General features: G+C 44.1%; 1 long non-coding RNA gene across 1 annotated transcript; it reads right to left on the bottom strand.

Annotated features, from left to right (window-relative positions):
• Window positions 1-29,518: 29,518 nt before the first annotated feature.
• On the bottom strand, window positions 29,519-57,301 carry LOC142741455 (uncharacterized). Its single transcript, XR_012881147.1, has 3 exons — window positions 57,194-57,301; window positions 48,018-48,090; window positions 29,519-29,614 (listed from the first exon to the last, which is right to left on the bottom strand). It is a non-coding gene; the product is annotated as an uncharacterized LOC142741455 (long non-coding RNA).
• Window positions 57,302-72,089: the final 14,788 nt, after the last annotated feature.

A 72,089-nucleotide genomic window follows, 5' to 3' on the forward strand; every position in this document is an offset into this window, starting at 1 on the left:
TTCTATTTACAGAAGTTCCAGTCTAGTTCACTGATGAAACAACACGTAATTATAAGATAGAGATGGTGGCCGACAGATTGTACGGTTAAACATTAACGTAGATAATTCCTATACAATGGTGTGATAAATGATTGCAGATACGTATGTTGTTTTGCCGGCATTGAAAGTGTTAAGATTGTGAGAAGCTGTGAGTTTGTGACCCCCCTCCCTCCCCTCTAAAGTGTGCTGTGTTTGGGAGGAGGAGGAGGGGGGCTGACTGGGTGCAGTCTGCAGGGCTGATGAGACAAAGGGATCTCAATATGCACTGCTGAGATATATATATATATATATATATATCAGTAATGTCTACAAACCGAAATACATTTCTTCTCTTTTGCGCAAGCGCTGTTGGTTATAAAAGTTACGATATTTATGTGTTATGATGTGATCAGATTTCATGTGTTTTGATGATAATTCAGATGTATTAAACTACAGATACTGTGAGACACGGGGGTTTTGAAAATGTATGTGCCCCCACCGTTATACTGTTTATTGGTTTGCAGTAATTAATGTTATCAGAGATAATATTTTCTGTTTTATTCAATAACTAACTACAATTGATCTATTTTTGATTTCACATAGAAATTATGTCATTGTAAAGATAACATGTTTGTCAGGAAAAAGTCATTTTTGTTTCAGGCTGTTGTACATTACAAGGGGTTAAACTAGTGTTATGTTGAGATGTAGTTTTGAACTCTGCTACATTACTCTCGCAGAGTCCACAAAGGGGGGAAGGGTGAAGGAACTGATCAGGTACAATTTTGGTTTATGTGTAAGAGACCATCCCCCTCCAGCAAAGTTACACAGGAGGCGATGTGACATCACTCACACGAGTTTTTATGGATTTAGATGAGGGAGAAGGCAAAACAAAACTTGTATATTACTGCTATTCTAACTCAAGTACAACCTAAGCATTTGTCAACTGCAAGACATTTGAGATTAACCTGTGCACTCCTTCTCCCTGAGCAGGTCACACTCCATAGCTGTACTACATTGAACGCAGCTACCTTACTGCCTTTGGAGCAAGGGGGAGAAGACGTAGGTAAAGTATGGTCACAATTTTTGCCTGAAACTGATGAACATGATTTTATGGCCCAGGAAACAGTGGGGTTTGCACATGTAAAAGATACCCCACTCCAAAACCCAGACCTAATACTCTTTGTGGATGGTTCAAGGTATTGTGTAGAAGGATCTTTTCTTACAGGATATGCAGTAACCACCGAAGATGTAGTCCTAGAAGCAGCCTCCTTACCAGCGTCCCGCTCAGCACAAGAAGCGGAGCTTAAGGCCCTGGCAGCAGCATGCCAACATGCAGAAGGAAAGACAGCAAATATATACACTGACTCTCGATATGCTTTTGGGATTGCACACGATTATGGCCCCATATGGAGGGCAAGACAATTTTTGACCTCTGCAGGTACACCTGAAAAGAATGCAGACTTTGTAAAATACTTGATGGAGACCCTGATGTTACCCACAGAAGTAGCAGTAGTAAAAATTAAAGCTCACACTAAGGTGAGTTCACCAGAGACAAAAGGGGAAATGCCCCGGCAGACGAAGCGGCAAAGCAAGCAGCACAGAAGCTACCCGTGTTAGCAGCCGTATGTCAGATAAACGATCCAGAGGAAACAAGACCAGCTGTAAGCCCGGAACTACGGCAAAAACTTCAAGGACAAGCAACAGAAGAAGAAAAAGACAAGTGGACGGCCCAAGGAGCAACGCTACGAAAAGATGGCCTCTGGCAGTGCCAGAATAAACTGTGCCTGCCTAAGACAATGTTCCCAATGATGGCCCAAATAACACATGGAGCGACTCACCAATCAAAAACGGCAATGATGGACTTGGTAAACAAGGTGTGGTATGCTCCAGGGTTTAGTGTGATGGCCAGCAGTTTTACACAAGGATGCATGATCTGTGCAACACATAATATTGGAAGAACTGTAAAAGTACCACAGAAGCACACACCCAGACCTATATATCCGTTCCAGAGACTGCAGATAGACTATATTCAATTACCAAAAGTTGGTACCTATGAGTATGTGCTTGTTTGTATTGATCTCTTTTCAGGATGGCCAGAAGCTTTTCCAGTAACCAAAGCTACAGCCGTAGCCACAGCAAAGAAACTGATCAACGAGGTGGTGTGCAGATATGGAGTTCCAGAGATGATGGAGAGCGACAGAGGAACTCATTTTACGGGTGAAATCATGAACTATGTGTTGTCAGCTCTAGGCATAAGTCAAGCCCTACATACACCATACCATCCACAAAGTAGTGGGAAGGTTGAGAGACTAAATGGGACTCTCAAATTGAAAATCCAAAAAGTAATGGTAGAAACCGGGAAACCATGGACCGAGTGTCTACCATTAGCCTTGTTCTCAGTAAGATACACGCCCACAAAAAGAACAGGTCTCAGCCCACATGAGATCTTATTTGGGTCGGCTCCCAGATTAGGATGTTATTTTCCACAGGTGCTCCAAATGCAGTATGGTAGACTAACAGATTATGTATCAACGCTGAACAAACAATTGACCAAGGTGCATGCACAAGTCTTTGCTTCCATTCCAGGTCCTGATTCAGTTGACGTATAAGCTAGAACCAGGAGATTGGGTCGTTGTCAAAAGACACGTGAGGAAAAGTCTAGACCCAAGATTTGATGGTCCTTTTCAAGTCCTACTCGTTACAAACACCTCAGTGAAGCTCGAAGGAAAGGCAAGCTGGATTCACGCCAGTCATTGTAAAAAGGTTCTTCAGCCAGAAGAATGAAGATCTTTGCGGTTGTTGCGGCGGTTGTTGCGTGTGCTCTTATACAAAAAGGCAGAACTGCTACTCCTGTACACGTAATCAGTACAGAATCACTGGAGTGTTATACTACAAATGTGACTACAACCGAAGGGACTTGGAAAAAAGGACCACATGGAGGGACTGTGTACCTTCACATAGACAAAACAGCCAACATTAGCATACAAGAAGAGACGGCTGTTGTTTTGTTGTTATGAACCAGATTTACAGTATCTACAGAAATATACAACCAGTAAAAATAGAAATGAAATGATAAATAAGATTTATGAAAGATGCAACAAGGAGAGGCTCAACTCTACGATTGTAATAAAAGAAACTGATGGGATGATATTATGTATGAATAATAGCCAAATAAGAAATAGAAGATATTTTGTATTCTTGATAACAATTTTAAGAGATAGTTTTAAGCCACATATAACAGTACAAAGTCTGGAAAGAATCGCACACACTTGTAAGAGCGCTGTAACCCAACAGCAGAAAAATAATGTACACTTCAATATTTCCTTCCCTGAATCCCCCAGCTGTCATAGACAAAAAAGAGAATGGCATGACACGCTATTAGGAGGGGTAGGAACGGGATTAGGAGTATTGAATGGGATACAGTTAGAAACAGTTATGAACAAATTAAACTCAGTGGGAGACGACACATCTACTGCATTAAGGATAGGTGCGTCATGGTTACCTACTACCTTTGACTTACAACAGAAAGGGTTAGCTATAGATGAACTGTTCCTAAATGTTTTTAATGAAAGTATGCTAACCGAATATAGAACATTACAGAATGTATCAACTTTTGTAAATTGGACAGTATGTACGCTTAAAACGATGTGGCAACAAGAACAGATGAATAATTTTAAGAATAAATTGTTTAGTAGTCATGTTAGGCAATGGACAGACATTCTGCCCATAGGAGAGAGAAATGATACGTGGTTATTGTTCCAGCCTGAGTATACTGAGTGCCCCTAAATGGTGTGCAGGAAGACTAATAGCATTCAATGTGAAAAATCCTACTCTATTATGCAAATTTATTGTTATGCCAATGGTAATGACTGATCCGGTGACATTATTAGGACAATATTGGATGCCAGAAATAAAAGGAACACACATAGATTCTCAAAATAAGACAAGGAATATAGATTTGTGCCAGTTAACAGAGCAAGGATATGTATGTAATCAACAGTCAGGGATATATGAACCCTGTCTAATGCAGCACCAGGATAATGTATGCGCACTCACTATAATCCCAGAAGCTAACCTACAGGTTTATATTGAAGTAGGTCCACAGCATGTATGTTTAATAACTAACGACAAGCAGACCCTTAGCCAGTTTAATCTCATAGGACCATTTTCAGGATGTCTATACAATGTGACGCATTTGACTTGGGGGAACCAAACTATAGTGTTCCTGCCTACTTTAGAAGAAATAATGTCCACTGTATGGGTACCTGAACCTTTGCCCTATGGAAATTTTAGTTTGCCACTGGAAGAGTTAAAACAAGTGTTACAAAAGTCTAAAGACGTAAAGAAATTGATAGCAGCCCATAATGTGACTCTAAGTAAAGTGAAAGTATTGGCTACAATAGCAGCTAAGGAAGTAATAAATTTATCGTCAGCAATAAAAGATGCCAGTGCCCATCACTGGTATGACATATTTACAGGATTTTCCCCCACTGCCACTAAGATACTGCATGTGTTATTCCAACCCTTGATATGTTTCATAATATTGTTTATATTGCTTACATGTTTCAATTGTTATACATTTTGCAAAATAAGGGAAGCATTCAAACAGAGGCCTATACATTATGATGAAAGAGTGTTGTGAGATTACCCCACCTACATACCTGTGTGAATCAAGTGAAGAAATGGATCGAAGCCTTGCTATCAGGAGATAGAAGTAGCATGGGAATTTAGGTGTTGGTAAAATCACAAAAGGAGGGATTGTTATGGAATAAATATATGTATAATGTATCTGGGGCCCCAAGGAGTGAAATGTTATAGAGGAGAGCATGTGAATGGGTATTTTAGAAAGGGTAAGAGAAGAAATAGTTTGCAGCTGCTCTGCTGTCTCTTTTGAAATTGCGAACAGATGGCAGTCAATCACTTGACCAACCCCCCTAAGCATAAAAGGGAATACCTTGTGTTCCACCAATGGGTTTTATTGAATATACAGATGACTCATATGTTATGGAATGTTTTTGTTCTGACGCTATAAAAGCGACCACTACAGTTAAATAAAGTCAGAAGTATTTTGCCTTGAGAAACGTCTCAGTGTATCTGTTACTTCTCCGAGCAGCTCGCCCCCCCCCCCACCTGATTTGAACCTGCATGGAGATCAAGGCGTAACGTGACCTCAAATTGCGATCACACAGGCTTTACAGCTGATGCTGCTAAATTCTGTTAGAGCTGTTTGATTTGCCTACAGAACAGTCCTGGCAGACCGGTGCCAACCTTATCATACCCGCCTCCCACGAAGAGAACCGACCTTGAGAGGCCTTCCCAGGTAGAACTAACCAGATTAGAGTAAGAAAAAATTGGTTTGAGACACTTGTCAGATAAACATGTGGAATCTGTGTATATTTCTGTGAGGTGGAGATGTTCTAGGCAATCAGCTGAGATCAAGGTACAAATCCTGCTGAAAAAGTATCACCAAGTGCAAATGAAATGTACCCAATAATTACACATCTTCTAGGTGCCCTGTCCATTGTAACAGAGAAGTTTTTTTCCTTATATAAAGGTGTTTGATGTCATTTAAGGGCCTGACATTATTGTATGTACTTAGAACAACGTTTATAATGTATGCGGATGATGTTATCACCAGATTAGTATTTATTTTAACAATTGACAAGAGTTGGGGGTCCCCAGCAAGTGCCAGTAAATATGAACTAAAAGACTTAACACGATGAACTCCATCACTGAGATGCGGCAGGCGCAGCCTGAGCCAGTACGACTCGTTTATCATGAACTGACGGCAGTGTCACAATTCTAAGCAGCCGCCCAGACAAGTAACTTAAGAAGAAGAGGACAGATACGGAGGGTTGGTGGTAGTCACAATACAACTCCACTACTCCGTCTATGTGGGATCTCACCCCAGTCTCACAGCATGAGGTGTTATGTACAGCACGGTGACGTAAACTGAAGGAGACGGTGTCGGACAGATAAGAAGGACCAAACTAAGTCCTGATGATATCAGCAAAGATCAAAGTAAAGACCAAAGACCTGAGTGAATCCGTCAGCAGTATCAAGTGTTTTGATAAGTAAGTGGCTAGGAGGGGGTAATAATAAATCCCCCACTGGACACCAACGTAGTCTGACTCCACAATTGTGTGGGTTACCCTGAGGGTGACAGTCAGTGAAGAGCAGAAGACAGGAGAAGAAGAGAACGATGATGTACAGGACTGGCAATGAACTGATGGGACCCGAAACCTGAGGATGATAGCATGAGATTGGTGATAGCATTATGTTATTAGTTGAGGCCCTATTGTTTATAATGTCTGAGGTTTATAATTATAATGTGTGTAAATATGCCACGGTGCTGCAAATTACAATCTGAGGAGTTTTATGTGAAGGTGTGAGGTGAAGGTCACTGTGCTGCCCATGACCTGTTATATCTGCAGGGGTAAAAGTCCCATTAGGACAGTAAGTGACAGTGCGACAATTATTACCATTAATAAAATGTAGACTGGATTAATTATATATATATATTACAAACAGCAGCGGTTTGTAGATTATACCAAGACAACCATCCTGTATCCAGAGGAGAATAGGGAAAGTTAGGACCACTCCGACACCTTGGAAGTCCAGGTACAAAGGGGGATTACTCATCAGGAGTAGCTCGTCTCAAGCTGGTGAAGAAATCCAAAACCCCTACCCGCCTGGTTCGAGTGGTCAGTGGTAGGTTGATAGGCAAGACTCAGGGATAGAGTAATAATATTTTTAGGGGGGACTGTCAGGGATCATTACCATGTATATTGTTTGCAAAAATATTATCCTCACACATATGTATATACATTTCAGTTCTTTGTGTAATATACTGATATATAATAAGTTCTTTGTTCATGTCGGACAGACCTATGGAAGACACCGCCCCCTGGAATGCAAGAAGAGTGAGTCTCAGAACTTGCAGCTGAGAAGCCGGTGGGGGCTTGGGCACTCCCACATCCCTAGGGAGGAGGCATGTGTCTTTTCCTGTGTTTCTTTTTTCTGAATAAAGTCAGTTCGCTTCCTGCTGGACTGAGGGAAAGATGTCTACCAACATTTGTCTGTGTGGTGTACTTCTTTCCAGGCATGCCTTCAGCTTTCAATTTACAGAGGTGGTTATTCGGTGTGAAATAACAGGGGAAAGGAAGATACCCTGAAATACGGACCTGACAATTGAATCAATGAAAAACGGCTTAAGAAGTGATATGCACTTCTTTTTGCAGAGAGTCTTTTTATGTGTCGTTATTTGAAAATGTGGGGTAAAATAACGCCCCATCGGAAGAGAATGCTGTGTTTCCCATTGAAATCAATGGGCAGATGTTTGTAGGCGTTCTGCTTCCGATTTTTCAGCCGCTTTTCAGGACGTTTACGGCCCGAAAAACGGCTGAAAATAGCCCGTGTGAACATACCCTCACTGTGATGAGAAGACTCCCTTAATGCAGGTAACAATCCCATAACTATTGAGAGTCAGCACTTTGCTTCTGTCACTCTGGAGAAGCTAGACAGAATTTCTGCTGAAACTCGTGGTTGTTTGACTGCAACACTTTTCTGAATTTAACATTAATGACTTCAAATGCCGTACCTATATTTAGACGCTTAGGCCAGTGCTGCTTCTAGAATTTTTGTAGTGCTACTAATTGATTTTAACTCTTGAGTGACAGCTGCAGTCCACAAGATTGCATGCAACTCAATGAATTCATTTGGACTGCAGCTGTAGCTCAACAGTTAAAATCAATCAGTAGCACCACAAAATGTCTAGGTGTAGCCCTGGCCGTAATCTATCCCCATAAGGCCTTATTCACGCGAATGTGTTATATGTCCATGCTACGCTCGTGATTTTCACGCGCGTCGCACGGACCTATGATAGTGAATGGGGCCGTTCAGACTGTCAGTGAATTTCACGCAGCGCACGTGCGCTGCGTGAAACTCACGACATGTCCTATTCTTGCCCGTGTTTCGCGCAGCACGCACCCATTGAAGTCAATGGGTGCGTGCAAAACGCGCACGGCACACGGAAGCACTTCCGGGTACCGCGCGTGATGCGCACTACAGTAGTAAAATAAATGAATGAAAACAGAAAAGCACCTCGTGCTTTTCTGTTTGTAAACATAAAAACAGAGTGTCATCATGATGCCGGCTGCTGAAAATCAGGCGGCCACGCAGCATATGCTAATGCCACACGTCCGTGTGAATAAGGCCCAAGAATAGATTTTAGGGAAATACTCAAACTATTGCATCAATTACTGTATCACTAAATGGATATTTAACCAGTAAACCAGTATACGAGTGGATCTGTACTATACATGTGCTGTATGGAATCAGAAGGCCAATATTATTAAGTCAACATCTGGTAAATGTCAGCAGCTGTTTGGCATTTCCATGTAGGAAACAGCTGAATGCTTAACAAGCATATCATTCCCACAAAGGGCATCATACCTTATCAGCCCTCTCCAAGAAAACTGCCTGCAATTAGTTTTATTGATTGCGGAGGGTGAAGGAGCACATCAATAGAATATCATTTTCTGTATAAGAAGCGAATAAAAAGAGAACTTGTTGTATGAAGCCTACTCCTCGATTCCCATTGGTTCAAAGATGAATCTTCAATGCGAGGAATATTTTCGTTTTGTTTTTAATGTAAGACACTTCTTATTTCTAAACAAGTAAAAAAAAGCACGCTTAAAGGACAACCGAGGCAAAAACTAACATATCATTGGCACTGTGAAAAGTGAAGTTTATTAAAGGAACTAAATCCAGAAATGAATGTAGAGAAGAAAAATACAAATATTTGTCAGTCTCAAAGGATTTCTACAAGCTCCTGAGGCCTGATTTACACGAGCGTGTGCGTTTTGCGCAAAAGGCACTTAACAGCTGCGTGTGTCATCAGTGTATGATGCGCGGCTGCTAGAGTTTCTCGCATCCGCCATCATTATGACACTCCGTTTGGATGTTTGTAAACAGAAAAGCACGTGGTGCTTTTCTGTTTACATTCAGAGTTTGACAGCTGTTGCGCGAATCACGCGGTTCGCACGGAAGTGCTTCTGTGCGGCATGCGTGGTTTTCACGCACCCATTGACTTCAATGGGTGCGTGATGCGCGAACATCGCACAAAGAAAGGACACGCAAAATTCACGCACTGTCTGCCCTGCCCCATAGACTAATACAGGTGCGTGCGACACGCGTGAAAAGCACGCGCGTATATTAGGCTGGGTTCACACGACCTATATTCAGACATAAACGAGGCGTATTATGCCTCGTTTTACGCCTGAAAATAGGGCTACAATACGTCGGCAAACATCTGCCCATTCATTTCAATGGGTTTGCCGACGTACTGTGCAGACGACCTGTAATTTACGCTTCGTCGTTTGACAGCTGTCAAACGACGACGCATAAATTGACTGCCTCGGCAAAGAAGTGCAGGGCACTTCTTTGCAACGTAATTTGAGCCGTTCTTCATTGAACTCAATGAAGAGCAGCTCAAGATTTACGAGCGTCACAGACGCCTCGTATATTACGAGGAGGAGCATTTACGTGTGAAACGAGGCAGCTGTTTTCTCTTGAAAACAGTCTGTCTTTTCACACGTAAATGCCTGTTATCATGTGCACATACCCTTACGCTCGTGTAAATGGTGCCTAAAACAAATGGTCTTGTAAAACACTAGAAGAGAGTAGGGCTTCTTCGCCTCCTAATCTCTATCTTTGGCTTGGGAATGACTGTGAGGGAAGCTATTAATCCTATCCTCAATTAATCAGAGTAGCGGGGAAGTTTCCACTGTATTAAAATATATATTGGTTAAGGGGGTTATATGAAATTAGACCAAAGGGTCTGGTTTTTGTTTTTTTTAAAAGAAGCATCACTCTTGTCCATGGGCTGTGTATGGTATTGCTGCCTAGCTCAATTCAAGTGAAAAAGGCTGAGCTACGATACCAAACACAGCCCTTGGTCCAGAGTAGCGCTGTTTCTAAAAAAAAAAAAGTAGCCCCCTTTTTTCTAAAATCTTAGACAAACCCGTTTAAGTTGGGTTCCCACATTGCATATATATGTTGTGGAATTTCAGTTGCAGAATTTGCACCAAAAATTCGCAACAAACTACAGAACAATGTAAATTTATGGGAATTTAGCACTTAGGTCGAGTTTACGCAACAAAATTATGTGCGGAAATTCCGCAGCATTTACAGTAGCAGCAAAGTGGATAAGATTCAGAAAATCTCATGCCCAGGCCGTGTAAAAAAAAACTGCAGCATAAACATTAATAAATTGACCTGCGGTGCGGAATTTAATTCTGCAGCATGTGAATTTATCTTGCGTTTTTGTTGATTTTCCGTTGCGGGTTTTCCCTATTGAATTCAGTGGGGATGCAAAACCCGTAACAGAAAGCCAAGTGTTGCGACTTGTGCGGCATATTCACAGCGATTATGCCGCAAAAATCGCAACTACGGAGAAATAAAAAAAATTATACTTACCCATAACGCCCTCCTTCTTCCTGCTGTCCGGCCTCCTGGGATGAATTTGCATCCCATGTGACCGCTGCAACCAACCACAGGCTGCAGCGGTGGTCACATAGGATGATACGTCATCCCAGGAGGCCAGCCTGGATGACGTCAGAAGCCGGACTACTGGGATGAAGTTACATCCCATGTGACTGCCGCTGCAGCCAATCACAGGCTGCAGCGGTCACATGGGCTGCAGCTTCATCCAGGGAGGCCGGACCGGACTGCAATGTAGGGACGCGTCGCCATAACAACGGCCTACGTAAGTATGAACGGTTTTTACTGCTGCTTTCCGCAGCGAAAATTCTGTCCGATAAACGCACCACAACGTGGTGCGGTTTTCGGACGGAATGTACTGCGGGTTCCAGGTCGGATACACTGCGTGATTTTTACGCAGCATATCCGTCCCATGGGAACCCGGCCTTACAGTGTAAAAATTCTGCAACAGATTCTGGACATGCTAAGGATTTTCAAATCCTATTTAAATTTCACCTCATATTTTATTCAATGCAATGCTGTATTGATGCAGATTTCGAGGCTGGCTTAATGATGTGTGAATGAGGCCATAATGCACCTCTACCATATCATACAAATGGACTTTAAATATGTTCATACAGGGTAAAACCAATGGACACTTATTACACTCTCTATGCCCTTAACTGCAGTTGCTTAGGCAGTGTAAGAGAGTCCATGTCTCCCTGATGATATTAACACAGAAAGCTTGGAAACAAACATTTCCCTCATACGCAGCACCTACTTTACTATTTCACTAAGTGCAACTGGTGGTAGTAATGTGCAGCTCCCCCAAACTTGGGTTCTGGAGGCTTTATAGCATCCCATACTGATGTAACCCGTTATAGACCGCTTAGAGATGTCCATAAGCGTTAGTTCACATGCTGGGTAAATACTGCGGATTTTCAGCAACGAAATTCATTGAGGATAATCCGCAGCATAATACAGTAGCAGCAAAGTGGATGAGATAGAACAAATCTCATGCACGCGCTGCGTAAAAGATGAGCGGAAAAAAACGCTCAGAAATTGACGTGGTGCAGAATTTTATTCCGCAGCATGTCAATTGTATTTGTGTAAACGCTGCTTATTTGTTGCAGGTTTTCCCCATTGAATTCAATGGGGAGGTAAAACCTGTAACAAATAGCAGTTGCACTTTTTGCGTCAGAATCGCAAAAGCGTAATGGAATTGCTGCATATTTTCCGTCCGGAATTGCGTACAAAAATTATGCAGCGGAATACAGTAGCAGCAGAGTGGGTGAGATCTCATCCACACGCTGCGTAAAATTTCCGAGCAGAAATTGACCGGCGGTGCGTATTTTTCGGACCGCAGCATGTAAATTCCTGAGGGGCAAAGTGGACTGAATTGCTGCGTTTTTCAGTGGAGATGTCAGCATCTCCCAGCATTGAGAATAAGGGTATGTTCACACGCTTAACAAAAAAGTCTGAAAATACGGAGCTGTTTTCAAGGGAAAACAGCTCCTGATTTTCAGACGTTTTTTGAGCAACTCGCGTTTTTCGCAGCGTTATTTACGGCTGTTTTTGGAGCTGTTTTCAATAGAGTCTATGAAAAACGTCCCAAGAAGTGTCCTGCACTTCTTTTGATGAGCCGTCGTTTTACACGCCGTCTTTTGACAACGACGCGTAAAATAAAGGCTTGTGGGAACAGAACATCGTAAAACCCATTGAAAGCAATGGGCAGATGTTTGTAGGCGTATTTCGAGGCGTAATTCGAGGTGTAAAATGCCAGAATTTCGTCTGAAAACAGTGCGTGTGCACATACCCTTACGCAGCAAAATACACACCATTTTCTGCAGTAAAAATGCAGGAAATGGTGCGGTTTTTCAGCAGTGGAATCTCTGCTAGTTTCTGCGGAATTGCAGCAGAAATTTTCTGCAGCAATTCTGTTACATGTGGACAAGCCCTTACCCAGAAATCTGTGTTTCTTCCTCCAGGCCGGCCTTTTGGGGTGACGTTCATCCCATGTGACTGCTGCAGCCAATCACAGGCTGTAGCGGCGGTCACATGTGATAAAACGTCACTCCAGGAGGTCGGCCAGATAGCAGGCTGGCTAAATGCTGCAGTTTTCCATAGCGGACGTTCCGGGCGAAAAACTGCACCACAGTTTGGTGCAGTTTTTCGCCCAGGAATTTCCTGCGGGGCAGGGGGTGGAAACGCTGCGTGCTACTACGCAGCGTATCCGTCCCGTGCGAATTCAGCCTAAGTGCATCTCATGACCAATACACTTAAAGCAAAACCATGTGCACTTGCTGAAAGAAACTTTTTGGAAAATTTGCCTTGAATCTCTAAAATACAGTGCTAAATTGCTAAAGAACCTGGATGATTGCAGGTTTACTAACTACATGTGTACTTTACCATTATTTGCCGAAATAATGCAGACAATTCACACTACAAATTACACATAAAAAGAAAGGGTAATTTGCAACTTTATTTTTAAGTTTTCAGAAAGTATAACGTATACATGCTGTTAACCATTATGTTAAGCATTAAAGATGCATTATGTTACCTTTCAAGTGTTTCTGAAATTGTACACATTAAAGTAATTGTTACAGCTAATGGTTTGCATAAAATCTGTTCTAAAAATCACTGAACAAGTTGTTTTATAGCTTTGCATATTGTTATACTGTTTTGTATGCTATTGGTATAAGTTTATACCTCTAAAGATTATTTTGCTTGAATTTCATTCTGTCAGGGACTGATAAAGAGAATTAAGAGAATAATATGCACCTCGCCTGTGAACATACATATTGTAATGTTTTTCCTATACGTCTTAATTACAAACAAGACGAACTACAATTACGCATTTATAAATGGTATGATGTGGTCCATGGTTTACTCAGCGTCTTACGGATGAGGGATCTTATTTCAAAAAGTTGTTTTGATGATTTTCCACTTTTGATTTAGTCATGTCAGAAGACTGTGGTGCGACCGACACCAATGTCCTGATAAAAGGTGCCCAGCATTAAGTAAATGGCAGAAACCTTGTGCATTTTGAAAGATCTCCATAATTAAGAAAAGCCACTGACCTCAATGGTGCTGTGCCCTTGGGGAGTAAGGAAGTAATGGGGCAGATTTGCTAAAACTGGCAATTCTTACGCCAGTCTCAGCTATCTGCTCCACTGGAGTAAGATGCGATTGATTTAATAAAAGGTGCACACCTCTTAATATATTTGTCGCATCTTCCTGCTGGCCGTGACTACGGCCATGCACCATAATTGTGGTGCAACAACTGCGGCTGTGCGAAATCCAATCCTGCGGCTCATGTAAGGTCCTGACACCGAGCAGTGGACTTGTATTCGATGCAGCACTCAACGTCATCAGTGCTGTGTCGCACACAAGGTCCTGATGCTGCCCGGTATCAGTAAATTGTATGATCCGCATCATGCTGAGTGTATTCGGAAAACAGAAGAGGAGCGGTGAGATAAGCATAATTTTTTTTAAATTTATATATTTATTTAATTGTTCGAAGGGAGTAATAGGGGTTGGGGGAGTAATCCGTTAGGGGGGCAGGGTAAGGGGCCTTGCTATGCCTCACAGAGTAAAATCCAGGCCAACTTGGAACTGGTGTAGATTTACACTATAATTTACGCCAGTGTCCTGGTGTAAATTATAATAAATTTGGCGGCCTGCTGTGGCCTTGTTCTCTTTTGGGAAGCCACGCCCCCATTCTACATCAGTGGCGAAGACAGAGTAAAAAGGCCAAAAATCTTTTGCATTTTTTGGGACTTCGAAGGTTAATTAATTCCCTCCAGTATCTGTATTATATGGGGTTATCGAGGTTAAACAACCGTATATATGGCAAACATGTACAGTTCCCATTTGTCAGTTAGCAGGGGCTTCTGAAAACAGTCATGTAGAATTCTGGCAGGGGCTTTTCATTCCTCGGTCCATATTTTGGAAGGTGTTTTAGATAAGGGTGGGGCCTAGCTAAAGGACAGGGCATATATATTTTTTTAATGCCAATTCCAGTCGGAGCAGCAGGAGGAAGTTTCCACTACCCAGTCAGAGACAAAGTATCTTATAGCGACCATCTAGTTGGAAGAGTAAGGGTATGTGCACACGACCAATTTTCAGGCGTAATGGAGGCATATTAGGCCTCGAATTACGCCTGAAAAGGGGGGGCTCTTCTAATTTTAATACATGCCTGGATACTGGGTACACTGATAGTCTACTTATGAGGCTGCAACTATAATTAGCAGTCTCTGTGCTTGGATTGGACGCCTTAGCCAATAGGTGTCATATACACGTGCACTGTGCAACAATTACCTACTTTCCCTGGCCCTTTCTAGGCATTGATCATTTTAATCCTATATGTTTGGTTTGTCTGTTCGCTAAATATAGCATAATAAAGATTTAGAATTTTAGTGGTAGCTGGGAAACTGGGCTATCTTGCCTGTTGGCATCAGTTCGTTAGTTTATGCCTGAAAAGACGGCTCCAATACGTCGGCAAACATCTGCCCATTGCTTGCAATGGGTCTTACGATGTTCTGTGCAGACGAGCTGTCATTTTACACATCGCTGTCAAAATACGGCGCGTAAAATGACGGCTCGTCAAAAGACGTGCATGACACTTCCTGGGACGTTTTTGGAGCCGTTTTCTCATAAACTCCAATGAAAACAGCTCCAAAAACGGCCGTAAAAAATGCTGCGAAAACGCAGCGAAATACGCGAGTTGCTCAAAAAACAGCTCTGTATTTTGAGACGTTTTTGACTCTGCGTGTGAGCATACCCTTACTTATAGAAAAATGTCAATGCTAAGTAGCTATATACAGTCCCAACATTTTATTTCTGTAAACAAAAAAGTCATTACCACAAAAAGTGGTTGTCATGGCGACATATGTCTCCATAACTTCAAACTACCATTTTTCCCATTGGACATAGAGGTAAGCGGTGGTCTGAAACAATGTTTTTAGATGTTATCACAGTCTCCTCTATATTGTGGGCAGGCAGAAGCTGGTGATGTCAATCCCTAGCGTCTGCCCTCCCACTCCATACTGCAGCGCCAGGATTGTAATAATAGACTTCTATTATATTTTGCATGTAGAACTATGTTTCCCAAACAAATTACTCCTTGTGTAAGCTCAGGAGGGCTTAAGCAGGACATAGACATTTAGTAAGTGTTGGTGAATCCTCAAATGGTTTGATAAGGCAGAGTTTACACCCTAAGTGACTGTTGGCTTCCGCTTGTCCTACAGTGCTGCTATGGTTCATAGAGAGGCTCTCACTACCACAACCTGCTCCACCTTAGCGTAACTTGCGGGGCTGCATCAGTGACTTAGTTTGAATGTGCCCTGCATCACCATGGGTGTTTGTGACTGCTATGCCACTACCTTCCACGGAATAACTCAACCACCCAAGCAACACTCAGAGCAACAAGAGAGTTACAGAGTACAGTCCAAGACTACTAGGTGATCTATACAGTCTAACAAAAGTCTTTATTAGAAAGGGGCATCGTCTCTTTAAGGGTCACTTAAAGAGGCTCTGTTACCACATTATAAATGCCTACATAATCTGATAGGCGATGTAATGTAGATAACAACAGTGGTTTTTATTTTTAAAAACGATAATTTTTGAGCAAATTATGAGCAATTTTAGATTTATGCTAATTCGTTGCTTGATAGACATTTGGGCATTTTTTTTACCTTTTTATCAAGTGGGCGTTGTAAAGAGAAGTGTATGACGCTGACCAATCAGCGTCTAACACTTCTCTCCATTCATGTCCATTTGTACTCAGCACAGCTTGATCTCACCAGATCACACTGTGTTGTCAGATACACCCACATTAACTTTACTGAAGTGTCTTGTGAGTGAATAGACATCACCTCCAGCCAGGACGCAATGTCTATTCACACTCCCGACACTTCGGTAAATTTGTGTGGGACTTAATCACAGCACAGCGTAATCTTGCGAGATCACGCTGTGCTGAGTACAAATGGACATGATTGGTCATCATCATACACTTCTCTTTACAACGCCCATTTGGTAAAAAGGTAAAAAATGCCCAGTTGTCTATTAAGAAACTAATTAGCATAAATCTAAAATTGCTCAAAAATGATTGTTTTTCAAAATAGAAACCACCGTTTTTATCTACATTACAGCGCCGATCAGATTATATAGGAGATAGGGCACTTATTATCTGGTGACTTTAACTTTACTTGCGGTGATGATACATCAGAAATAGTAACATTAGTAACAATACAATAACTTGTTACAGAGTAACTGTCGCTTCATTAAACTTTTAACATTTCAGAAGTTTTGATCGGTGTGGGTCCGGGTGCCGAGACCCCACTGATCGCTAGAATAAATGGGCAGAAGCGCTTACCCGAGCACTTTGACTCTTCGGCTGTGATCTGCAATTCTATCCTAGTATGGCTGCAGACGGGGTCACATAGAAAGCCTACAAGCGTGTTTTCAGCCAAAATGATTCCCCCAATACTCAGAGCAAAAATGATTCTAAAATCATACTTAACCCCTTAACGACCAGGCCATTTTGCGCGTTAATGACCAAGGATTATTTTTTGTTTTTTCACGGTCGCATTCCAAGAGTCGTAACTTTTTTTTTATTCCGTCGACATAGCCGTATAAGGGCTTGTTTTTTTCGGGACGAGTTGTATTTTGTAATTGCACCATTTTTGGATGCATATAATATATCGATTAACTTTTATTAACTTTATTTTACGAGAGAATTGAAAATAAGCAGCTATTCCAGCATTGATTTTCACGTTATAAATTTACGCCGTTTACTATGCAGCGTAAATAACATGTTAACTTTATTCTATGGGTCGGCACGATTACGGGGATACCAAATATGTAAAGGTTTTATATGTTTTCCTACGTTTGCACAATAAAAAGCCTTTTAGAAAAAAATTACTTGTTTTTGCATCTCCGCATTCCAAAAGCCGTAATTTTTTTATTTTTTCCCGTCAAAGTAGCCGTATGTGGGCTTGATTTTTGCGGGCCAATGTGTAGTTTTCATTAGTATTATTTTGGGGTACATAGGACTCATAAATTAACTTTTATTTAATTTTTTATGGGGGGAATGGGAGAAAATAGAGAATTTTGTTGTTGTTTTTTTGCGTTTTTTTGGACGCCGTTCATCCGACGGTTTAATTAATGTGTTCATTTTATTGGTCAAGTCGTTACGATCGCGGGGATACCATATATGTGTATGTGTTATTTGTTTTGGCACTTTTACTAAATAAAACCACTTTTTGGCAAAAAAAAAGTAGTTTTATTTTATTTTGACTGTAAATTTTTTTTAAATTTTTTCACAAACTTTATTTAACTGCTTTACATTTTTTTTTTTGTCCCACCAGGGGACTTCACTATGCGATCTACTGATCGCATATATAATGCTTTGGTATACTTAGTATTCCAAAGCATTATTGCCTGTCAGTGTAAAATTGACAGGCAATCTGTTAGGTCATGCTTCCGGCATGGCCTAACAGGCATTTGCTAAAGACAAACCTGGGGGTCTTTGTTAGGCCCCCGGCTGCCATGGAAACCCGACGGCGGTCCGCAATTTCTTTGCGGGGCGCCGATGGGGTGACAGAGGGAGCTCCCCCCTCTGTCAAACACATTAGATGCCGCTGTCGCTATTGACGGCAGCATTTAATGGGTTAAACTGACGGAATCGGAGCGCGCTTTGATTCTGGCAGTTGCAGCAGGAGCCAGGCTGTATATAACAGCCGTGCTCCTGCCGTTGATCGCGTGGGTACACTGGCAGTACCCGCGCGATCACAGGACGGATATATCCGTCCTCCTGCGCGAACTAGCAGCAGCAGAGGACGGATATATCCATCCTTCAGCGTTAACAGGTTAAGGCCAGGTTCCCACGGGTCGATACACTGCGTAAAAACTGTGCAGCGTATCCAACCTGGAACCTGCAGCACCTTCCGTCCATTTCAGATGGAATATGCGCTGCAGATAGCAGCACTTGGAAAAAAACAACCTGTCGATACTTACCCCCTTCCTCTTCCCTGCGTGTCGTCCGGCCACCTGCAATGACGTTGCAGGCCATGTGACGCTGCAGCCTGTGATTAGCCGCAGCGGTCACATGGGATGAAACATCATCCCAGGAGGCTGAAATGCAGGAAGAAGGAGAACATTCTGGGTAAGTTTTTTGTTTTTTTCCAGAGTTGCGATTTTTGCAGCGTAATCCTAAAAAGTCGCAACATTTGGCTTTCTGTTGCGGGTCTTGCATCCCCATTGAATTCAATGGGGAAAACACGCAATAGAAAATCAACAAAAACGCAGCATAAATTGACATGCTGCGGATTTAATTCCACACTGTAGGTCAATTTATTAAAGTTTTTGCTGCATTTTTTTCCCGCAGCGTGGGCATGAGCTCTTCTATATCTCATCCACTTTGCTGCTACTGTAAATGCTGCAGAATTTCCGCACACAATTCCGTTACTGAAATGCTGCAGCATTTACACTAAGGGTATATTCACACGGCTGAAAATATAAACGCCCCGAAAAACGCCTGAAAATATGGGGGCTGAACGCCTCCAAACATCTACCTATTGATTTAAATGGGAAAAACAGCGTTTCGTTCCCACGGGGCGTTTTTTACGCGGCCGTTTTTAAAAACTGTGCGTAAAAAAACGCTCCGTAAAAGTAAAGTGCATGTCACTTCTTAAGCCGTTTTTGGAGCCGTTCTTCATTGGGTCAATAGAAAAAGAGCTCCAAAAACGGACGTAAAAAACGCATCAAAAACTGCTTGATGCTTAAAAACAGCTGAAAATCAGAGGCTTGAAAACATCTCCGTATTTTACAGCCGTTTTTCGTTTTTGTTAACCGTGTGAACATAGCCTAAGTGGAAACCCGGCCTTATACTTGTTCTAAAATATACTTCTATGAAATGAAATACATCCAATAGCGGAACAATAATAGGGCAGAATATCGTAATATGCCTGTATAGAGGAGGTTGTCCAGGATGTTTTAAAAAAAAAAAAAGAGTCTATTCTTTTTCCAGAAACAGCGCCATTCATGGACTCTGAGCTGCAATATCAAGCATGGTCCATGAACAACAGTGGTGCTGTTTCTGAAAAGTAAGAATATCCCTTTTTCTAATTCTGGATAACCTCTTTTAACAGATCAGCCTTTTTTTATAGCTACAAATACCGGATACCTCTTTATAATACGTATGCTGTATCTTGTGTTTTTTTGAGACATTGCACAACCTTAAGTGGCTTATGTTTGCTGCAGTGTTTCACACATTTGCTATATAGGAATTAATTTAGCTGCCTATTTGCCATTTTCTTTTGCTAACAATCACGCCGTCCCTGTCTTCATCACTGCGCTTATCTTTCTCCAACATACACGGCTATCAGCGGCGGCATTCCTATCGGACTTGTCTGCTTTTGAACAATGTATACACATCCGCTCTGCCTTGTCTTTCCCCTCAAATTCTTGGCCACACAGACATTTCTTTTCCCATCTCTCCAATATTGACATTTCTGTTGCATATCTTCCCTTGGCAATCTCCGTTCCTCTTCACAAAAAATATTTTCACCTCAACTAGAACATCTGCAAGCTTTATTCGGTGAACCAAAGTATTATTAAACAGCCTGGTTATCAGCACCAGCACTGTGCATCTGTGAGGAATCGGTATGATAAGGGGCTGTCAACATTGCTAGTTTATCATTGTATCCCATAGCAATTAGTTCAGAAAAGCTACAATTACGCTGTAATATTTTGTACAATGCCTTAACTGGAATAATTGCATAGGGACAACTGTTGCAAAAGTGAATAATCCTCTGGATTCCTTTCTTCCCTTGTAGTTGCTGTAATGTCATTTATTTTTTTAAGTTTATATTCAATTTGAAACTACATTCTTTATTAAGTATTAGGCCGGGTTCCCACGTAGCGTAAATGTTGCGGAATTTCCACAACGGAATTCTATGCGGAAATTTACAGTAGCAGCAAAGTGGATGAAATGTAGAAAATCTCATGCCCACGCTGTGGAAAAAAACCTGCAGCGTAAACGTAAATAAATTTACCTGCGGTGCAGAATTTAATTCAACAGCATGTGAATATATGCTGCGTTTTTGTTGATTTTCCGTTGCAGGTTTTGCAAAACCCACAACGGAAAGCCAAGTGTTGCAACTTTTGCAGTGTATTCTCAGCGATGATGCCGCAAAAATCGCAACTACGGGAAAAAAAATCCTACTTACCTAGAACTGCCTCTTTCTTCCTGCAGTCTGGCCTCCAGGTGTAACGTCTATGGCTGCGGCCCGTCGTTCTGACTTACCCCTCGACGGCCGCGGCCATGGACATGTGAGTTCACCTGTGAGGCACCGGCACTCACTTCCTGGTATTGAGACTGTCTCCCGTAGGGCGCCTGCGCCCGCACGGTCTTAAAGGGACATTGCGCATAATTGCAGGAAATCTACAATTAAGTCCAGAATGCTACTAGACAATAAAAAGGGCTCTGCCCTCTTGTTTTTTGCCTGAGCGTGGTTTGTTACCCAAAGTTTGTCTTGCAAATGGTCTCTTAGTGTCTTTCAGTTCCCAAGTGTTCCCTGTTCTTGTATTCTGTATCCTGTATCTCATGCTATCCTGGTCAAGTGCCGTGCTGAGCTGTTGTGTTGTGCTGTATTCCACGCCTGTTCTGCTACTCCCTGCCTGACATCTACCTGCTGCCTGGTCCCAGCCGAGCCTGCCTTGCTACTGTCTGAGTTGCCACAGGTACCCTTTCTGGACTATAGACTCTGTACTATACCTGTTTGGCCAGCTGCCATCCAGCTACGTGGTACGGCCCAGTGGGTCCATACCCCACATCGTGACAGTACGCTCAGGACCTGGACCCCGCTGGTCAATTTAAGGGCATGTCACCCTTCCAAACCATGCAGGCGGACCTGCAGCATCTCCGAGCAAGACAGGATCAACTTCTTGTGGCAGTGGACTCCATGGCACAGCAGCTAAGGGCGCTAGCTGCTTCCCTTCCTGCTCCTATGCAAGCTCCTTCGATCGACCCCCACTGCTACACCTCCTGGCAGTTCCGGTTCGGATCCTTGGTTCTCGCAGCCATTAACTTCTAGGTTCCATGGAGACGCAAGTACGTGCAGAGGGTTTCTGAACCAATGCTATATCCAATTTACCCTGCACGCCCGAGCATTTCCGTCGGACGGAGCCAGGATCGCCTTCATTGTGTATCTACTTGCCGGCATGGCCCTGGTATGGGCAAAGCCTATCTGGGAGCATCAGGGACCCGAGACCCAAGACTTCCAGGGGTTCGTGAGGTTATTCTGGACTGTTTTTGAAGAGCCAGGACGAGTCTCTTCGGCAGCCACTGCTATCTTTAACCTTTGCCAGGAGGACACCTCCGTGGGCGAATACACCATCCAGTTCCGGACCCTGGCAGGAGAACTGTCCTGGAACAATGACGCCTTGGTAGAATCCTTCTAGCATGGTCTATTGCCCAAGATCAAGGACGAACATGCTGCTCGAGATCTACCACCTGCCTTGGATGACCTGATTCTGCTTGCTACTCGGGTGGACATAAGGCTCAGGGAGAGATCTCATGAGGTTCGACAGGAGAGACGGCTTCCTAGACTGGCGCCCAACTTCCAGCAACCCCTCTTGCCAACTTCTACTGCTTTGCCCGAGGTTCCGATGCAGGTGGATTGGCTAAAATTGTCCGTTCAAGAGAAACAGCGCAGGCGCACCTCTGGACTCTGTGTATATTGCGGCCTCGCTGGCCATGTCGTGCATCTGTGTCCACAAAAGCCCCAAAAAAACAATGCCTAGGTTTGGTTGGAGAGACAACCCTGGGCGCTACTGCATTTAATCGAGAACTCTCCTCCAAACTGTTCATTCCTGTGACCATCATTGCTGGCGAGAAGCCCCATCCGGTCTCTGCCTACCTGGACTCTGGCTCTGCAGCCAATTTCATCTTCCAAGACCTTGTGGATCTTCTTCAGTTGCCCACTGTCCTGCTGGAAAGGCCGTTGATTGTTGCCTCGGTAGATGGACTGCCATTGCCTGACCCAGTTTTGTCTGTGACCAAGCCATTGAGAATTCAAGTGGAAGCTCTTCACTCTGAGCTCATCTCCCTGTTTGTCCTGCCCAAGGCCGTCAACCCTGTGCTGCTGGGTTTGCCTAGGCTCTGTCTACATGCCCCAGTCCTGGATTGGAACTCTGGAGAGGTTCTCCAGTGGGGTCCCAAGTGTCTCGACCGCTATCTGGATCATATCCATCCACCGCAGTCTCCTCCGCATCAGTCATTGGCAGGGTTTCCTTCTTGTTACTTTATGTTCTCTGATGTCTTTAATAAGAAGGAAGCAGAGACCTTGCCGCCACATCGAGCATATGATTGTCCGATCAACTTGGTTCCTGATTCGTCCCCTCCTTGTGGTAGAGTGTACCCTCTCTCTTTGCCTGAGACCCAATCTATGTCTGCCAACATTAAGGAGAATCTGGAGAGGGGCTTCATTCGTAAATCCTCATCCCCGGCCGTAGCTGGGTTCTTCTTTGTCAAGAAGAAAGATGGATCCCTCCGACCCTGCATTGACTACCGAGGCCTCAACCAGATCACGGTGAAGAACAGGTACCCATTGCCTTTGATTTCAGAACTGTTTGATCGCATACGGGGGGCAATTTTTTTTTCTAAACTTGACCTGCGTGGGGCCTACAATCTGATCCGGATTCGTCAAGGTGACGAGTGGAAGACTGCATTTAATACACGTGATGGGCACTATGAATGCCTAGTTATGCCCTTCGGCCTGTGTAACGCCCCCGCGGTGTTTCAAGAATTTGTCAATGACATTTTTCATGACCTCCTCTATGTCTGTGTTGTGGTGTATCTCGATGACATTTAGATTTTTTCCCCAGATCCAGTAACTCATCAGAGTCATGTCCGCCAGGTGTTGCTTTGTTTAAGGGAGAATCATCTTTATGCCAAGCTGGAGAAGTGCGTGTTTGAAAAAAAGTCTCTTCCCTTCCTGGGCTATATCATCTCCGATCAGGGTCTCAAGATGGACCCTGAGAAGGTAAAAGCTGTCCTAGAATGGCTACGCCCCCAAGGCTTAAGGGCCATATAACGCTTCCTGGGATTTGCCAACTTCTACTGGCTGTTCATTCCTAATTTCTCGTTTTGACAGCTCCCATCTCTACCCTCAGTAAAAACGGTATGAATGCCAAGGTGTGGACTCCGGAGGCAGAAGCCGCATTTGAATCCTTAAAAAAAGCCTTCATGTCAGCCTCTATTCTTCACCCCCCTGATGTATCCCTACAGTTTTCATTAGAGGTGGACGCTTCCTCTGTTGGTGCTGGTGCACTGTTCCAGAAAGGTTCGAAAGGCAAGACTGTGATATGTGGCTACTATTCTAAGCTGTTTTCTTCCGCAGAGTGCAACTACTCGGTTGGGGATCGGGAGTTACTGGCCATCAATCTGGCTCTGCAGGAGTGGAGACACCTACTGGAAGGCGCAGCCCATCCTATCCTGGTCTTCACGGATCAGAAGAACCTGGCCTATCTACAGACGGCTCAACGGTTGAATCCTCGTCAAGCCAGGTGGTCGTTGTTCTTTGCTCAGTTCCGGTTCGAACTCCACTACCGACCTGCCGACAAGAATGTGAGGGCCGATGCCTTGTCTAGGTCATTTGAAACAGAGGACACTGTGGAGTCCCCACAGAATATTATTGATTCTTCCTGCATCTTCTCTGTGAAGCCTCTGCAAGTTAGAGACATTCCTCCGGGAAGGACTTTTGTACGTCTGGCAGACAGAGGAAAAATCCTTCGCTGGGTTCACAGTTCCAAGCTGGCAAGTCACGCGGGTACTCGTAAGACCCAATATCTAATAGCCCGTCAGTTCTGGTAGCCCACGCTTCCCAAAGACGTCATGGACTTTGTCTCCTCATGTACGGTATGCGCAGCAAATAAAGTTGCCCACTCCAGACCAGCTGGTCTGCTCCAACCACTGCCTGTGCCCATCGGTGTAAAGTTGGAATTCTCTTCAGCCTACTATCCCCAATCCAATGGGCAAGTCGAGAGGGTTAACCAGATTATGGAGAACTATCTGCGTCACTTTGTTTCCAGATGGCATGATGACTGGGCGCAGCTGCTCCCTTGGGCAGAGTTCTCCTATAATAACCACACTAGTGAGTCCACCACCTCCAGTCCGTTCTTCATCGTCTACAGCCAACACCCTTGTACACCTCTTCCTGTCTCTACTATGTCCCAGGTGCCTACAGCTGACTCTACCTTCAGGGACTTTCTGCAAATATGGCAACAGACCCGATCTTCTATTCTGCTGGCAGTGGACCGCATGAAAAGAAAGGCAGATACTAGAAGACGGGATCCTCCTCAGTTTCTTCCAGGTACGAAGGTCTGGTTGTCTTCAAAGAATATCCAGCTGAGGGTGCCGTCCTGCAAATTTGCTCCCAGGTTTCTCTGACCCTTTGAGATCCTGCTACAGATTAACCGGGTGTCTTACAAGCTGCGGCTGCCTCCTACCCTCAAGATCCCTTACTACTTCCATGTCTCCTTGCTGAAGCCCATCATCCTGAACCGCTACTCCGGGACTTCTAGTTCCGCAGTGGCTCCTGGTGGCTCGTCAGGGATTTTCGAAGAAAGGGAGATTCTGGCCACCAAGAAGGTGGGAGGGAAGACATTTATTTGGTGTATTGGAGGGGATTCGGTCCAGAAGAGAGGTCTTGGGAGCCGGAGGAGAACATCGATGCCCCTGTCCTCGTGAGGAAGTTTCTCTCCCGCTGTGGTCCCAAAAAGAGGGGGCGTAAGAGGGGGGATATCGTAACGTCTATGGCCGTGACCCGTTGTTCTGACTTACCCCTCGACGGCCGCGGCAATGGATATATGAGTTCCATGCAGCGTCGTCCCTCTGTGAGGCGCCGGCACTCAGTTCCTGGTATCGAGACGGAGGGCCCGCGCATGCACAGTTTTAAAGGGCCAGTGCGCACATAATTGCCGGAAGTCTGCAATCAAGCCGAGAATGCTCAAGCCAGTGGCCACATCTGACACCGGCATCTGAGGGGTTAAATGCTTGTGATCAGAAATTTTTCTGATCGCAAGCATTGCTGCTGGGTCCCTTCTGTGTAACACAACATAGACCCGGCGGCTATGGCGCCCGCTCTGCTTCTGAGCAAGCGCCATCTTTAAATACCCTCTCCCGAAGTAAATCTACAGATTAGCGACATGAAAGGGTTAACAACCTGCAACACACAGTAATTGCGGGGCTAGTATTTATGTCAGGCATCTATGCCTCTGAACCTTGGAACTAAAGCACACTGTCATGCGATAATATGTGAAGGAAATTTTAGAATATTTAACTATTGTGATTTATCTGAATCTTCTGTAACTGACTGAATATTTTTAACTGAATCTTTCTTTGAGTTTTGTCTGTACTGAACCATGACATTGCCATTTGTGCTGATACAATAAAAGGTTGTGTGCAGAGTAGTGCTTTTTAATCTGTTTTATAAGTGGTATAATTAAATGATCTGTAAAATGTTAAAGTTTCCTCTTGTATATATAGTATCTGTATAACATTTATCATTGTAGTTTTATTAGTTTATAAATGGCTCTTGTTTAAATGTACAGGTTCTTTAATCTATCTTAAATGGACACTAACTTTTCAAACAACTTCTGCTAATCTAATAGTATACCTGATATAGATCAATTTTGTATTTTAATTATGGTTAAAATGTAGTTGTTTTATCCATTCAAATTCTGTGTAAAAATACTGTCACTAGGTGTCTCCCTTCCTGTAATCTGATATCCACCTCCTGTTGTCAACAAAGTCCACCCCTGGTTACAGAGCAAAATTGATAAGCTGTAAAAGGTGGGGGTGTCATTTTATTGCCTGCCTATACAAGTCTATGGAAAGGGGAGAGGTTAGAAGGGGGAGGGAGCAGAGAGGGGGTCAGCAACAGACACGCCGTATATAAGTCTATGAGGAGGGGAGATGTGAGCAGGGGGAGGAAGCTGGAGCATAGTAAGAAAGACACAGACTGCTGGTAAGATTTCTATTTCACCCCAGTGCTGGATTCTCAGATACAGTGGTCTGTACTGCTGTGTTATCTCCTCTATGCTGCTGAAGGTTCTATATATGTGATAGATAGAGATAGGAGAGGTGGATTCTCCTCTACTATGTGTGCAGTGTATAGAAGATATGATATCAGTTAGGCTCCACCCAATAGCTCAGAGACAACTAAATATTAGAGCTAGGGCATGCAGAAGGGAAAACTGCTAAATAATGCCACATACAAGTCATATAATGGCCAGAATTGTGTTAATCCTCATGTACACACATGGCAGCTTATTCTGAAAAGTCACCTGAAAAGTAAGGTACGCCTTAAGCCTTAAAGGAGTTGTCCAGATACAGTGCCACACTTGTCTATGGGCTGTGGCTGGTAAAGCAGCTCATTCCCCTTCAGACAAATAATCCGGGATAAACCCTGTAAAAAGAATGCATTTAACTCCCTCCTTACGGCTTATTGCATGTATACATCTACATAGATGGCTCATTTTTCCATGCAGTTTAATACTTACATTGGTGGTCTGCACTTAGCATTTTAAAGAGGTTGTCCACTTTGGACAATATTTTTTGTTAGAAGATCCCCTAATGATAATCTAATCACAGAGCATCTCTCTGCTGGAACCTCAAGCAATCAGCTGTAATTTCTGGTAGTACCCAGAAGCAAGTGTCCAATTCTTTTGCAGCGCCACTACAGGGGAAATTAAGTATTAAATGGTTCCTACTAAAATTAATAAACCTTCCATGTAATACACAAAACTGTTGGGCCCTCCAGAGCGAGAGCTGGTCTTTGCAGCGGCTCCCCAACTGGCTAATAGATGTGTTTCCCAAATGCTGGACCACCCTCTGTTTACTTAGAAAAGTGCGCTGCGATTACCCTGATCTGACAGTTGTTGATTTTATTGTGACAGGCAACTGAAATTAAACACCAGAATATAACCATTAATTGAGCAGACCAAGAAATATTCAACTTAAAGGGTACCAGTTGTTTCATTTATCTTTCCAGTATAAGCTACCATGTGTGTGTACATGAGGAATACCACTATTTCTGGCCATTATATGACTTCGATTTTGAAATTTTTAGCAGTTTTATCCTTTGCATGCCTTCCCTTACCTGTAGACCGCAGACCTCCTCTCTGCGGCCGACATCTCCTTCCCAGAGACATCAGTGCATCCGGTTGCTATGTCTTGCAATGGCCGCGAGGGGGTGCGCGCTGATTTCTGGTCTTCAAGGGCCAGCACGCGCATATGTCATTTATGAATTAATTATTTCCCAGACCACCCCGGACTATAAAAAGGGCCCTGCCCTTCCACTCCTTGCCTGAGCGTTGTTGTAGTTTCCCCAAGTCTGTATTGCAAATGTTCCCTCAGTGTTTTCCTGCTCCCAGTGTTCCCTTGTCCTGCCTCCTGTATCCCGTGCTGTGCCTTGTTCCCGAGCCTGTATAGTACCTGACCGGTGCCTTGCTCCACCTGCTGGAATATTCCACACCTGCTATTGACTGTCATGCAGGATATCATTCGCCATGTCTGGGGCAACCCACCACCTCCAGCCTCATCTGTGCCAGAGCCCTTGGCGCCATGTGGACTATGCCAGGTACCCTTGTGCTACACTCCTACTATAGACTTTGTGCATAGACTGTGTGTGCTACGGCGGAGCAGCCTGGTGGGTCCACATACCCCTAGATCGTGACAATCTGTAGTTTGCATTTCTCTCTGAGCTGGGGGTGGAGAGTGGCAGCCATACGCTATATGAAGTAAGAAGAGGAGAATCTGCTCCATAACCTTCTCTCTCACTCAGAAACAGCCCCAGGATCCTGCAGAACATATTGACCTGTACTGATGTGAATAAAGTGCTTTGGTTGTGATAGCATAACGATAGGCACAGGAAATTTCTCTTATCTCCTGCACTTCCTACTCACTCTCCCCCTCCCCTCTACATAGACTTCCATAAAAATGTGTAATCTGATACATGTGAGCTGCAGTCTGACTCTGAGATGGATAGAGCTGAATTTTCAAAATAAAAGTAAGTTTAAGGCTGTGTTCACATCAGTGTAACTTTCCATTAATGGGTTTCTTTGGAGGTTTCCGTCGGGGGAACCACTCAACGGAAAGGCAAACTGAAACCTTAGCTTCCGTTTGCATCACCATTGATCTCAATGGTGACAGAAGCTTTGCTAATGGTTTCCGTTTGTCACCGTTGTGACAGGGTTCCGCTGTTTTGACGGAATCAACAGTACAGTTGAATGTGTCATCCCAAATGGTAAAATTTTGTTCTGATCATAAAGGCTTAAAACATTCTGATCGTGAAGTGGTTAATTTTAAATGTTTCCTTTTTTTTTAATTCTAAACAAAAAGTTCTTGTATTGTATGTGGCAGCATGAAAATAAATCTGTTTGAATAAGCTGATGCACAGCATAATTTGTTCTCTAGACTCAGGCCAACGGCATACGTGGCAGATTTTGTTGTAAAATGTGCTTGCTACAGAAACAACCCCTTTCAGATGAATGGAACTCATTTTCAGTCACATAAATTTCTGCAACAAAATCTGCAGCGTGTGCTGGGGGTCTAAGTCACACTTTTATCTTGTAGGACAGGATCTCTGCAGCATGTATTGATGGGGACCTTACTATTGTCATAGTCTGCTATGGTCATGGCCACATTATAAATGTATTATCATTGCATAATAATGGCATCATGTTGTTTTCTTTCTGCGAAAGAGGAAACCAAGCAGCCATTTTGTTAATTATGAAATTAGAATTAATGGGAAGTTGTCACATGGTACACGCCGTCCGGTCTGTAGTCAGCATATTATACAGAAGGAGGAGCGGTGCAGATTGATATGTAACTTTGTGGGAAAAGATTCAAGGTAACTTGTAGTTTATTTATATCAATCCCTGCTCTTTCTGGGCATATGAGTCCAGTGGGCGGTCCTACTCAGTGATTGACAGTTATTTCTATATGCACACCTGTATAGGGTAGGCGGTCCTTCATCAGGCTATGATCTCATTCATCCATTCTGGAACAGAGGAGGCTTTTGTATCTTTCCATTGTCTGTCAGTGCTTTGTGGAACAATCAATAATGAATTTAGTATGGTGTGTGACTCATCTCGATTAAGTAGCAAAATTTCCGGGGTGAGCACTATATCTGTAGCAAGAAATTTTCATATAATAAAGTAGTACAGATGTAGCCGTCTTTACCTTGACTTTTAACACATTAAATAAACAGTGGCTAGATCCCTTATCTTGACTTTTTCAGTGACTTTTCAATGGCTTTTGTTGTGTGATATCACGCTGCAGCAAGCTATCAGAATAAAGTTAAAAATGGCTACATCCCTATCTTACTGACGTGTAACCCATATATGTAATACATTGCCAATCTCATTTGAACATCACAAACACATAAGGGATTGTTTGTGATATATTTTTGTGTAAGAGTGTTTTGTACCATTTCAAAGTTAAAAGGGGTTGTCCAATGTCAGCAAAGAATTGTTATTCTTTGTATTATGAAAAGTTCTAAAATGTTTCAATATACGTTCTAAATCAGATCCTCGTGGTTTTCAATATCTCTGCTTGCTGTCATTCAACAGAAACCTTGACTGTTTACATCAGATCCAAATCTGTCCACGGTCATGTGATGATTACACAGGTGCTGGACTGATTACAGTTACAGCATCTTTATAAGACAAAACGTAGAAAAATAGAGACCTCCAGCTCACCTTGTATAACAGATTTGTATCATCTGGCACGGATCCTCGTGTCGGCACACGACTGGTAGACAATGGTAGGAACAGAAGGATTTGGATCCAGCGTAGATTTGTGAAGCCATGACTAAGGACGCGTGTAGCGTTTGAAACGCGTAGGCTCTACCTACTATAAGATATCTTTTCCTTACACTACCAGGACTGCACATTCTTCAACTTTCATCCTGGTGATTTTCTCTTTTTTAATAGAAAAATTTTTTTCTTCATTAAACTTGGAACATTGTTCCATTTTACTTCACAAATCTACGCTGGATCCAAATCCTTCTGTTCCTACCATCATCTTTATAAGAGTTATGTCTTGTAACGCGCTGAGCACCTGTGTGTCTATCACATGACCATGGACAGATTTTTATCCCCTGGGAATAAACAATGAAGACTCCTATTGAATGACTTCAAGCAGAGATCTTGAAAACAACTAAGAATTGAACAGAAAGTATTACTGTATAATGACACTATTTGTATGTACAATGTATGTTGTCAATATTTGTTTATACAGTATAGGAAGGAATTATTTATGTGTACAGTATATGGTGGCATTATTTCCATGTAGAGTATATGGAGGTATTATTTCTGTATAAAGAATATGGTGGTGTTGAGGGGTGAATAGTGAATAAGTTTGTCTATCTGTGTGTGTCTCTCTGCTTTCCTTCACCTGCTGGCCAGAAAACATTTATCTCTGTCCACTATTATCTCTACAGACAAACTGATTTAGCATTGTCCACTAACACACAGCATTACCTGCATGTGACTAAACCTGAATGAAGGGTGTTCTGGGTTTATATAGAATGCAATAGATTAATACCAGACGAGGCCCCATGCACACGACCGTGCCCGTAATCACAGTCCGTGATTACGGGTACGGACGGCCACGGACAGTTGTCCGCATTTGTGGGCCGTGCTCCCATTATAAGCCGTAATTACGGATTAATTCTACGGTCCAGTGCATGGGGCCTGAGGCAGAGCTGCAGCCAAACAAAGTACAGTATATCTATCTTCCTTTTGTATGATTTGGATATGTGTATAGCGATTGTAAGCTCCTTTTCATTCTAAAAGGAGACAGGCAGAATGGAATATGTATATATGGTTTATGCATTATATGTATGTTTTGAAATTTAAACCCAAATGTGAGTTCCTTTAACCCTGGATACGTCATGGAAAGTCAGTGCTTCCCGCAAATTGCCGTATCCATAAGACAAATAGATGACACGGGCTCAGAAGCTGAGTCTGTGCCATCATCCCCGGGTTTCAGCTCTATGTTACAGCTGACTCCCTGCTGTAATGGCAGGGAATTAAGTTAGCTCCGATACCCACCATTAACCTCTTAAATGCAGCGGTCAAAAGGTGTTTGCAGCTAATCGCCACCCCAGCGACAAAATCGCCGGGGTGCCTATGGCTGGAATGGCAACCGAAGGCCTAAAACTGGCCTCCCGGTCTGCCTAGTACGGAAGCCTCCTAGGCCCCGCCCAGAGGCAGTGCCTAAAAGGCCTTCAGTACCAAAGGCAAGATGGCGCGGGCGATCAGCCATCTTTATCTTGACTGATAATTTGCTGCAGCGTGATATCACAGAACAAAAGCCATTCAAAAAGTCAAGATGAAGGATCTTGCCACTGTGTATTTAGTGAGTTAAAAGTAAAGATAAAGACGCTAGGCTGAAACAATGATAATTGTATGACGCTGATAGGTCACTGATTGGTCAGCGTCATACACTTCTCTTCACAACGCCCAGTTGGTAAAAAGTAAAAACACGCCCGGTTGTCTATTAAGAAACTAATTAGCATAAATCTAAAATTGTTTATAACTTGGTCAAAAATGATCGTTTTTCAAAACAAAAACCACTGCTCTTATCTACATTACAGCGCCAATCAGATTATGTAGGAGATAGGGCACTTATAATCTGGTGACAGAGCCTCTTTAAGGGCACCTAGAGGTGGGTAGGGCAAGTTCAGTTCAGAGTGCATGAGCTGAGGATTGGGGGTGTTGTGTGACACTAAGGCAGCTGCAATTTAACCCGTTAGTGACCGCCCCATAGTGATTTTACGGCGGCTACTAACAGGCTTTATTCTGATGCAGTATAAATAAACAGATCAGGGAGCCGTTATATCTCCCTGCTCTCAGCTAATAGAGGTAGCTGAGGGCTGGGAGCATCCCTGCTCGAACGGGCGAGATCGATATCAGTATCAATCTCCCTTGTTTAACCCTACAGCTGCGGCGCTCAATAGCGAGTGGTTTTGGAGAAAGGGATGGAGGGAGCTCCCTCCCTCACCCCACCAGCACCCTGTGTGTTATTGCAGGGTGTTGGTTTCTTCTATGGCAGCTGGGGGGGCCTAACAAAGGCCCCCAGTTCTGCCTCAGTTAGTGTCTGCTAGGCCAGGCAGTAATACACTGCAATACAGAAGTATTGCAGTGTATTATAATAGCGATCGGAGAATCGCATATTGAAGTCCCCTAGTGGGACTGGTAAAAAAAGTAAAACAAAAAAGTTTAAAAAAGTTAATAAATAAAAATAAAATAATAAACAATGTCAAATTTACAGTTTTCTGTGAATCCTGCCTTAAAAACTGTGATAAAAAGTGATAAAAAAAGATGCATGTACTACAAAATGGTACTAATAAATACTACAAGTCATCCCACAAAAAAAAAAAAGCCCTTATACAGCTGCATCGGCAGAAAAAAAAAGAAGTTAGTTCTCTTCAAATATGGAGACACAAAAACAAATCATTTATTTAAATAAAAAAAAAGAGTTTTTACGGTGTCAAAGTAGTAAAACATATAAAATCTATATAAATTTTGTACTGTTACAATAGTAACAACCCGCTAAATAAAGTTATTGTGTTATTTATACCACATGGTAAATGGCGTAAATTTATGACGCAAAACAGTGTGGCGAAATTGCTGGGTTTTTTCTATTACACTCCAAAAAAGATTATAAAATGTAATCAATAAATTATATGTACCCCAAAATGGTGCTATTAAAAAACACAACTTGTCCCGAAAAAAAACCTTATACAGTCCTTATACAGCTATGCAGAAGCAAAAATAAAAAAGTTATAGCTCTTGGAATGTGACGATGGAAAAACGTAAAAAATAGCTTGGTCAATTAAGGTTAAAGCAGGCTGGTCACTAAAGTAACTCTTTAGTGACAAAGCCTGTTTTAAACCTTAATCACCAAGCTATTTTTTACGTTTTTCCATCGTCGCATTCAAAGAGCTAAAACTTTTTTATAATTTCCCTGCTTGTTGTTGTTTTACTTTTGTTTTGTATATGCTGCAAAAAAATATATACGAGCATTGTTTGCGAAATCCTGAGTGAGAACTATTTATGACAGAAAGAATATCCACATCTCAATAGGTGGCATTACTTACAGTATGTGTACAGTATTTAGGGGCATTATCTGTGTGTGCAGTATATAGGACACCATTATTTATGTGTACAATATATATGATGGCATTATTCCTCTATATAGTGCCATTATTCAAGTGTAAAGTATGTATGGCAGCATTATTTATGTATATAGTAGAGTTATTCATGTGTACAGTGTATATAGTGGCATTATTTCTGTGTACCGTACATAATGGTGTTATTCATGTGTAGAGTATATATGGCATCATTATTCATGTGTACAGTATATGATGTCATTGTCAGTGCACGTAGTATATATTGAATTATTCATGCTTACAATATATAGGGACATTCATGTGTAATGTTTATATGATGACAATATTCATGTGTATAGAATATATGATGCCATTATTCACGTGTAGACTACATATGTCTGAATTTTTAGAGTGACATTATAAAGATGATGAATTTGGGAAGTAAGGATCACAAAAATATTAATTTCATACATCTAATAATTGAATTAATATTCTATATATTCTTATGGCTTAAATTAATTTCATAAATAAATTAGGGACACATGTTATACAGTATTTTCTGATGGTGTATGATGTTATTTTATTTATTGCAGACTTATTTCTGTAAAATATTATTTATTGCTAGAAATTTAGCTATGATTGGGGAGTACATTTCCAGGTATCGAGTCAAACCAGGAGTGCACGAGGTACCAAACGCAGAGCAGGAGAGTAGTCAGTAAGCCAGGGTCAGTATGGAGCAGGATCAAATAGTTAGAAGCTGTAGCTGGGCCAGAAAACCACACGAGAAGAATCACAAGCAAAGGAGGAACAGGAAAGGCAGGTATAAATAGACAGAGGGCGGGAGCTAGCTCCGTCTGGCCAGGCTGCGATAGGCTCTCCCACTCCTAAGCCTGCCATCCTGAGTTGTGGAAGATGGAGTCAGTCTCAGAGACATAGACTCAGGTGCAGACTGATTACCTATGGGCGTATACACAGAAGTTGTGCCTGGCAGATCCTTTACAGTACCCCCCCCTTTTATGAGGGGCCACCGGACCCTTTCTAAGTGGACCTGGTTTATTGGGGAAACAAAGGTGGAACTTCCTGACCAATACCCCAGCGTGAACATCCCGGGCGGGTACCCAAGTCCTCTCCTCAGGCCCGTATCCTCTCCAATGTACCAGGTACTGGAGGTAGCCTTTGACCATCTTGCTGTCCACAATCTTGGCCACCTCGAATTCCACCCCCTCAGGGGTGAGAACAGGAACAGGAGGTTTCCTCGAGGGAGCCAAGGACGGGGAGCAGAGTTTAAGGAGGGAGGCATGAAACACGTCGTGTATTCGAAAAGATGGGGGCAACTCCAGTCGGAAGGAGACAGGATTGAGGACTTCAATGACCTTATACGGCCCAATAAACCGGGGAGCAAACTTCTTGGACGGAACCTTAAGGCGCAAGTTCCTAGACGATAACCACACCAGATCCCCGACCATAAACAAGGGGTTAGCAGAACGTCTTCTATCAGAGTTTTTTGTACGCTCTGGGACGCCTCTAGGTTCTTCTGAACCTGGGCCCAGACTGTGCACAGTTCCCGATGAACGACCTCTACCTCTACCTCGGGATTGTTGGAACTACCAGGAGAAACGGAGGAGAACCGTGGATTAAACCCAAAATTACAGAAAAAGGGGGAGACCCCTGACGAGTTACTGACCTGGTTATTAAGGGAAAATTCGGCGATGGGAATGAATGAGACCCAATCATATTGACAGTCAGAGATAAAACACCTTAAATCTTGTTCTAGAGATTCATTAGTCCTCTCAGTTTGGCCATTAGTTTCAGGATGGAAGGCAGAAGAGAAGGACAGATCAATCTCCAACTTTTTACAGAAGGCTCTCCAAAACAATGAAACAAATTGTACCCCTCTGTCTGAAACAATATTGACAGGGACCCCATGGAGACGCAGGATGTGTTTGACAAACAAGGTAGCTAACGTCTTAGCATTGGGTAGTTTCTTGAGGGGCACAAAGTGGCACATCTTACTGAAGCGGTCTACTACAACCCACACCATCGACTTGCCTTGAGATGGAGGCAAATCGGTGATAAAATCCATGGAGATATGGGTCCAAGGTCTCTGGGGAATGGGCAAAGAACGTAGTAAGCCCGCTGGTCGGGACCTGGGAGTCTTGGACCTAGCACAAACCTCACAAGCGGCGACGTAGGCCTTAACGTCTTTAGGCAACCCAGGCCACCAATAGTTTCTGGCAATGAGGTGTTTGGTACCGAGGACGCCTGGATGACCAGATAGTGCGGAGTCATGATTTTCCCTAAGTACCCTTAGCCGGAATTGCAGGGGAACAAACAGCTTGTCCTCAGGAAGGTTCCCGGGAGCTGAACCTTGATCAGCCGCAATTTCAGAGACTAAATCAGAATCAATAGAAGAAATGATTATACCAGGAGGCAAAATACAAGCAGGATCCTCCTCCGAAGGAGGGCTGGCCATGAAGCTACGCGACAGTGCATCGGCCTTAATATTTTTAGACCCAGCCCTATAGGTAACCAAAAAGTTGAATCTTGTAAAAAATAGCACCCATCGAGCTTGTCTCGAGTTTAGCCTCCGGGCAGAATCTAGGAAAACCAGATTCTTGTGGTCGTAAGGACCGTTACCTGGTGTCTAGCCCCCTCCAGGAAGTGGCGCCACTCTTCAAATGCCCATTTAATGGCTAAGAGTTCGCGGTTGCCAATATTATAGTTACTCTCAGTGGGCGAAAACTTCCTGGAGAAGTAGGCACAGGGACGGAGATGGGTGAGGGACCTGGTACCCTGGGACAAGACAGCCCCCACTCCCACCTCGGATGTGTCAACTTCCACGATAAATGGCTCCATTTGGTTGGGCTGAACCAGCACCGGGGCCGAGATAAAGCACTTCTTAAGGACCTCAAATGCCTGGACAGCCTCAGGAGGCCAGTGGAAGAGATCAGCACCTTTGCGAGTGAGGTCCGTAAGAGTTTTAGCGATGACCGAGAAGTTAGCAATAAATCTCCTGTAATAATTAGCGAACCCCAAGAAACACTGTAACGCCTTCAGGGAGGCAGGTTGGACCCATTCCGCCACAGCCTGGACCTTGGCGGGGTCCATGCGGAATTCATGAGGAGTGAGGATTTGACCCAAAAATGGTATCTCCTGTACCCCAAACACACATTTTTCGGTTTTCGCAAACAGTTTGTTTTCCCGAAGGACCTGGAGCACCTTCCGGACATGCTCAATGTGGGAGGACCAGTCCTTGGAAAACCCCAGTATGTCATCAAGGTACAATACAAGAAATACCCCCAGGTAATCTCTTAAAATCTCATTTATGAAATTCTGGAAGACCGCAGGAGCATTACACAACCCAAAGGGCATGACGAGGTTTTCGAAATGACCTTCGGGCGTGTTAAACGCAGTCTTCCACTTATCCCCCTCTTTGATGCGGATAAGGTAATACGCCCCCCGTAGATCAAACTTAGAGAACCATTGGGCCCCCTGAACATGATTAAAGAGATCAGGAATCAAAGGAAGGGGATACTGGTTCCTTACAGTGACCTTATTCAAGTTACGGTAGTCAATGCATGGCCTAAGACCACAATCCTTCTTCCCTACGAAGAAGAAGCCAGCACCTACTGGAGAAGTAGAGGGACGAATGTAACCCTTGGCCAGGTATTCCTGGATATACTCTCTCATGGCTTCACGTTCGGGACAAGAAAGATTAAATATCCTACCCTTAGGGAGCTTAGCTCCTGGTACCAATTCGATAGCGCAATCGTATTCTCTATGAGGAGGTAACACTTCGGAGGCCTCCTTAGAGAAAACATCAGCAAAGTCCTGAACAAACTCAGGTAGCGTGTTCACCTCCTCAGGGGGAGAAATAGAATTAACAGAAAAACACGACGTCAAGCATTCATTACCCCATTTGGTAAGCTCCCCAGTATTCCAGTCAAACGTGGGATTATGCAACTGCAACCAGGGAAGGCCTAAAACCAAATCGGACGATAATCCCTGCATCAACAGTACAGAGCACTGCTCCAAATGCATGGAGCCAACAAGGAGTTCAAAAACAGGGGTATGCTGTGTAAAATAACCATTAGCAAGAGGAGTGGAGTCGATACCCACTACCGGGACAGGTTTAGGCAAAGCAATCAAAGGCATAGCTAGAGACATAGCAAATTCCACAGACATGATATTAGCAGAAGACCCTGAATCCACGAAGGCACTGCCGGTAGCAGACCTACCACCAAAAGAGACCTGAAAGGGAAGCAAGATTTTATTACGTTTCATATTTACGGGAAATACCTGTGCGCCCAAGTGACCTCCCCGATGATCACTTAGGCGCGGAAGTTTTCCGGCTGCTTATTCTTACGCCTAGGACAAGTGTTCACTTGATTCTTGTCATCCCCACAATAGAAGCAGAGACCATTCTTCCTGCGGAACTCTCTACGTTGTCGGGGGGACACAGAGGCCCCCAGTTGCATAGGTACCTCCGAGTCTTCCGTGGAAGAGCGAAGCAACGGGACCTCGGGAGGCATCATGGGGGAGTCAGAGGGGAAAACACAAAAACTTTCAAGCTGTCGTTCGCAGAGACGTCGGTCAAGTCGTACCGCTAAAGCCATAACCTGGTCTAGGGAGTCAGAAGAGGGATAGCTAACTAGCAGGTCTTTCAGGGCGTTCGACAGACCCAACCTAAACTGGCACCTTAAGGCAGGGTCATTCCACCGAGAAGCTACGCACCACTTCCTAAAGTCAGAACAATACTCCTCAACAGGTCTCTTACCCTGATGTAAGGTCACCAGCTGACTCTCGGCAAAGGCAGTCCTGTCAGTCTCGTCATAAATGAGTCTGAGAGCAGAAAAGAAACGATCAACGGAGGAAAGTTCAGGGGCGTCAGGAGCCAAGGAGAAGGCCCACTCTTGGGGCCCTTCCTGGAGCCAGGACATAATTATACCCACCCGCAGGCTCTCAGAACCTGAGGAGTGAGGCTTTAAGCGAAATTAGAGCCTACAACTCTCCCGAAAGGAGAGAAAAGTCCTCCTGTCCCCAGAGAACCGATCAGGCAACTTGAGGTGGGGTTCAAGAGGTGAGGTGAGGGGCACTACCATGGTAGCGTCAGGCTGGTTGACCTTCTGAGCCAGGGCCTGGACCTGTAGGGAGAGACCCTGCATTTGCTGGGCCAGGGTCTCAAGGGGGTCCATAGTAGTGTCAGGGACCAGGGTAGACTAGGTATATGGGCTTGTGATTATGTAATGATGGGGGTAGGGAAACGGACAAGTGAGCCCTAATCTACCCGCCACTCTGTCCCTGCCTACTTGCAACGACCCGCCCTAGGCGACGGGGTACAACTGGGCGGCGGTCCCTACGCTCAGTAAGTGCACGAGACAAACAGACAAGGGTACACAAGCTAAGGGAAATGGGGCAGTTGCCCACGGCAACACCGTGAGCAACAAGAGTGGTGAACGAGCCGAGTCAAACCAGGAGTGCACGAGGTACCAAACGCAGAGCAGGAGAGTAGTCAGTAAGCCAGGTTCAGTATGGAGCAGGATCAAATAGTTAGAAGCTGTAGCTGGGCCAGGTAACCACACGAGAAGAATCACAAGCAAAGGAGGAACAGGAAAGGCAGGTATAAATAGACAGAGGGCGGGAGCTAGCTCTGTCTGGCCAGGCTGCGATAGGCTCTCCCACTCCTAAGCCTGCCATCCTGAGTGGTGGAAGATGGAGTCAATCTCAGAGACATAGACTCAGGTGCAGACTGATTACCTATGGGCGTATACACAGAAGTTGTGCCTGGCAGATCCTTTACAGCCCTCGTATTTTCTTGGTTTACGGGGAAATCGCTAGTAGCTCTATAAACCCCGGCAGTTAAACACTGTTTATTTAAAGTTTAGCTTCCTAAATACCTAACAGCTAAACTGGTAGTAAATGGAGTCATAAGACTGTGACAGAGCCTGTTTATTAACAATATTGGCAGTTTTGTTACCAGTTGGCCATAGACTATGGTTGGCTCACAATTGAAAACCACATCATGCAAGAAAGCCCACTCATTCAGCTTGCTGACTGGCCTGGGTTTGGGCAGGTGTCTCTGCTCTCTTGAGAGCCACCTGTCTGATCTGTTGTTGAGAAAGCCCGAGTTTGCTGAGAAGTTTCAGCAGCTCGAGCAGCAGTATGATGCATTTGATCAGCTTGCAGTTGGGCAAGAGGAGTCTCTGCAGCTAGTAATGCAGCTTTCCTCCTGCCCATCAGTTGCAGTTGGCCAATCTGATTGGTTGCTATGGGAACCGCATCCCCTGTACCTACCCATCTAGGATTATCTTGTAAAGTGCACTACCTGCTACTGCCAGATTAAAAACAACTTTACTATAAAAGAGAATTGCTGTATTCGCTTTTATAGTATTGGATCGTAATCATGTGATAATGGCTGATAACAGAGAACAACAGCAAGGTCAGGACCTTTACGAAAACCTTATATAGAGATAATAAAACATGTTCCGGCATGAGAGTTGTGGCTGGTGTTCACATTCAACCCATCATATGCTCTAATTTAGAAGTTTTGTGGAATTTACTAATTTATAAAATATATTTTAGAGTATTGTGCCCGCTGTCGCAGGGAAGATTCCTTGCTCATGCCGGCGTGATGACGTACTCCATCACGCCCGGCAGATGCCCATGCATTCGGTCGGAGTGGCCATCGCGGGAACGGGGCAAGGCATATACCTTTCTTCATTCCAGCTCAGCTTGATTCACAGCACGGCGAGATTCCACCCGCAGGTCTTTCACCGGAGCGATGGAAGACTGAACAGCCATCACCCCCAGCCGCTGCAGATTCGGATAAATGTCCTGACACGCGTGGGGGCGATGTCTATTTAGTCTTCCGTCGCTCCTGAGAAGGACCTGCGGTAGGAAGTGATGTCACAGCGTGATCTCGCGAGATCACGCTGTGCTGTGAATCAAGCTGGGCTGGAATAAAACATATGTCATTGAAAGCAGGTGGGCCAGTGTTTTTAATAATGCCAGGGCTGATTTTATGTCCCAGTCCAGCACTGGTCAGGTTTATGTGGGTTCGACTACCGAGAGTCCTACTGATTCCGAGAACAGGGGTGCCATTTCTTTGCTTTCAGTGAAGAAGTGGCTACGCATGTGAAGTCACTATATTTTATTGTCCATGGATGATACAAAAACCGATGCATGAACACCACCGTTCTTGGGATTGCTGGGATTTCCAATGGTTTGGCTCCCACTGATTTGATTTTTATGACATTTGCATCAGATATGCAAGAATAGTCAAACTTTGAGAAAAAAAAAACCTTTAAAGATTAAAGTGATAAAAGCAAATATTACTATATTATGTATACTGTACAGTATATACTATGCACACTCATGCTATTATGTCTAAAGTTATTCAATGTATTTTACAGTAGCAAGGATCTTTCCTGATATAGTAGGTATGGAAGGGTTAATGCAGTCCTTACACATCCTCTCTACCATGATGCCTTTTCAAATATAAAGATTTCATTTTCTGGAGAATGGAAAAAAGATGGCTAGAGATTTCATGCAAACAGTTTTTGGCATTTACAAATCCTTGGTAAAAAGGTCATCGTTGTCTCTGAATCTTTTTATTAAAACAGAAAAATGACTCTTAAAATGTCAGGCTTTTTTTGCTCAGATATTTTAAACAAGCAATAGGTATGAGAAAGCATTGAAAACTCTCTGGGGGTTTTGCTTAAGACAGTTCTTTGACACCTGCCTCAAGAAGTATACTCAAGTACTGTAGATGCAAGTTTTAGCTCATGTTTAATTCAATTAAATCTAACTGCGTATATACACAATGAGAAATTTGAACACACAGTGGCGGATCATCATTAGGGCGGTTCGAACCGCACATGACCCTTCATGCCTGCTGGCGTCGCTAGCACCGGAGGCGGCCCCGGTGTTAGCGGCAACCACATTCACTGGTATCTGATTCCTCAGGACTCAGATACAAATGAATATTATAGGCTGCAGGCCACGTTAAGCCTGCAGCCTATAAGGCGCTAGAAAGACTCCCTGCGCATGCCGGCACGATGACGTACTCGATCACGCCGGTCTGCGTAGGCGTCCCGCCTGGCGGATGCACATGCGTCCGTTCGGTGTGGCCATCGCGGGAATGAGGCAAGGTAAGTACAATATTTTTTTTTAAGGGGGGCAGCTCTGTATGGCCCTATATACCAAGGGGGGAGTGCTGTGTGCAGTATATACAAGGGGGGAGCGCTGTGTAGCACTATATACAAGGGGGAGGGTAGTGCTGTGTAGCCCTATATACAAGCGGGGGGAGCGCTGTATACACTATATACAAGGGTGAGAGCGCTGTGTGTACTATATACAAGGTGGGGAGCTCTTTGTGCACTATATACAAGGGGAGGAGAGCTGTGTGGCCCTATATACAAGCGTAGGAAGCACTGTGTGCACTATATACAAGGGGGGGGGGAAGCACTGTGTGGTATTTTATACAAGGGGGGAGGGGAGCACTGTATGAGACTATATACAAGGGGGAGTGCTGTGTGCACAATTTACAAGGGGTGAGAGATGTGTGGCCCTGTATAAAAGGGGCAGTGCTGTGTGGTCGTATATACCAGGGTGGAGCGCTGTGTGGCCCTATATACAAAGGGGGAGGGCTGTGTAGCACTATATACATGGGGGGGCTTGTGTGGCGCTATCCACAGGCGTATGTGTGTGGGGCTCTCTACAGGGGGGCTTTGTGGTGCTATTTACAAGAGGGGAGGGCTGTGTGGCGCTATCTGTAGGGGGCTGTGTGTAGCTCTCTGTACGGGGCGATGTTTGTGGTGCTAGCTATAGTGGAGATGTGTGATATCTACAGGGGGCTGTGTGTGATGCTCTCTACAGGGGACTCTATGGTGCTATCTATAGGGAGCTGTGTAATATCTACAGGGGGCTGTCTGTGGCACTATGTACAGGGGGGGCACTGTGTATGTGGTGCATTACTTTACAGTATTTGACACAATTATATCCAGAGGTACAGTTTATGGTATTCTTATTTTCAGGGGCACAGTGTTTGAAGCTATTTTATTCAGAGGCGCAGTGTTTGGTGCTATTATAATTAGAGGTGCAGTGTATGGTGCTATTATATTTAGGGGCACAGTGTTTAGCACCATGATAATTTAATTTTCGTTTACAGGTGTGGAAATTTTGGAAAAGTGAGGAGCCAAAGACATCTGAGTGACAAATTCCGCAGAAATGGGTCATGGCCGGGAGAAGTCGTCATGAACTCTGGACCGGATGGAGAAGAAAAGCGGGAAAGAAACGACTAGAATCTGAGACGTCGTCACCTGTGAGTCACTAGATTTATAGAGAATCTGTCACCTCTCCTGACATGTTTATTATAGGAAATCCTTGTATTCACAAAAAGTCTTTGTTCAGTCCAGGACTGATAGACAATTCCCCTTGTCAGGAGTATGTGTCCCTGCACAGTGTAAAACTGTCAGCGATGGTTGGAGACTGTCAGTATGTAGGGACACATCCCTGTGACAAGAGGAATCGTGACACCCATTTGTTAATGCTTGCACAAAAAGGTAGTGTTAGCAATAGTTATGGCGCGGCAGGACGGAGGTGCAGAGGGGGGACCCAAGTTTGGGTAACAGCCCAGGGCCTATGGTCTACTTAATCCGCCACTTTGAACACACTTGGCTCCTGATCTAAGCCAATGGTATAGAAATAAGGATCAATACTGTGGCCAATCGCTATACATAGGGACACTGCCACACTGATAAGTCTTGTCACACCATAAGACCCAGTGGAGGACACTCATGTGGAGCTGAGAGTGCATATGCTGGCCCTATATAAGTAAAAGTGTCACTTTCGGTGCGCGGACCCACTGGGCCGTACTGCCTTGACGGTATAGCAGCTGGTCAACAGGATACAAAGTCAAAGTCTATAGTCTGGATAGGTGTACCTGTGGTAACTTCAGACAGTAGCGAAGAGAGGCTCAGATGGGACCTTGGTAGCAAGCAGACACCAGGCGTGGTGTAACCAGGAAGGCGTAGTACACAGCACAACACGACTCCAACTCTAAACAGCACTTGGACCAGGATAGCACGGGATATAGGATGCAGGTATCTGGAACGGGAACATTGGGAACTGGAAAACACTTAAGGGACCATTTGCAGAGACGAACATAGGTAAATGACAACAACGCTCAGGCAATGCAGGAAGGGGCAGGGCCCTTCTTATAGTTCATGGTGCTCATGGGCTAATTTGGTTATCTAATTCAGGTGCGCGCGCACCCTGCGGGACACAGCAGAGTGAAGCGGAAGTGAGCGCTGGCTTCTCCTAAGGAGATGCAGGCCAACGCTCACTGATCCATGTCTGCGGCCGTCAGGAGGTGAGTAATCCTGATGGCCCACGGACATGAGTGTTACAGTATCCCCCCTCTTACACCACCTCCCCTTGGGACAAGAGTGAGAGAAAAACTTCTTCAGGAGGGTAGGGGTATTGAGGACCTCTCTTCAGGACCAAACCCCCTCCAATCCACCAAATAAAAAGTTCTTCCTCCTACTCTCTTGGTGTCCAGGATCTCCTTAACCTCGAATATATCTGATGAACCGCTGGGAGCAACTGCAGGACTAGGAATCTTGGTGTAGCGGTTCAGGACCACAGGCTTCAGGAGGGAGACATGGAAGGAGTTGGGAATCTTGAGGGTAGGAGGCAGACCAAGCTTGTAAGAGACAGAGTTAATCTGTTGCAAGATCTCGAAGGGTCCGAGGAACCTGGGAGAAAACTTGTATGATGGCACCCTCAGCCGAATATTTCTGGAGGACAGCCAGACCTTAGTACCTGCAAGAACCTGTGGGGGGGGGGGGGTTCTCTTCTCCTCGTGTCTGCCTTATGTTTCATGCGGTAAACCGCCAGCAGAATGGAGGATCGGGTCTGCTGCCAAATCTGCAGAAAGTACCTAAAAGCTGAGTCAGCTGTGGGCACTTCGGACATAACAGACACCGGGAGAGGAATTCGTGGGTGTTGGCAGTAGACAATGAAGAACGGTGTAGTTCTTGTGAACTCGCTTGTATGGTTATTGTACGAGAACTCGGCCCAAGGAAGAAGCTGGACCCAGTTATCATGCTGCCTGGAGATGAAGTGTCGTAGGTAGTTCTCCATGATCTGATTGATCCTCTCAACTTGACCATTGGACTGGGGATGGTAGGCTGAGAAAAAGTCCAACTTTACATTGAGGAGTTTACAGAGGGCTCTCCAGATTCTTGAGGTGAACTGAATCCCCCGATCAGACACGATATGCCGAGGTAAGCCGTGCAGGCCGAAGATGTGTTGGATTAAGAGGCTGGCCAGTCAAGAAGCAGAAGTTAGACTGGTCAGCGGAACGAAGTGAGCCATCTTCGAAAATCGGTCCACCACCACCCAGACCGTACTGCATCCTGCAGAGGGAGGCAGGTCTGTAAAAAAGTCCATTGCTATATGCTGCCAGGGAGTATCGGGCACAGGCAGCGGCTATAGCAGCCCAGCAGGTTTGGAGTGAGCAACCTTGTTAGCTGCGCTCACCGAGCCGGAGGAAACCAAGTCCATGATGTCTTTGGGCAGCGTGGGCCACCAGAAATGACGGCCAATCAGGTCTCGAGTGTTACGGGTACCCGCATGATCTGCCAGTCTGCAGCTGTGTCCCCAGCGGAGGATTCTCCCTCTGTCTGCCAGGCGCACAAAAGTCCTCCCCGGAGGGATGTCTCTAACTTGCAGAGGGTTGACAGAGACAATGCAATAATATTTTGTGGAGACTCCATGGTGTTCTCTGTCTCTAACGACCTGGATAAGGCATCGGCCCTCACATTCCTGTTGGCTGGACGGTAGTTTAGCTCAAATTGGAACTGGGCAAAGAACAGCGACCACCTGGCCTGGCGAGGGTTCAGCTGTTGGGCCGTCTGGAGGTAGATGTGATTCTTGTGGTCAGTGAATATAAGGATAGGATGAACTGCGCCCTCTAGTAGATGTCTCCACTCCTCCAGGGCCAATTTGATGGCCAGTAACTCCCGATCCCCAATCGAGCAGTTGTGTTCTGCGGAAGAGAAGAGTTTAGAGTAATAGCCACATACCACTGCCTTCCCCTTGGAACCTCTCTGGAACAGGAGTGCATCGGCACCAACAGAGGAGGCGTCCACCTCCAACTAAAACTGTCGAGATACATCAGAGATAAGTGCAGGAGAAAAGGTGGATCTTTTCAGGGGCGCTGCTGTGTGGTGGAAATGATAGGAATGGAATCCGGAGGTATTGGTAATAGGTTCAATTTATTGTTAGTGGCTACGCGTTTCAACGATGAACAATCGTCTTCCTCAGGCCATGTACATATCACAATGGACACATCTTATATAGCATGTAGGTTCAAATTGACATAAGTGAAAAAACCGCCAAATCTGCAGGGGTCAAGGTGCGATCGTGACGTCACTCCCGGCTTTTTCCACTGTTCCCATCGCAGGGCTATAAATGCGTAATATGTTTTAACAAACAAGCCATTCTTCAGGAATCGGCTCATTAACCAGTAACCTTACTCACTTTATAGACTTACACCTTCAACCATTCGTGCTTACGCTACCATCCTATCTCAAAGACTCTACCCAATTAATCAGAGATCTATTCAATCTCAAAATTGACGCAACTACACCCAACATACATTTTTTAACAGCTGATGTAACAGCTTTGTATAGTAACATCCCACATAATAAAGGCATGCAGGCAACCAAATCATTTCTATCATCTAACCTATCAATCCCCGATAACCAAGTTTCTTTTCTAACCAATTGCATTGATTTTATTCTTCATCATAATACATTCACTTTTAATAACAGTTTTTATAATCAAACCAGAGGCTGTGCGATGGGTACCAGATTCGCACCAGCCTACGCAAATCTGTACATGGGGGCTTTCGAAGATGAATACATTTTTGGGGAACATTCATTTAAAAATAATATTCTTTTATATAGGCGTTACATCGACGACCTGTTCTTCGTGTGGACAGGATCAGAAAACGAAGCTTCTAGTTTTATAAAACTTTTAAACACTAACAGTTATGATATTTCTTTCACGCACACCTTTTCTGAAATCTCAATCGATTACCTGGACCTAAACATCAGCTATGACACCATGACCGAACATTTCGTCACAAAAACTCACTTTAAATCCGTCGATGTGAATAGCTATATCGACTTCAAAAGTGCTCACTATCGCCCTTGGTTAACAAATGTACCCTTCGGTCAATTCAGAAGAGTACGTAAAAATTGCAGTACCAACGTAAATTTTAAATCAGAGTGCAACATTTTAGAGAGAAGATTTAGAGAAAAGAACTTCCCTCTAAAACTGATCAAAGATGCAAGACTAAAAGCCTCACTATTATCTCAGGACTCCTGCCTAATCCCTGTACAGAGAAAACCAGAACCAAATAAATATAACACTAATTTCATTACAACTTTTAATCAAGGGAACAAGACAGTTAGGTCAATCTTGCACAAATATTGGCACATCATAAAAAGTGACCCTTACCTCAAAGATGAGATACCCGCTCATCCAAGCATCACTTTCCGACGATCGCTAACTCTGAAAAATATTCTGGCCCCCAGCAGAATCCGTAAACCCAAAACAATATCAGCCACGTTTCTATCCAGACCCAATGGCTCTTACAAATGTGGCCACCCACGATGCCTATGCTGCAATAGTATCAACAACAAAAAATACTCATACACATCGACAGTTACAAAAGAGTCTTTTCCTATCAAGTCATCCCTAAGTTGCAGTAGTTCATATGTAATTTATTTATTGGAATGTACATGCCAACTCCAATATGTAGGGAGAACGACACAATGTCTTAGATCCAGAATAAACAAACACAGATTCAATGTGAACACAGGTTTTTTGAAACATAGTGTGTCTCGCCATTTCACCCACATACATAAATGCCAATTTAACCAAATTACAGTTACACCCATTGAAGTGATACATCATGACGTTCCCAACAGATTTAATAAACTCAAACAGAGAGAAAACTATTGGATTTTTAAATTACAGACTTTACACCCAAGGGGTTTGAATGACATCTCCGAATCATCATTGGATTAACCTACACCACAAATTCTAAAATAATATTAGAGGCTAAATAATCTCCAAATTATTACACATCAATAAACATTTGCAATCTGACTGTCAAATTTATTCACTCATTGTGCGTTCTCTTTCTGCTACGCAACCCTCGTATCTACATATTTCACTTATACTTTCTTTTTAAAATAGTTACGTTTTCATATATTATCATTTTAATTATAATGGACTTTTTTATCAACTTACCTGCGGTATGTTCTGCCTGTCCTGTCCCTGTTTTTCTTCGGATCCTCCGGTCCTGTTGTTCCGCACTATTGACCTAGTAATATAATTGCAGTTTTAACCATTACTTTTAATGTACTCTATTGCAAAAAATAAGATCTGCAAAAAATAAGATCTTCTTATTGAATTACATCTCAGAGTTTAAAATACATTGCTTATTCCTATTGAAATCGGGACTGAACAACTTTGGGAATCATGCTAAATTCTTCCTCTATTGTTTTATCTGTGCAGTCACAAAATAATATTTATGCCGGAGACTGTATCTATGTGTATTCTCCCATTCAATAACACATGTTTTTAAGTAGTTTTTAATTAATTTTTTCAATATCTTACCCACAGCAAGCACAGATCTTTTCATTCGCTCTGTCGCTCCGATCTCCGCTTGGTTGTCCTGGTAACGAGGCCGCGTCCCGGCTTCGTTCATTTTAACCCAGCAACATTCTTCATTCTTTCATTTCACTTTATTTTTCATTTTTACTTTTCATTTTTTAATGGTATCTCTGTTTACAAATAAATATTTGGCTTGTTTGTTAAAACATATTACGCATTTATAGCCCTGCGATGGGAACAGTGGAAAAAGCCGGGAGTGACGTCACGATCGCACCTTGACCCCTGCAGATTTGGCGGTTTTTTCATTTATGTCAATTTGAACCTACATGCTATATAAGATGTGTCCATTGTGATATGTACATGGCCTGAGGAAGACGATTGTTCATCGTTGAAACGCGTAGCCACTAACAATAAATTGAACCTATTACCAATACCTCCGGACTCCATTCCTATCATTTCCACCACACAGCAGCGCCCCTGAAAATATCCACCTTTTCTCCTGCACTTATCTCTACCTAAGCGGTCCCATCTGGTTACCGACTCTGATCTGGCAGCAGCACTGTGGTTATTACATGCCTTAAAACTTCCTTATCCAGGTGAGCACATTTCTTGCTACTTTGTCTCACCCGTACCTACTGATCTGCACAAGGTGGCGCCGTTTTTTTCTTTTTTTCTCTTATTATTTTATTCGAGATACATCAGAATGATTGAGGATAGAGGCTGACGTGAAGGGACTCTTCTGGCTATTAAATGTGTATTCCGCTTCTGGAGTCCACACCTTGGCGTTCATGCCTTTTTTGGTGAGGGTAGAGATTGGAGATGTCAGTGAGAAGTTTGGGATGTACTGCCTGTAGAAATTGGCGAATCCCAGGAAATGCTGCATGGACCTTAAGCTTTGAGGACGTGGCCATTCCAGGACGGCCTTTACTTTCTCACTATCCATCTTGAGGCCTTGATCTGAGATGGTGTAGCCCAGGAAGGGTAGAGCATCTCTCTCAAACATGCACTTCTCCAGCTTGACGTACAGGCGATTCTCCCTTAATTGCAGCAAAACTTGGCGGACATGTCTCTGATGAGTCACTGGAACTGGGAAAAAGAATCAGAATGTCATCGAGATAGACCACAACACAAACATAGAGGAGATCTCGGAAAATGTAATTGATGAACTCTTGGAAGACCGCGGGAGCGTTTCACAGACCGAAGGGCATTACCAGGTATTCGTAGTGCCCATCTCGAGTGTTAAATGCCGTCTTCCATTCATCACCCCGGCGAATACGGATTAGGTTGTAAGCCCCCCGCAGGTCTAGCTTAGAAAAAATTTTTGCTCCTCGTATGCCATCAAACAGTTCTGAAATCAATGGCAACCGATATCTATTTTTTACCATGATCTGGTTGAGACCCCGGTAGTCGATTCAGGGTCGAAGAGATCCGTCCCTCTTTTTGACAAAGAAGAACCCAGCCCCAGCCGGGGAGGATGACTTCCATATGAAACCCCTCTCTCTGGGCTCTGGGGCTTTTGGTGGCACAGATGCACAAGATCGCCTCCGAGGCCGCAATACAGACAGGGTCCCGAAGTGCGTTGTCTCTCCTGGATAGACAGCTTGAGATGATCCATCCTCAAAGACTCCTTTGGAGGAACAGCTGATGAGGACAGCAGGGGTTGCTGCAAAGTAGGAGCTGGGCTAAGGAGTCCTCCCTCCCGACGGGCCTCTTGGAACCGTTCTCAGATCCTTATGTCAAGGTGGCCAGAAGGATGAGGTCATCCAGGGTAGATGGCAGATCTTGGGTGGCAAGCTCGTCCTTAATCTCAGGGGACAGTGCCTGCCAGAATGTAGCCACCAAGGCCTCATTGTTCCACAACAACTCTCCCGCCAGGGTGCGGAAGTGGATGGCGTACTCGCCCACGGAAGTGTATCGCTAGTGAAGGTTCAGCAAGGAGGCAGCTCTAGACGTGACTCATCCAGGCTCCTCAAACACTGTGCGAAATGTCCGTAGGAACCCCTGGAAGTCACGGGTCTTTGGTCCTTGTTTCTCCCATATAGGGATCACCCATGCTAGGGCACTGCCAGTGAGGAGATAGACGCTGAAAGCGAACTTTGCGCCATCAGTGGAAAATGCTCTTGCATACTGACTGAAGTGGATCCGGCACTGGTTCAAAAATCCCCTGCAGGTCCTAACATCTCCATCATAGCGATGAGGTAGCGGCAGAGAAAATCGGGGATCAGCACTGCCAGGAGGTGTAGTGGGAGGGTCTGTACTGCCAGGAGGTGTAGTAGGAGGAACGACAGCTTGCACATCCAGCCGACGTGCAATAATGTTCAACGCCTGGAAGAGTTGGTCCTCTCAAGACCGGAGGTCTAGCATATCCGCCCGCATCACTTGTGACGTCGTCATGGTCTCGGATTGACCATGGCCTGAGCATACTGTCACGTTGGGTGCGTGGACCCACTGGGCCGTACTGTCTTGACGGTATAGCAGCTGGCCAACAGGATACAAAGTCAAAGTCTATAGTTTGGATAGGTGTACCTGTGGTAACTTCAGACAGTAGTGAAGAGAGGTTCAGATGGGACCTTGGTAGCAAGAAGACACAGCAGGCAGACACCAGGCGTGGTGTAGTAATAGAAATTCCTCTTGAGGACTTTTATTGCTTCCAATTTTGCCATGATGTACACCACCAGATTAATTGAACAAATAGAGAAGGAAGGGCATTGTCACATTTGTCTGCTGTCTGTGACACACCTACATTAATGTGTGCAGTTGGCTGCTTTGTGACACCTGGTGGGATATACCCATCCTTCTAGGTGTTATTAAAGCGGTCATAACCAGACTAATCCACAGGTATCAATTGGCATATAATTTAGTGGCGTGCCTTGGGCATATAGATATTACCGCATAGTTTGCCCTATTGTGCACTCCACTTTTGCTAATCGACACTTAATGTATTATTTTCCCTTCATTCCAATCCACTAGCCTATCACATATAGGTTGTATGGGTTTTTTCAATCTATGGGGTGCACTTGAATGAGGGACCGCTCACCCCATCCCTGTTAGGCATAATATACCTCTCTAAGCCGGTCATTTTAATATTTAATTTCTATTAATCAATCCAAGACATCAGTTGATCTCTATGCTTCTTGCCCTTCTTCTCCCCACTCATTCCCCTTCCTTCTCTATTTGACCAGGCGTGGTGTAACAAGAAAGACGTAGTACAAAGCACAACACGACTCCAACTCTAAACCGCACTTGGACCAGGATAGCACGGGATATAGGATGATGGTAGCAGGAACGGGAACACTGGGAACTGGAAAACACTTAAGGGACCATTTGCAGAGACGAACATAGGTAAACGAAAACAGCGATCAGGCAATGCAGGAAGGGGCAGGGCCCTTCTTATAGTCCAGGGTGTTCATGGGCTAATTTGGTTATCTAATTCAGTTGCGCGCTGGCCGTTTAAGACCGGGCACGAGCGTGCGCGCGCACCCTACGAGACACAGCAGAGTGAAGCGGAAGTGAGCGCTGGCGTCTCCTGAGGAGGAGATGCGGACCAGCGCTCACTGATCCATGGCTGCGGCCATCAGGAGGTGAGTAATCCTGACAGCCCGCGGCCATGGGTGTTACAAAAAGTTATTATTTTTATCAGACAGATTTACTTGTCTGGACACAGGCATGGTGATATCGCTTCTTCCAAATCTAAGGCCAAGCAAAGAAGTATTTAAAGCATTCTCAGCACTTGGCAAGTGAAAAGTTATATGAATTACTGACATAATTGCTTCTAAGGCCAGATTCACAAGAGTTTTCACGAATCCCAATAGACTAACGCCTCGGGCCATTTTTGACGGCATCCGAGTGACACCCGATAGTCTTCAAGAACCCATTCACTTTAGCGGGTGAATCGGGTCGGTGAAAAATGGTTTGAGTCTCAGATACGAGGAAAGATAGAACATGTCCTATCTTTCCTCGGATCACTGACGGGACTCGAACGGCACACACGGTCCTGTGCATCAGGAGTTAAAGAGGCTCTGTCACCAGATTCTCAAACCCCTATCTCCTATTGCATGTGATCGGCGCTGCAATGTAGATAACAGTAACGGTTTTTTGTTTTTTTTAAACTTTCATTTTTGGCCACGTTATGAGCTATTTTATATATATGCAAATGAGCTTTGAAATGGACAACAGGGCGTTTTTTTTTCATTATGTACAACTGGGCGTGTATTGTGTTTTTAACTGGGCGTGTTTATGTGTATGACGCTGACCAATCAGTGACCAGTATGTGTCATACACTCCTCAACATCTGCACGCTCCTCTCCTGAAATATTCTGTGCTGCTGTGAACTCTGCTCTTACCATTACGTAGCTCTCAGTCTGTTACCTCTCCTCCACTCCTGTCCTCAATAACACCTTCACATGATTGGCAAGTCACCACCCCGCACAAGATCCTACTGCACGGCTGACAGCCGTCAGCTGTTTAGCTAACAGCACAGTTGTGTTGGAAGCGCGCCCTGCTGTGTCTCACTTAGCATCTGGGTGTGTTCCCCTCATCTAGCTGCTACGTTCTATCCTGACCGCCGGTGAATTCTCCGTGCGGTCTTCGCAGTGCTGCTACCCCGTTTACCTACGGGAGCAGAACGCGGCTCCTGAAATACTCTGTGCTGCCTTAAAATCTGTGGACAGGTCAGGATCCTGTTTTTTTTAAATGCTGCTGGGGAACCAGCTCGATCCACTATATAAGGCTGCACCTCCATCCTCTTCTGCCCCAGTCACTTATTCCCAAGCACTGTAAACTTTCAGATTGGTTGCGCTGTGAATATTCGGAGAACGTGATTGGTTTATGTGCAGGGTAATGAACATACAGACAAGCAGTAGAAGACTGACTAAGGGCTGAGCATTCCGTTGAATTCAGTCTTCTACTGCTTGTCTGTATGTTCATTACCCTGCACATAAACCAATCACGTTCTCCGAATATTCACAGCGCAACCAATCTGAAAGTTTACAGTGCTTGGGAATAAGTGACTGGGGCAGAAGAGGATGGAGGCACAGCCTTATATAGTGGATCGAGCGGGTTCCCCAGCAGCATTTTAAAAAAACAGGATCCTGACTTGTCCACAGAGTTTAAGGCAGCACAGAGTATTTCAGGAGCCGCGTTCTGCTCCCGTAGGTAAACGGGGTAGCAGCACTGCGAAGACCGCACGGAGAATTCCCCGGCGGTCAGGATAGAACGTAGCAGCTAGATGAGGGGAACACACCCAGCTGCTAAGTGAGACACAGCAGGACGCGCTTCCAACACAACCGTGCTGTTAGCTATACAGCTGACGGCTGTCAGCCGTGCAGTAGGATCTTGTACGGGGTGGTGACTTGCCAATCATGTGAAGGTGTTATTGAGGACAGGAGTGGAGGAGAGGTAACAGACTGAGAGCTACGTAATGGTAAGAGCAGAGTTCACAGCAGCACAGAATATTTCAGGAGAGGAGCGTGCAGATGTTGAGGAGTGTATGACGCATACTGGTCACTGATTAGTCAGCGTCATACACATAAACACGCCCAGTTAAAAACACAATACACGCCCAGTTGGACATAACGAAAAAAAATGCCCAGTTGTCCATTTCAAAGCTCATTTGCATATATATAAAATAGCTCATAACTTGGCCAAAAATGAACGTTTAAAAAAAAAAACAAAACACGTTACTGTTATCTACATTGCAGCGCCGATCACATGCAATAGGAGATAGGGGTTTGAGAATCTGGTGACAGAGCCTCTTTAACTCTATGGAGGGATCTGTGAAAACGGAACAAAATAGGACATGTTCTATTTTTCAGCAAGCCCTTCACACAGTCCATTGAAACAACGGGCGTGTGAACGGCCCCATTGAAATACATGCGTCTGTGTGACAGCCGTTGTTTTAACGATCGTCACACGGGTGTATTCTACATTCGTCTGAATTCGACCTAAGTCCATTATAAAAAATAGAAAATAAATATAGCAAGAAATAGAGCACAGGAGTCAGCCTCATTTCTCCACTGATATTAGATGACAATATTTGATAACTCTAGGCATTGAATTTGACCATTGGATTCACGGAAATAAATCACTCATTGTTACTGATATCAGAGAAATATATAGTCTGACAATCCATGTAGACATGTGTCCCCACAAGTAGTGAATGATAAATGCCATCAATTTGAAGTTTACCTCCAGTTATTACCTCCAGTTATATATCATATAGACATGCTCTTTTTGCATATAAAAATCTTTTTTCCCTTTTATAAATCCAGTACAAAATTTGACACGTGATATTTCCAGCAGTGGCTTAGATTGCCTGTATTCAAATAAAGTCTGCTGCTGGGTATATAATCCGGTGTTACTGAGTACCACGCATGCTTGAGAAATGTCGCTTACAGCGTGAATTATGCCTGTTCCCCTCCAGCAACATCTCTCCATGTGAATATGGACTTTTTTTTAAAAAAAATTTAATTTTAAGCTACTGCTTGGACTATCACATTTATGGTGAATATTATATCTCTGTACTGTCAAATTTTGAACTGGATTTATAAAAAGGATTAAAAAGTTTTTTACATGCAAAAAGATCGTTCTTTGAAAACATACCTGTTTTTTGTACTAGTGTTTGCTACGATCTCAGAGAGACATGTCATGAGTTTTCTTTGGTAGGGTTCTGGGTTTTGACACCATTCTAGAACAAAGTCGTTAGAGTGCAGAGAAGCTTCATCGCCCATTGGCTTTTTTGCCTTTACTTGGAAGGGCTGAGGATGGCCCATGGCCCAATAGATTATTGGTTGTCTTTTCTTTGACTCTCCTTATTAACCTCTTAAGATTGTGGCCTAGTTTTGTCCTTGAGGATGTAGCAGGTTTTTTTTTGTTATTGTTTTTTTTATCACCACATTCCAAAGTCCATAATGTTCTTAATTTTCCATTGACAGCCATATAAAGGCTTGTTTTTTTGCTGGATGAGTTGTATATTTTAGTTGCACCATTTTAGGGTACATATAATGTATGTATAGAATAACTTTCATTGTCTTTTGAAAATAGTTTTTACCGTATGGTATAAATGACATGTTAACTTTATTCTATGTGTTGTTACAATTACATCGATACCAAATTTATAAAAAAAATTCACAGTAAAATCTTTTAACCCTTTTACGACCCAGCCATTTTTCATTTTTACGGTTTCGTTTTTCACTGCCCGCCTTCCAAGAGCCATAAAAAAATGTTTTATTTGTCAATAGAGTGGTAGGAGGGCTTATTTTTTTGTGGGAGGAGCTGTAGTTTATATTGACACCATTTAAAGTACCATATAATGTACCTGGAAATGGAAAAAAATATTTGTGGGGTGAAACTGGAAAAAAAAATAATTCCTCCATGGTTTTTTGGGTTTTGTTTTTACGGCTTTTACCGTGCGGCAAAAAACGACAACTTATCTTTATTCTACATCTCAATATGATTATGGTGATACCAAATTTATATAAGTTTTTTTATTTTTTACTACTTTTACAAAGAAAAAACTTTTTTTTATTTTTTTTGTAAATTGTTCTGTTTCACCATATTCTGAGAGCCATATTTTCTTTTATTTTTCTGTCAATTAAGCGGTGTGGGGGATTATTTTTTGCGGGACGGGCTGTAGTTTTTATTGGTACCATTTTTTGGTATATACGATTCTTGATCACTTTTTATTTGAAATATTTTTTAGCGCTAAGGTGTTCAAAAAACATAGATTCGGGTGTTGTCATTTTTTTTTACGCTGTTCACTGTGCAAGTTAAATAATGGTATATTGTAATAGTTCAGACTTTTACAGACGCGGCGATATGAATTTTGTTTTTTCATTTATTTTTTACATTGTGCTTGGGGAAAATGTTTTTTTTTTTGAACTTTTAATATTTTTGTATTTTTTTTACACTTCTGAAAAATGTATTTTACTTTTTTTTCCCACATTTTATTAGTCCCCCTAGGGGACTTGAACCAGCGATTGTTAGATACTAATGCATTGCAGTATATTGTAATTTTCACAGGCCTTTGCTAAACCGGAGGCATGGCTTAGCAGAGGCAGACAGAAGGCAGACCTGAGGGCCTTTATTAGGACCCCAGGCTGCCATGACAACCATCTGCGCCCCCGATCGCGCTTTATTGGCCGTTGGGCAGTCGGAGGGGGCCGCTCCTCCTTCTAAATGTTTAAATGCCGCGGTCGCTATTGACCGCGACATTTAACTAGTTAAACGGCCAGGAACAGCGTGATTGCTGTTCCCGGCCGTTAGATCAGTGTGTCAGATGTAGTACACAGCTGACAGCTGCGGTGTATGGAGCGGGCTCAGCACGTGTTCCTGAGCCCTTGGTATCCCTGCGCCGCACATTTACAGTGCTGTGTGAGAAGTACATGCCACCGGCGCCATAAATTTGAAGCTGGAAAAAACATTAAGAACTTTCTTTAAATAGAGTGCTCTTCTGAACTATAATGGATGCTTTAGCAGCTCAGTAAGGCCTAATTCACATTACCGTGTTCGGTCCGTGATATACGGTCCGCATGTTGGCCGCATTTCCCGGACTGAACACAGTGCAGGGAGCCGGGTTCCTAGCTTCATAGTTATCTATGATGCTAGGTGTCCCTGCCTCCCCGTGGAACTACTGTCCTATGCTGAAAACATGATTACAGTATGGGACAGTTTTTCCGCAGTGAGGCAGTGACTCCTGGCATCGTACATAACTATGATGCTAGTGGCGTTCCTCTCTGCAGTGTGTTCGGTCCGGGAAATACTGCCGACCGTATATCATAGACCGAACATGTGTAGAGGTTAAGGAATTTTACCATAGTCCCCTTAACAGTCTCGCCGTGGTTGCAGGGACGGTTGAGCGGATTTCAGATCCGGACGGCTTCTTGTGGAAAGCCGTGACAGAGGAGAGGAGACCGGCTCCACATTATCACGGCTCCTCTTGTGTGACGCCAATAGGGGAAGTGAGGGGGCTGGGACATTCCCAGCGTTTGAGTGCAGCGTCAGTGGGTTTAGAGCAGTGAGTGTATTGACTCAGACAGAATACGATCCCTTCACTGTGTCTAGACTTAGTGAGGGAAGCAGGCACCGGATCGGGTGTATTCAACCCTATCACAGCGGCCGCACCAGCAAGTTGTGGCTGGAACATTAGGGGAGGCTCACTCCAGTGGAGCATGGCCTCGCTGTTTTGGCGGAATGCAGAAGACTTGAGGGTACGGACTGGAAGTAGTCCGGTCCTCTATTAGAATTGGTCAGGAGAGAAGTGGGGGAGGAGTTAATGGAAAATGGGAGGAGCTAAGGGAAATGTGAGGAAAGAGCGAGAAGTGTGAGGGAGTTCAGTTGAGAAAGAGGGAGGATGTTTTAGATGTGTGCAGAGAAGTAACTGAAGTAAGGACAGATTGAGGAATACTGGAACTTAATAAGAAAGTGAGTTCGTGAAATTTGGTGTAAGTAAACACCAATATTGTTGTTACATTTACTGAATAGTATCTCTTTCAAGCAGTGGCGGACACAGACTGCAAAAGGCCCCTGTGCAGATAATGTGCCAGGGCCCCCCCCCCCCCCACCCCGCAAACTTCTCATGGCCGACGGTCCGCTTTCAGCTGCATCGCTGGGTCTCCTAAGTGACCCAACAATGCAGCACTAGCAGCCGGGGCGTCACTAAGGCTGGGTTCACACACACACTATTTACGGACGTAATTTGGGCGTTTTAGCATTGAATTACATCCGAAAATGCGGCTCAAAAGCGTCGGAAAACATCTGCCCATTCATTTGAATGGGTCTTACGATGTTCTGTGCCGATGGTCATTTTTTTTTACGCGCCGCTGTCGAAAGGCGGCGCGTAAAAAACTGCCTGTCACTTCTTCAGATGTAAATGGAGCCGTTTTCCATGGACTCCATGGAAAACCAGCTTCAATTACTTCCGTAGTGGACGCAGCAAAAGACGCCTGCACATGCCATTACGGCTGAAATTACGGTGCTGTTTTCTCCTGAAAACAGCACAGTAATTTCAGCCGTAACAGACGCTGCCGTGTGAACATACCCTCAGGGCTTAAAATGTCCGGGAAATAGCCCCAATACATATGTGTCCGCCCCAAAAAAAAGTGTGTGTATAGGAGACAGCATAGCATATCTATAGCACTACGACCCTATAAACTATGGATAGGATTAGATACAGTGGCTGAGCAGACAGTATCACACATGATAGGATTAGATACAGTGGCTCAGAAGGCAGTATCACACATGATAGGATTAGATACACAGCTCAGCAGACAGTATCACACATGATAGGATTAGATACAGTGGCCCAGCAGACAGTATCACACATGATAGGATTAGATACAGTGGCTCAGCAGACAGTACCACACATGATAGGATTAGATACAGTGGCTCAGCAGACAGTACCACACATGATAGGATTAGATACAGTGGCTCAGCAGACAGTATCACACATGATAGGATTAGATACAGTGGCTCAGCAGACAGTATCACACATGATCGGATTAGATATAGGGCCCAGCACAGTATCATACATGATTGGATTAGATACACAGCTCAGCAGACTGTATCACACATGATAGGATTAGATACAGGGCCCAGCTCGCTGACATTGCGGCTCCAGCGCTGGACCCAGGAAAGGTAAGAATAATAATTTTGCTTCTTTATGTGTTACTGATTATTTTTGTGTGTTTGTGTTTTTTTTACAGGTTCGGTTGTTGGACTTCGGATACGAGGACTTCAATGACGGCGTTTTTTTTATTCTCAATAAAATGGTTAATGAGGGTTGTGTTTTTATTTCAATAAAAAAAATTTCTATGTGCTTGTATCTTTTTAAACTTTATTATCACCGCCTTAGTAATGGCCGCTGGCTGATTGACAACCTCCATTACTAAGGCGAGGCTTAATGTTAGCCGGTGCAGAGTCTACACTAACCCCCATTATTACCCCGGTACCCACCGCCACCAGGGGTACTGGGAAGAGCCGGGTACAAACCAGTACCCGACCAGCTGTAGTGACGGGCAGGCACCGGGGTGGCCGCAGGCTGGTAGTATTAGGCTGGGGAAGGCCAAAAACAGTGGCCCTTCCCACCCTTGTAATGCTGCCTGCTGCTGCTGTGTTGTATCTGGCTGGTTATGAAAATTGGGGGGGACCCGACATCGTTCTTTCCAATTATTTTTTAAATGACGTGGCGTCCCCCCCATTTTCATAACCAGCCAGATACAATAAAGCAGCAGCAGCCTAGCATCACCAGGGTAGGAAGGGCCACTGTATCTGGCCTTTCCCCTCCTGATAATACCAGCCTGCGGCCACCCCAGTGGCCGACCATCACTACAGATGGTCAGGTACTGGATCGTACCCGGCTCTTCCCAGCACCCCTGGTGGCGGTGGGTACCGGGGTAATAAAGGGGGTTAGTGTTAGCCTCTGCACCGGCTAACACTAAGCCCTGCCTTAGCAATGGATGCTGTCAATCAGCCGGCGGCCATTACTAAGGCGGTAGTAATATAGTTTAAAAAAAACCACAAAGACATAGAAAAAATATTTTATTGAAATAAAAAAAAAAAACACAACCCTCATTAACCATTTTATTAATAAAAAAAAAAGCTGTCATCGAAGTAGTCCTGGAATCCGCCGTAGTCCAACGACCGAACCTGTAAGAAAACACACAAAAAATGATTAGTAACACATGTGTTAGGGTATGTGCACACACACTAATTACGTCCGGAATTGACGGACGTATTTCGGCCGCAAGTACCGGACCGAACACACTGCAGGGAGCCGGGCTCCTAGCATCATAGTTATGTACGACGCTAGGAGTCCCTGCCTCGCTGCCGGACAACTGTCCGGTACTGAAAACATGATTACAGTACAGGACAGTTGTCCCACAGCGAGGCAGGGACTCCTAGCGTCGTACATAAGTACGACGCTAGGAGCCCGGCTCCCTGCAGTGTGTTCGGTCCGGTACTTGCGGCCGAAATACATCCGTCACTTACGGACGTAATTAGTGTCTGTGCACATACCCTAAGGCTTAGATACAGGGCCCATGTGTGATACTGTCTGTGGGACCCTGTATCTAAGCCTACCACAAGGTAGGCTTAGATACAGGGTCCAGCAGACAGTAATCTTATACAGTATAAGATTACTGTGTGCTGGGGCCCTGTATCTAAACCTACAGTGTGGTAGGCTTAGATACAGGGCCCAGCAGACAGGATCACGCATGGGCCATGTATCTAAGCCTACCATGTGATTGGCTTAGATACAGGGCCCAGCAGACAGCATCACACAATCTGTGATCCTGTCTCATGGGCCCCCTAAGCCTGCTACATCGTAGGCTTAGGGGTTGTGCAGTCCCTAAACATTGATGGCCTATCCTCAGGATAGGCCATCAATAGCTGATGTGTCGCCCGGGACCCGCAAATCAGCTGTTTTGAAGGGGCCGCAGCACTCGTACGAGAGCTGCTTCCCCTTCATTTCACTACTCGCCCACACTGTGAATCGCCGAAACCGATTCACAGTGTGACCGGAATGAAGTGACAGGAATGAAGGGGAGCAGCTCTCGTACGAGTGCTGCGGCCCCTTCAAAACAGCTGATTGGCGGGTCCCAGGAGTCGGACCCCGCCAGTCAGGGCTATCTTACCTTCCTCTTCGGCCGCGGCGGGAGTTCTGTCGTCTCGATGCTGTGCGCGGCGCATAGCGCTGTGACGTCATGTGCTGCGCACAGCGCCTGACGTCAGGACCTCCGCTGCGATCCGGAACCAGGAAGGTAAGTAAAGTATGTTACTATAGTAACAGGGGCCCGCGGCCCGAGTTACTATAGTAACTTTTTATTGATGTGGTGCGGGGGGCCGTGGGCCCCCCTGGCTTCGGGGCCCGGTCGCAATTGCGACCGCTGCGACCCCTATAGCTACGCCAGTGGTCCACGGGCCTCTGTCTCAGTCCTCAGCATCGCGCAGCTGAGAACTGAGTCGGCCAGCAGAGGAACGGGCCCCCTTCCCACGCGGGGCCCTTGTGCAGCTGCACCGGCTGCACATGCGGTATGTCCGCCCCTGCTTTCAAGAAATAAGAACCTGTGGAAAAGTTGACATAATTGTTGAATTCTGACAGAAATCCACCATTTTCTATCCTGCGTTTGCTACTGAAAAAAAAAACTAATCTGTTTGTGGCGGATTACAGTTAACAAAACTTTGATTTAGTCCTTGCAACTACTAGTACAAATCCTGAAGTGGCCTATTGCAATACGAATGCAATACGAATGCAATATTCCAGGAGCAAACCACATTGTTATGTTTGGAGGATCTAGTCGAACAGAAATCACCTCAAACCACGAATGTGACAAATGGACAAATTTCAATCTGTCATTGATATTTTTTACACTGGCCTAAAAAAGCTGGGTCTTTTGGGAGGGTCTTTTGGGAGGGTCTTTTGGGAGGATTGCTAAAAAAAAACAGTTTGACTACATTTTGGTAGAATCTCCTGTTATTCCCATTATGAACGCTGTTCCCAAAACACACAAGGGCATACATCCTCCACCCATGCGTCCCATAGTGTCAGGAATAAGATCCCTCTCTGAGAGATTATCTAAATGGCTGGATTCACTTCTACAACCACTTGTTCTCAGGGTTCCCGGTCATCTGAGGGACACAGGTGATGTCCTGTGCACATTTTTTGATGAAATCTGGTCTCCACAATATACATGGCTAAGCTGTGATGTGGTATCTCTATATACCAGTATACTACATCCAGTGGCTCTGAGGGTGCTTGAACACCATCTTATGCAATACAGTGTCTACAGTCACGATTCGAACTACAATCATATATACTGGATGCCCTTATCTTTCTCATAACACATAATTATTTTCAATTCGATGGACAGTTTTATGTGCAGTTAAGAGGAGTTTCAATGGGGGCAAATTTTTTGCCCTCATCGGCAAACCTCATCATGGCTTGGTGGGAGGCATACACCATTTTTTCAGTCGATAATCCGTTTGGTGGTCATATCCATTGGTATGGCAGATACTTAGATGACCTCCTATTGATTTGGGAAGGTGATGTATCTGCCATACCAGTGTTTATGAGTTACCTTAATAATAATGATTGCAACCTGAGGTTTACATATACCCACCATAGGGACACTATCCAATTTTTGGACTTGGAATTGACATCCCAAGAGGCAATCTGTACAGTAAGCCGATCACAGGAAACACCATACTGCATGCCCAGAGTAGTCATCCGAAAAAAACTATTTCTTCTATTCCGGTAGGTGAGATGATTAGTGCGAGAAGAAATTCCAGTAGAGACCATAGTTTCAAAATAGAACAGAAACAAATCTGTCATAGACTACAAAACAGAGGCTATAAAAATTTAACTCTAAATAGGGCAAAAAAGAAAAATCCAAAGATCGGAATAAACTGTTCTTTGATAAAGAGAAGTTTCCACGTACTGCTAAATCGGATGTACCTACTCTGGTTTTGCAGTATAGTGACCAATTTACACAAATCAAAAAAACTTATAATGAAATACCTTCCAATATTGTCGGAGGATGTACATCTAGAAACAATATTGAATCAAGGATGCCGGGTTATTTCACGCAGAGCACCAACACTTGGCAATCTACTGTCCCCCTCCCTCTTTTCCTCATGCAAAACTAAAACCACCTGGCTACATCAGCAAGGATTCTATAGGTGTGGGTCTCATCCGTGTAAAATATATCTATTCCCACAGTCCATAAAAAATTTCCATGACTCAGAAAATACCAAAGGGTTCCCTATGAAATCATACATCAACTGCAACAGTGAATATGTAATTTATATCATTGAGTGCACTGAATGCAGTCTGATGTATGTGGGATGTACAATCAGGAAATTTAAAACAAGGATTCTTGAACATCTTGGCTATGTCAGAAATCCTGCCATCCATAATATCTCTAATGCGGCTCGACACTTTATCACTGAACATAATAGGTCATTTAGATCTTTCAAAACCTATGCCATTGAAAGGGTTAACAGGTCCACCAGAGGGGGGAATCTCAGGCCCACTCTTCTCAATAGAGAGGCCTTCTGGATCTATAGTTTAAAAACCAGATACCCAATGGGCCTGAATCTACGCAAGGAATTGATGTTCCATTATTGAATAGATAGTAACATCCTTTATATCGAGCACCTATTTTTTCCTGAGTAAAAGCATATATGTTCTCTACACACTTAACAAACATGTATCTAGGATTCTTCGCCTTGACATACACGTGATAATCAAGCTAAAACTTAGAACACAAAAAGGTTACTGTATAGAATGAAAGACTAACACTAGGAACTAAAACCTATTTTCTACTAAAAGGACATTTAAATTAAATGTATTAACAGTGAACATATAAAGCAGGTTGCCACATTGTGCTAACTATTTAATGGCGCATAATGTAGATACATGTTATATCATAAATTATGAATTGTTGTTATATCCAGACCATTTCCGAATAGTATTTATAGTAACCATTTATTTTAAAGTCTCCATGTAACATTTTGTTTTTAATCGCCCTTTGCGCGATGTCATTTGCTATGCGAGTGTCAAGCCAATTATATCCGGCCTAAAAATTAAATTTGGGCTTTATATATAAATACATTAAAGTGAGTATATTTTTAACTATTACAATACATTTTCTAGTACAGTCATGTTACTGTTCCTAAATAGACATCTGAAGCATATATAGTTACTTGCTCACCTTATCATGATGACGTCCCGATTCCTGGTGAATTCTGCCCCGTCCCAGGTGCGACATAATCAAATCCTTTTTCCATTTGATCGGATATAAACCTTGACTGACTGCATTACCAACTGACACAAGCCATGAATAAGGACATGAGTGTTGTCCGAAACGCGTAGGCTATTGTTACCACCCCCGTACACTTTTGGAATCTTTTAAATGTTGGAATAAACTTGGAACACTGCTTACTTTTAAAATTCTTATAAACGCTGGATCAAAGATCTCCTTTTTTTTCTGTTGCTTTGCCGTGTGCCGTCACGCAGGATCTGAGAGCAGTCTGGACTGAGACATACTGTGGGTGAGCTGGACGATTCCTCCTGTTTTTTGTCTTATACCTTTCAAAATGTTAGTGCTAGTAATGTGAAGAAAGTCCAGAAGTGTTAGCATTCCAGTTTACTTCCTTCAAGAGCTTAAACTTCAATAAAACTCCATCGAAGATGTAATGTATGTGAAAGCAACATGATCTAACTATTATATATAACTATATCAATGGAAAAACCACACTGACCGCTCTGTGGTCCCCTCCCGGGCTTTGTTTACTTGGCCACAGTGGCCAAGTACGACAGTGATGTCATACTTGACACATGACTGCAGCAGCCAATCACTGACACCAGTATTGATGTCACTATGGATGGCCCATCCCTGTTGTGCCCACTAATTGGCTGCTTCAGTTATGTCATGTTATCACTGCGACCAAGTAAAGAAAGACCAGCAGGCGGCCACGAAACTGTCAGCATGGGAGCGGTGCCGGATTTGAAATGTGAGTATTTATCTATTTGCTATTTTTACCCAAATTGTAGTGATGGGGGTGGGGAGACAGACAAGTGAGCCCTAATCTACCCGCCACTCAGTCCCTGCCTACTTGCAACGACCCGCCCTAGGCGACGGGGTACAACTGGGCGACGGTCCCTACGCTCAATAAGTGCACGACAGACAAACAGACAAGGGTACACAGAGCTAGGGGGAGAAAGAGACAGTTGCCCACGGCAACACCGTGAGCAACAAGAGAACTGAACAAGCCGAGTCAAACCAGGAGTGTACGAGGTACCAAACGCAGAGCAGGAGAGTAGTGAACAAGCCGAGTCAAACCAGGAGTGTACGAGGTGCCAAACGCAGAGCAGGAGAGTAGTCAGCAAGCCGGGGTCAATATGAAGCAAGGACAATAGTACAAGAAGCTGCAGCAGGGCCAGGAAACCAAACGAGAAGAAATCACAAGCAAGGAGGAAAAGGAAAGGCAGGTATAAATAGACAGAGGGCGGGAGCTAGCTCCGTTTGGCCAGGCTGTGATAGGTTCTCCCACTCCTAAGCCTGCCATCCTGAGTGGTGGAAGATGGAGTCAGTCTCAGAGACATAGAAGCAGGTGCAGACTGATTATCTATGGGCGTGGATACAGAAGCTGTGCCTGGCAGATCCTTTACACAAATGAAGTATGACTGTGGTTTTCCAAAAGGTCAGAAATTGTCTTTAATATGTATTTCAGAACTGTACATGTTTGATAACAAATTAACAGGATTTATTGTCCATATAACTCTAAGATTTATGGTTTTGGTTATTAGAAATACTCAGTTTAATGATAATGTTATTATTATACATGTAAATTATTCACATAATATGACAGACTTTGCATTTCTCTATTGTAGTATTACAATAATATTTCAATATGATCTACATACTAATGTTAAGATTTACATTTCTTAGAACCGCAGCACTATCCTTTATTTTGAAGTGTCAGAAATAAAAAGATTACTAATAAATTAAGCTTTACCTCTTTTGGTTTACAATTATTGTTAAAGGAGTATTCCGGTTTCAGCATACAAATGTTATTCTTTGTGTAATAAATTTATGCCATTTTTCTATATGCTTTCTTTATCATTTCCTCACGGCTTTTCAAGATGTCTGCTTGCAATCATTCAATAGAAACCTTCATTGTTTCTTTCCAATGGATAAAAATCTGTCCTGGTCATGTGATGGACACACAGGTGCATGGATTGTTAAATTTTTTGTATGAGGGCTCTGCCTTGTAACGAACTGTGCACCTGTGTGTCCATCACATGACCATGAAAGTTGTTTTTTTGTCACTGGAAGTAAATAATGTTGTGTCCTATTAAATCACTGAAAGCAGAGGCCTTGCGTGAGGAAAAGAAAGTGAGATGGAAAATTGTATAATTTTTTTATTATGCAAAAAAAAAAACACTATTTAGGATGGCGACATTTAAGATGATGGTTTTCAATCTATTGTTTCCCATTCACCACCCACCGTTCTTCAATATATTGCTGATTTGTCACTGTCTGTTAGTTTCTGTGTGGGCACCCTTTGCCTTAGAGAAAAACTTTAGCAGAACCACCTGTCTTATATATAGAATAGCAGAGCTATGTAAGTGACAAGTTCATCGCATGAGATGGGTGATGTGTATAGGATATGTAAAAATCAGTAGCCGTCCTCTTAAATTAGCGTCTCTGGAATTATGGAAAAGGACATGCTGTGTATATTTTTTCCTGACTCTAAAGAAAAATAGTCTTTCCAGAAATTGTACGGCCTGTTGCTAGTAGTATCCATAGACTCTGTCCTGTGTGTCTTAATTGGATGTCCCCTACTGTTTTGTCATACTGTATAGCAGGAAAGTTCTCTGCTGTCGTTGATGGATTGGACTGCAGGAGCTCTTTAAAATGATATATGCCTTTGGAAAATGCTTTTGCAAGAGATGCCCTTTATGAAACTTGTGCTATGAAACTTGCAATGAAAGTGACCAATATCTTTGAAGAAGAGTGACTATCTATGTGTTTAGACTGGATACCTAGTGTGTTATTCAAAGAGAGGAAAGATGCAAAGCTTACTGTTATTAATACTGTGGTAAAAATTAGATCTTTGTTTTTTGTCAGTAAAGTGAGACCAGTGGAAAATTTCTTGTAATACAGATAGGAAGAGATAATCTAAAGCAGATATAGATACAAAAATAGCTGAAGTTTGAAGGCAAGAAAGTTTTTAACCTTCACTTGAACTTGATTGTTTCTACATAGTCGTCTATAGGTTTGCCAACAGCACTGTTCTATCTGGCGTCCTACCGTGATTTTAAGAGTAGTTTATGTTACATGACACAAAGCTGCTCTTTGCATTCTGAACAGTGGTGAAATATAATTACGGAGTGCCTTGGGCAGTGTTTATGTGATAACCCCTATTGTACGAACATTTGCATGCTTTGAAGCCAACAGGGCAGTATTCCTGAATTTCTTAATGAAGAGACAGGAAAGAGAAAAATATAGAGTGGTATATAGTGCCGTATAGCAAAAAACAAAAAACAAACAACAACTATGCAGCAGCAGAAGTTGGTTGCAGGACACAAAGTTTATGAGGATTTGCTGCCTGGTATAGTCATGAATCAGAATGCCAAAATCATTGCTTGTGAAAAAGCAAACCAAAATGAATGATTTTGCAGTAATTTCTTTAAGGATCCAAGATGGCCCCATTATAAGAGACCTGAGACCCTTACTGGACCAGGTAGTGAATGCTATGACTCTTTATTACTATTGTTGTTGTTAAAAATCCTATTTTTGATTAGATTAAATCTTCTCTGGACTCTGTAAGTTTATTTGCTTATAAGACTTAGAACATGTTAAAATATAACATATCCCTATCCTCAGGTCCACCGTTATTTTGTCCTAACTGTACACTTAAGATTAAATGTGTACATGGGAATGTAGTGAAAACTCTAAACTATGATAAGATTGGCATGGACTAAACTTTGGTAAGGGGTTTAAGAAAGCACTTGTCCTCATCTTTAACCTTCCCACAACGGTATGGTTTTTGCTGAAGGGTACTCTCCAGGTTGGAGTCCCAAGATTAATCTCTGGTTGGTACAAAACAAGAAATAGCAGGCACCAGTATGATTGATGCATAGTTAGGGTATGTTCACATAGCTTATTTTTGGCCGTTTTTTGAAAAATGGACGCAGAATCGGAAGCAGAACGCCTCCAAACATCTGCTTATTGATTTCAATGGGAAAAACTGCGTTCTGTTCCCACGGGCCATTTTTTTCTGCAGCCGTTTTTAAAAAGTGCATGTCACTTCTTGAGACGTTTTTGGAGCCTTTTTTCATTGACTCTATAGAAAAACAGCTCCAAAAACGGGCGTAAAAAACGATGCAGTTTGAATAAAAAACTTCTGAAAATCAGGAGTAGAGATGAGCGAACTTATGAAAAGTTCGGTTCGGCTGGTTCGCCGAATTTCACGGAAAAGTTCGATTCGGACCGAACTAGTTCTAACCGAACCTGTAATTCAAGAAAGCCCCTAAAAATCGTGTATAACACTGTTTAAAAGCCCTAAAAGCCCTGTATAACACTCTTAGGTCACCCATGAGTGTATCCAAGTACTTTTGAGCTGTCTTTAAGGCAAAGTTAGTGTCAAAGTTACGCCAACATGTATGGCTATAGGAAAACGGATGGGACACGGTGATAACTAACAGAAACCACTGCACTTGTGCATGTTGTATGCTTAATGCATTGTTAAAAAAGGTACAAAAATTAACCATTTTTGGCGGCAGATGCCTGCCACGGTTCATACATATAAGGTGGTAAAAGAAGAAGCAATGGCTTTTGACAAGCCCTCAAAAAATGTACCCTTTTTATTGGCAGATGCCTGCCGGGGTTCATCCATACATGGATGTAAAAGCAACAAGCAATGGCTTTTCACAAGCCCTCCAAAAATGTACCCTTTTTATTGGCAGATGCCTGCCGGGGTTCATCCATACATGGATGTAAAAGCAACAAGCAATGGCTTTTCACAAGCCCTCCAAAAATGTACCCTTTTTATTGGCAGATGCCTGCCGGGGTTCATCCATACAGATACATGGTTGTAAAAGCAACAAGCAATGGCTTTTCACAAGCCCTCCAAAAATGTACCCTTTTTATTGGCAGATGCCTGCCGGGGTTCATCCATACAGATACATGGATGTAAAAGCAACAAGCAATGTCTTTTGACAAGCCCTCCAAAAATTTACCCCTTTTATTGGAAGATGCCTGCCGGGGTTCATCCATACATGGATGTAAAAGCAACAAGCAATGGCTTTTCACAAGCCCTCCAAAAGTTTACCCTTTTTATTGGCAGATGCCTGACGGGGTTCATCCATACAGATACATGGATGTAAAAGCAACAAGCAATGGCTTTTCACAAGCCCTCCAAAAATGTACCATTTTTATTGGCAGATGCCTGCCGGGGTTCATCCATACAGATACATGGATGTAAAAGCAACAAGCAATGTCTTTTGACAAGCCCTCCAAAAATTGACCCCTTTTATTGGCAGATGCCTGCCGGGGTTCATCCATACATGAATGTAAAAGCAACAAGCAATGGCTTTTCACAAGCCCTCCAAAAATGTACCCTTTTTATTGGCAGATGCCTGCCGGGGTCCATCCATACAGATACATGGATGTAAAAGCAACAAGCAATGGCTTTTCACAAGCCCTCCAAAAATGTACCCTTTTTATTGGCAGATGCCTGCCGCGGTTCATCCATACAGATACATGGATGTAAAAGCAACAAGCAATGGTTTTTCACAAGCCCTCCAGACCTGCTTGTAGCAGACGGCAGTGGAGGTGTATTGGTGGTAGTAGAGGTAGCCAACGGACAGCAAGGGTGGTAGTAGTAGTAGTAGCAGCAGCACATTAAAACAGACTGGACAGTCACAGACAAAGCCCTGTGGTGGGGCTGGCCTCAGGCCTGCTTGTAGTAGACGGCAGTGGAGGTGTATTGGTGGTAGTAGAGGTAGCCAACGGACAGCAAGGGTGGTAGTAGTAGTAGCAGCAGCACATTAAAACAGACTGGACAGTCACAGGACAAAGCCCTGTGGTTGGGCAGGCCTCAGGCCTGCTTGTAGCAGACAGCGCTGGAGGTGTATTGGTGGTAGTAGAGGTAGCCAACGGACAGCAAGGGTGGTAGTAGTAGTAGCAGCACATTAAAACAGACTGTACAATAACAGGACAAAGCCCTGTGGTGGGGCAGGCCTGCTTGTAGCAGACGGCAGTGGAGGTGTATTGGTGGTAGTAGAGGTAGCCAACGGACAGCAAGGGTGGTGGTAGTAGTAGTAGCAGCACATTAAAACAGACTGGACAGTCACAGGACAAAGCCCTGTGGTCGGGCAGGCCTCAGGCCTGCTTGTAGCAGACGGCAGTGGAGGTGTATTGGTGGTAGTAGAGGTAGCCAACGGACAGCAAGGGTGGTGGTAGTAGTAGTAGCAGCTGATTAAAACAGACTGGACAGTCACAGGACAAAGCCCTGTGGTGGGGCAGGCCTCAGGCCTGCTTGTAGCAGACGGCAGTGGAGGTGTATTGGTGGTAGTAGAGGTAGCCAACGGACAGCAAGGGTGGTAGTAGTAGTAGTAGTAGCAGCACATTAAAACAGACTGGACAGCCACAGACAAAGCCCTGTGGTGGGGCTGGCCTCAGGCCTGCTTGTAGCAGACGGCAGTGGAGGTGTATTGGTGGTAGTAGAGGTAGGCAACGGACAGCACGGGTGGTGGTAGTAGTAGTAGTAGTAGCAGCACATTAACAGACTGGACAGTCAGAGGACAAAGCCCTGTTGTGGGGCAGGCCTCAGGCCTGCTTGTAGCAGACGGCACTGGGGGTGGATTGGTGGTAGTAGAGGTAGCCAACGGACAGCATGAGTGGTGGTGGTAGTAGTAGCAGCACATTAAAACAGACTGGACAGTCACAGGACAAAGCCCTGTGGTGGGCAGGCCTGCTTGTAGCAGACGGCACTGGAAGTGTATTGGTGGTAGTAGAGGTAGCCAACGGACAGCAAGGGTGGTGGTGGTGGTAGTAAAAGCAGCACATTAACAGACTGGACAGTCACAGGACAAAGCCCTGTGGTGGGGCAGGCCTGCTTGTAGCAGACGGCACTGGGGGTGGATTGGTGGTAGAAGTAGTAGCAGCAACAACAGCAACGGCACATTAAAAAAAGAGTGGACAGGACAGAATCCCGTAGTAGCAGGCGGCAGTAGCAGGCGGCAGCGGCAGCAGCAATGTCAGATCTAATCAGTGGCATCAGGCACAGGGGTTTTAAAATCCTCACCGATCCACGCTTGATTCATTTTCAGAAACGTGAGATTTTCCAAGCTGTTGGCGGACAATCTTGTTCGCTTAGGGGTGACGAAGCCCCCTGCCGTGCTGAATACCCTCTCTGACGCTACACTGGAGGGTGGACAAGACAGTACACCCATGGCAAACTGGGCCAGTTCTTGCCAATGATCCAATCTGCTGACCCAGAAGTCCATGGGGTCTGGGATCAGGATTTCTGACGGAGAAAGGGCACAGTCCAGGTACGAGTGAACCTGGTTAGTTAGGTGCTGGTGATGGTGAACATCCCTTTGGTGACTACGATGTGTGTCAGGTCGGGGTATTGGATGTAAAAATGTTGTCATCATATTTTCCAAACTGAATTGTCTGCTGCTGCCGCCTATTGCAGAGGCAGCTCTGCCAGAGGCGGTGGAACGATGAGACAGTGGGGAGCGGAGAGTGGCCCCCCCGGTCAGACATGCTTGCAGCAGGTGTTTGCCGTTTGAAAGCCGTGACAAGCTGGCTGCATAGCTTCTTTTGACAATAAGCCAATTTTGCCTCCCTCTCGGAAGGCACGAAAAACTCCCCCATTCTGGCTTTATACCGAGGGTCTAAAAGTGTGGCTATCCAGTACTCATCTCTTTGCTTCATGCTAACAATATGACAGTCAGCGCGCAAGTAACAAAGCATACAGCTCGCCATCATGGCCAGCGTTTCAGAGGGCCCAGTTGGTTCCATCTCCGCCCTATACTGCCATGGTTGTCTATCATCAAGGTCGTCGTCCGACTCGTCATCAACATCACTGTCATGTTGTGCAGGCTGCCTTGTCCCCTATCCCTTCCTGTGATTCCATCTCCAAATTCAGCTCCTCTTCAGGTCCTGTTTCCTCATCCTCATCCTCCTCAACATC

Source organism: Rhinoderma darwinii, chromosome 2 (genome assembly GCF_050947455.1).
Source record: "Rhinoderma darwinii isolate aRhiDar2 chromosome 2, aRhiDar2.hap1, whole genome shotgun sequence".
NCBI classification, from domain to species: domain Eukaryota; kingdom Metazoa; phylum Chordata; class Amphibia; order Anura; family Rhinodermatidae; genus Rhinoderma; species Rhinoderma darwinii.